Genomic DNA, 72,089 nt, shown 5'->3' with positions numbered 1-72,089 from the left:
ATTTGAGATAATGTCACCACATCAGAGAAGTCCTTTGGACATTTAATCAGTTCTCCCTTAGACAGTCCCTTCACATATTGATGCAAGTCTCATTTATCCTGAAAGGCTCATAAATCAGTGCACTCTCTGGAACTTCTAGGGAGATGTTACTGAAGAGGCAAGTCAGCAGTGTACTCTCTACTTGGTTGAAAGCAATCTTAATAGAAGTTTGAAAATGTTAAACTTGGGAAAGGTAAACAAGATAGGTGTTTTATTTACAATAACTGGAAAATCTCACTGGAGCTTTCAAGACTTAATATAGATCTTGGAGCTTTTAAGACTTGGCATCTCTTGCATTAGGCTATATATAGGCTATTGAGATTATGATAAAGAAACCAGATCCATTTTACACATTAAAAGGCTCCAAAATAAGGGCTGACTGTACAGTAGCACACGCAGGACTGAATACAATATGAGACCTCTGGCAGTTTCACCTGTTCTGTGACACATGCTTTGTGAACACAATACACTGCTTGAGTGTGGTGCTACAAACAAGCTCTTACAAGTCACGCTTACAACTCTTTCGCTCCCTTCCCAATCTGAGAAACTTCAAGGTCAATAATCGGTAATGCTGATTTCAGAATGAATTGCATAATTGAAAAGCCAAATCAACTACTCACTGCAGGGTACCACAACCTCTTCTTTTCCATCCCACAACTTAGACATCAAAGTAATACTTGTCCACCACACCCTTCTGACCATTTCCCAAGACAGGTCACTGCAGTTTTCCTGTAGACTAGCCAGGTTTTGCACCCTGAACAAGATTTGGTGCCAGTATTTCCCAAACAGCATGCAGTAGCAGCAGGTTGCCTTTTATTCTGATTACTTGCAGATCAGTCGTCTTTGGTTCGCTTTACTAGGTTCTATGCTACTTTGGCCTCCTCACCGTTTCATACACCTACTTCTTAAAGGATTGAGCTCTCCAGTGACTGGGAGCACGAGTTTAATCAAGTAAAAGCCTTATATTTTTGTCAGGTCCTACACAAATCAGTGGCAGCTCTGCTCGATACTGGAGCACCAGAAATTCTTGGAGATATGAAGGAGAAAACTGGGATTACCTCAAAGCTAGAATGACAGGCTGTGGAATCCTATTTCTTGAGCTGTAGCTTTTTCTTAAAAAGTACTTCGTATCTCGCTTAGGCTGACAGTGGGAAGGCAAAGGGCTGGCTCTGTAGTGCCTCATTTCTCCTATAGCTGGGAGGCCTCACACAAGAGTCAGATTTCTGTCACTAGCTTAGCTGTCTAGCAGCACCTGGTTGCTTTTCTTTAGCTGCAGGGCATCTTGTGAAGCCTCTAGGCTGTTCCCTCAATCCTGTTCTTGCTTCTGTTAACCAGGAAAACAAGTAGGTGGCACCAGCAGCATTTCTATTTCTCATCGAGGCATCTTTTCCCAGGGCACAGTGTTTTGAGAAGCTACACCTATCCTCTCGGTGGAAGAAAGGTTCTAATGTTTGGTTAGCTCCACAGCAGCTATCAGCAGTCAGTAATGCAGGTATGGGTGTAAACAGGGCAGGGAAGATAAGCAAGGAAGCTTGTTTACTCTGTGCCCAGTTTATCCTTTGTATGAAGGGCAAGCCTAAGCTTTTCACCATAAAGATCTGTAGGCCAGTGCAGGCAAAACAGTTAGGAAGCCAAACTACTTCTCTCATCTCTCTCAACAGGAAGAGTTTTGGATGGATCACTGTAGAAGTTCTGAGCTTTTCTTCTTTATATCTTTCCCAATTAGTTCTCTTATGAAACTGACACAGGGATCTTAGGTTTTTAAAGCAGTGCTTTACCTCACCATCCTAGAAGATACCATGTATACATCTTGCCCTTCTCTTCCCAGATGCCTGAGGACTTTCATCCTTGTTTTCAGATACCTCCACACATCTCCTCTCCTTATAGGGCTGCTCTTTTAGGAACTTGGCCATGTCTTTCAGGACCATATAATCACATTTAAAAGCAATTTGACTAAAGAGAATGGACACCAAGGAGCCCATTTCCCTATTTGCTGATAGACCAGTCAGTAGAAGAGTTGGATTTTTCCACGTGAGTTACCAGGGTTTAATGTGCTTGCCTCCTCCTCAGTTATGAGTCCATAGTAGAGATGCACATGCCTGTTAACCCACTCCAAACAGAGTCCCTAAGGTTAATCTCCTTTCTATGAGTACATGAGGTAGCACAAGCAGTGCCCACAGTGATTCTTACAGAGTTTATTCTAAAAAGGCAGAAGAAATAATAGACGTTCACAGAGACAGTATGGCTACTCCAAGGATCCAGTTGCACCTTTGACGACAGCTTCCTATTAAGCCCTCCAAAAGACCGAAGCAGTCAAGATACGCTAGGAATCAGGAACAGCTTTAGTCTTGGACACCACACCTATTACATAAAATGTTTCTCACAAACGTGTTGAGCAAGAGATGGAGTCTTGCAGAATTCTCGCAAAGATGTTTGGAGTACTGCACCATAAATGGCTTAAAATCCTTAATAACAGATACCTGCAGCAGAGCGCTAGGGCTTCTAGATATCAAAGAATAATCAAAATCCCAAATCATACTAATCATAAGCCCTCCAAGCACCAGAGAGGCTAACACAAGTGAGAAGCAGAGTTTGCTTTCTTAAGGAACAGCAAGGCAAATAGTTCTTTACAAGCTTCAGATGACAACCAGTGCTTCCAAAGAGACAAAGCAGTGAAAGACGAACAACTAACCACAGACGGACACTGCTGGCACACAGCACCATGCTGTTCCCAAGAACTTCGCTGTCAGAGAAGATGCTCTGGTGTATGCGAGACTCCACTTTAACCAAGTGAGAAGTCGCGATAGCCAGAAACTTCAAGAACACAGCCACAGCCTTGAGAAAACAGGACTCTTCCTTCCACAGGTGGTGTTAATACTCATTAGAAGCGCTGCAGACCTGAGTGGCAATCACTGCTGGCCTATAGAAACCTCAACTAGCTAACTGTCATTGCTGTTCTCTGGGCCTAGGAATTCTGCCTCACCTGTGGTCCCCCCCAGGTGCTCTCTCTGGGTATTCAGGACTCTTTTCCAGATCACTAGTAGTAACCCAGTGGTGGGTTTCATTGCTCTCATGGTCCGAAACCTCCAAAGTAGATAGGGAGCTACAGCCAAGTAGCATGTAGAGGGCAACCTGGAGGCTGGATTGTAAACCTTGGTGTGTCAGAAAGAGTGTAAACATACAATATGGAGAAGGTATTGGAGAGGAAATGCTGGAGACCCAACAAGGGAAAATGTGGAGCAGAGAAGGATCAGCCTTTCACTGAGGAAAGAGAACCCTTCTCTTATTGTTATCAAGAACAGGTGCTGGGATGGAAATGAACTCAATAATGTGATAGGCCAGACAGTGATATCCAGGCAAACAGGCCATACAGAGCGGCACCACAGGCTGTGTCTGTTCACGTTTGGTCATATTGATATGCTGAGCATCTGGCAAGTTCTGTTTAAGAAATATTTTGTTGAAATGTATCTATTCAGGGGGAAAAAACTTCTTCCTGAAAGCAGGTGTTCAAATATGAAACTTCATGGAGTTACCAGTGAACACATAAATAACACATTTTGAAATGTGGAAGAATAAACAACATTTAATTGCACAATTCCAGTTGTGAACAAGAAATTACATAAATTCCCAAGGCTCCTATTTCTACAGCATGTCCAGAGAAAGATTACATCAGAATATTGAGCACATCCTTATTTTCTTTCAGAATTCAGAAGGCTTTTAGAAGTGGATATAGAGACTGCTAGAGATATGACACACATAAAGTCACTTTCCAAGTGACATTAATGGAAGTTGTGTCCACTCTTAACGTGTTTGACATTTAGTACCCAAAAAAAAAGCAACAAATAAAAAGCATGGGGGTTTCCTTGCTCCTGAGCCTGGCTGCAGAACGGCTCCTTTACCCCATTGAGTTCATGTGCTGAGAGTGGTCACTACACCCTCTGGGTTGGAGCCAGAGCCTCTTTTTTTGCTGAGAGCAGAGAGGAGAAATCTCAACTTCTCCCTGGGGAGGCAATGATGGAGACAAGTTTTATTTCACATTCCTGGTACAGTAACAAAGAAAACATTAAACCTAGCATATTTTAACTGTCCTTTTGAAGAGAATGGTTATTTGAGCACAGGACTAGGGGACCTGCTGACTGAAATAAAAGCTGGATTTTTTTGTTGCTACTGTCTGTTTGATTTTCAACAGTAAAGCAAGCAGCATGAAGAACCGTGTATTTGTGCTAGTAAATAAGGTTTTCAAATGTGATTCTGATGAGGAGAGGAGTTTAACACAAGAAAAACTCTAGTGTTTTTCTTTGGCTTAGCAGAGGTACCTGGACCTAGTTAAGGGGGTTTTTTTTTTGTTTTATTTTTACTATGAGTAACCTGTGGAGATGCCTGCAAAATTTTCTTCCAAATTCCATTTCAATCCAGTAGCTCAGATTTACAGTATTGCATTGGAGTAATTTCTGATTTTAAACTGAACATCAGTTGTTCATTTTGAACTCCAAAATTTAACTGAAAAATTGGCCCAGAGTAGCATGATGGCAACTGAGTCTTGTTTCTTGAGGAGTTCAACAACTTCTGTGAGCTCTACTGTCTCCAAGACATTTACATATGTCACAGGGCAAGTACCCTAATGCGGCAAGTTTGGAGTCTCTTGCCATGGAGTCTTTGGAGTGTTTGCCACGGGTTTCCTTCATGATGCCAGTATGTAAAATGACTTGGACACTTGGGTTGAAGTGTGTCTAATTCATTAGTTACAAAGATGAGAACAATTTTGTGGCCAATTTTGGTATCTTAAAGCAAAAGAAATGTCAGCACCAAGAGAAGGTCAACTTTGCTAAAATATGTAGACTTTGTCCTCTAAACCTTTTATCCGTAGGACTATTGACTTCTAATTTTTTTTTCTAAGATGCCTTCTCCGCTTCAGGGAAAATTTGCCACTGTGTGCCCAATTTAAAGACATTATTGAGTTTTCCTAAAAATACTGACAGGCAAGTTGTAGTACCCAGGATTTGATTGTGGACATATGGTTAGTAATGAGATTCTAATTAGATTTTGATACTTTAAGCCTGGTGTGAGAAGGGTCAGCCTCTTAATCGTGTTAGACTTTGAAGAGATTACAGGAGTGACTTTTTCCTCCTTACAGACTCTGCACTAAGAGCTGCCTCTCTTTAACTAGATTGCGACACTAAATGTAACTTGATAAATGTAGGCACATTATGCTGTATTAGCTATAAAATCACACACCCAAATTTATTCATTTTGTAACCCCACAGCACTGACTTGCACTATGAGAAAGGGCACCCCACGCATACTCCTACTAGAACAAACTCTTGGCATAATCACAAATGTCCAATTAAACAAGCACTGTGAATTCTAACAGGATTTGTGCTCTCTGCTGGCTTCACCGACAGAGGCGAATTAACACAGAAAAAAAGACTGCCTTTAACTTCAGTCTCCCAGTAAGTTTTCTCTGACTTACTTCTTCTGTGTAGATCAGGAATAATATTAAAGAACATCTCTGTCACTTCTACTGTCGTCATTTTTGTCCTAACTTTATGCAAAATGAGGGTTTCAGGAAAATGAACAGCACTCTTGGTATTAGAGGAAAGCTAAAGCGGAGGGGGAAGCTGCAGGGCTATAAATTCATGGCCTTAGCGGGCATGTGGTCAAAAACTTATGACTTGGCATTCTCATCTCACGTCCCTGTCCTTCCTCCACCGCCTCTCCAACAAGTACTAGTCTTTGCAGCCATGAGACACGTCTTATGACCATAAGCCATAAGATCTGTCTTAGGCAGTTTTCAACAGCAATAGCGTTTATTTATGTACATTAGACATTGACACGTGCTTTAGATCAGAGGCTGTACTTTGAATTAGTCTCCCTTATTTCGCATATGTTTACATCTGGGGGGGTCAAGGAGCCTTCAGGGTGAAAGATCTCTAACTGTTGCAGAGAGAATAATCTACTTTCTCCAAAGCCACCATCCCGAGCTGCCCGTGTACCCAAGGTACAGTCTATGCAGGAAACCAGAAGGAATTCTGTGCAGGAGACAGCAGAAGATGGGATTTAGCCATGTGAGGGTGCTGCCATACTGACTTTCAATCCAATGTTATCCACACTCACTATGCAGTCTTAAGTTTTATGCCCTGACCGTACAGATGCTGAGGTAAAACATTTCTGGTTTACCCAGTTATAGGGATTTTATGCCAGTTTCCATTCATTACTGACAGCAGAAAGAAAAAAATAGGTGAAGGGAGCGTTCTGTCCCCAGTCGTTGCGGCCATGGCGGCGTCTCGGGGTTCCCTGGTCTCTCACACACCCTCGGTTGTTTCCCGCCCCCCCAACACCCTCAGGTCAAGCCGGCTCAGCCCCTCAGAGCTGGCTCCCCTCCTTCTTGCTCCTTCCCAGATGTCATGGAGCGGTTCCAGGGAGGGCGAGGGCTGCCGGAGGGAATGGTGGCCTCCCTCGTAGGCCCATCTCAAGAGGATGGCGCAGGCCTGGGGAACGACACAGAGCAGTGAGCGGGAGGCACAGCCCCACGGATCATTCTCATCGATGAGGGAATAACCCCCTTAACGCTGAGGCCGTGAAGAATAGCAGAGAACGACACTGCTTGCACCATATTATTCACTATAATTGCTACGCTTAGCCTTTTGGCCTATCCGCTGTGACATCTAGGGACATTTTATTTAGAATAATCTCTAGCAAGCTAAGTGCATTTTCCAAAAACAAGGTGTACTCTGAGGCACTTGATGCTAAACCTCCCACCCCTCGAAACAGCTGAAGGACCTAGGTGCCATTGCTGCAAGCAGCACTCCAAAACCACCCCATGCTGCCAAAACCGGGGGGCATCAAACCAATAGTGTGGGTTGATTTGGGTATTTTTTGTAGTTTGTGGTGACATTTTTCTTCAGATCTTTGAGATCTTGCCCGCCTCAAGCAGTGTAGTGACAGGACATGGGGCGGCAGTTTTAAATCAAAAGAGGGGAGATTGAGATGAGATCTGGGGAAGAAATTCTTTGCTGTGAGGGTGGTGAGGCACTGGAACAGGTTGCCCAGAGAAGCTGTGGCTGCCCCATCCCTGGAGGGGTTCAAGGCCAGGCTGGATGGGGCTTGGAGCAACCTGGTCTGGTGGGAGGTGTCCCCTGCCCATGGCAGGGGGTGGCACTGGATGATCTTTAAGGTCCCTTCCAACCCAAACCATTCATGGATTCTGTGATTCCATGAAATCATGGGGAAAAAATACAATGTAGAAACCGTGCACTGCTCTGTTAACAGTATAACTGCTGAGCTTTGCTCACGGCAGTGTCTTAGGCAGCTTTAGCTTTAGGGTGTGAAAACCAGGCCATGGGAGTTAAACTGAACCCACCTGAGAGAGGCCGGAGTAAAGCTCATCTGCTTTTTGTTTCCAGTCTCTGCATTTTAGCTGGCTGGCCTGGCTGACCGCTTCAATAAGCGCTTTTGAGGTGAAAAACCATAAGTGCAAGCAAGGTGTTGAAAATGGTAATGAATGGAGCCCAACCAAACGCACTTTTATGAAAAACAGAGCTGAAGCCACTCTGACAAGAGAAGAGTTGTGGCAGTTTATGGTCCACACACAGGACGGAGGGCGGCGCTTCACCCTGAGCGCAGCTGCCTCTGGGGAAGCTCATTGTGCTTGTCCTTGAAAGAGAAAAGAGCAGAGAAGCCACAAAGAGGTACCTTGTGGGAACAGCTTGTGTGGACCCTGCTGAAGGACATGAAAGGAGCCAACTAAAAATACATTCAGTCCTGATTGTAGCCAGATTACTTTGATGGGTACTATTTACATATTCCATTTAGATCTTTAATGCTTCTCCGGCAGATTTCTTTCTTTTTTTTTTTTTTTTAAGCCTCGGCAATTGATTCCTTATTAACTGTGGAGGTTTTTTTTTTTAATCTAATGGAAAGGGAATAAAGATATTTAATCACAGCTGTAAATTTAAAGGCAGAAGGAATTTAATTGCTACACTTCGGAAATTGTTTCAGATGTGTAACAAGAAAATCCTATGTATTTGGCTACATAAAGCAGGCAGCTTTGGCAAAAGTACTGCATTCACATGACTTGCTACCTTGTCACCCTTGTTACCTATATCAAGTATCGAATTTGGAATTTGTATTTTAAACTGTAATTCCGAAAATCCTTACGGTTGCTTGCAGACTGAGAGTGCGTATCCTCTAGAAGTAGGAACTTCCTGACATTTGAAAGACCCAACCAAAAATGAACAATAATCCAGATCAGTTCATAAGCTTCTTGACTTTGGTTCTTTATTTCTTTTTCTATTTCTGTGAGCTATTTTTTCATTCACACGCTCTGCTGGCTACTGGTTTTGCCTCTTGTTGATACACAATGCGAAGGACTAAGTTGTCACATACCACACATGTCACATACCACATACATGTCACTACCACACATCTTTAGTATTGACAACATCGTACGCAACACCATACACAACTGCGCAGCGCAAGTCACACTCCATACAATACGGACAGATACTCCGGTATTAAATCGCATGGGAGACAGCATTTGTTGAGAGCCGCTCACCTCAGCTCTTACGTTCCAGTTCGCTGATGAGAAGGGCTTTTCAAAGGTATTGGTTTTTGAAATTTGAATGCCTGGGTCGGGTTGGAAAGAAGAACTTACCTTCGCTCAGATTCACTGCCCTGACCTGCAGAAGTGCCAAGGCCAGGCCAACCCCATCGTACAAAAACACAAAGCTGATGTTCATCTTAAACCCTCCAACTAAGGGTGTATGTATGTGGTGCATTGTCTACACTGTGACAGCTACGGTTCAAATCCCTCCAATATTTTATTGTATTTGAATCTTGGAGATTGCCATATGTCTGGAGCTATACGGACAATATTGTGTCCTCCTGGCAGTGGTATTTTATTGGAAAGAGAAGAAGCTACATCGAGAGGACATCTCCCATCTTGGAGCTGGCAGGCAAAATATGTGGTGAATTGCCTACTTTGGTTCTTCCTAAAAAGCATCATTTTGTGAGGACTGACTTTGCCAGCCATTTAACTTTTATCTCACACCCAATGCTGCAGTTTAAAGAGGAGTTTAAATGGACATAATTTGTCACTGCTGCTAAAAGGCATGGCCCCATCCCATCGCTACAGGGCTGTGTGACTGCTTGTGCCGGCACAGAATGGGCAGAGGGAGAAGACACGAGAAGAAGCGGGAGAGGGCAGGCAGTATGGCCTCCAGAAGCAGTAGCAAGCTATGGCAACCCAAAACCTGTCATGAAATTCCCTAGATTTGAGCTGAGAGGGATGTTGAGCAAGAATTCAACGGCTGTATGCATATCTGACAGCAGAAACATCAGCACCGTAGGGTTGGGTGAGAGGAAACAGATGATTAGTGTCCAAGCACTGAGTATTTCTGCACCACAAGGGCAGCTGGCTGCTTTCATCTCCCTGTGGAAGCCAACCCAGAATAAGGCAGCCATAGATCCTGCCTGCCATCCCAGAGAAGATTAGTGACCCAGCTGGTATTTAGCTCTTATAGCAACTCTGTAAAAACACTTTCTTTGGTGAGATAGATCAATTTTTGTTTTACTTATTTAACGATGGATGAGATTTATGCAGCATACGGTCCCATCCTCTTCCATTGCTTTTAACGTCACAGGATCGTGACCTACCTACAGAATCGTCACCTACCGGCAGGCACAGACCTCTAAAAGGTTGGGACCTCTGCCTGAGGTCTCTGACTTTGTTACTAACCCCTTCGCACTGCCACCTTGGTGGGCCACGGACACATCCTGCCACATCTCCATTGCAGTGGTGACATCGGCATTGCTGACATTGCCAGGGAACAGGAGCACTCATTGCAAGCTGGAGAGCCCGAGACCCCACGGTGCCAGGTGCTGACAGCCGACCTGGGAGTCCCACCAGGTGGTGCAGAGAAGTGAAAGAGAACCCCAGCCAAAGCCCTGTGCAGAGACGAGTCAGGGACCCCCCGGCTTTGCCCCTCAGCGCTAGCCAGGTGCTCCTTTCCTCTGGAACTTGGCCTGTTTGGGCGTTTGGGTTGGTGTTGGTGTTCTGGGATTTGGGGTGTGGTTTTTTTGTTTGGTTTTTTTTTTGTTGGTTGGACTCAACGATCTCAAAGGTCCCGTCCAACCAAAAATATTCTGTGATTCTGCGTTTCCTCAGCCTGCCACCCATTTCTCCGCTCAGGTTTACCCCACCACACACAGCAAGTGCACTGGCTGTCGGGCACTTCTTGAAGCACCAGGAGTGGCTTCCTGCAGGAGATGACCGAAGACACGAGCGTCGGGCCAGCCAGGAGCAAGCAGTACCTGCCCGGCCGGCAGGCACCTTCCCCAGCCGGAGGAGCAGCCGTGCCCTTGCAACGCCTCTCCCAGCAGCCAGAGGCCCACCTGCATCACTTTAAGGGTTGAGAGAGAATTTGGGACAGAAGCTGCCAACCACAGGCTCCCTTTCAGTCGATTGTCCACTGGCAGGGCACACAGGAATAGCGTGACTGTGATGGGAAATTTTCTTCCGAAACCCATCGCCTGCTGGACCACCCCACCATCCCGCGCCCCGGGTACCTCTCCCCAGGGGGAAGCGGCACTTTGCCTCGGCAGCATCTGCCGCAGACCTGGGCCAGTGACTGTGGGGGGGGGACAATCACTCCAGCACGGAACAAGAGCTTCTGACCTCCAGAGCACAGCACCAGGCAGTTTTTCCCTTCCCGAGGGACCCGCTGAAGAAGCAAACATTATTATGGATGACGCAGATGAGAAACTGAGAAATGGGGACAGGGGAGGAGGATGTATTGTTTAAATGGAAATTTTTTTAATTTATCATGTTTCGTTTCCTGCCAGTGCATCTAGAATTCAAAGAAGTACTGTTTAGATGAATAGCATGAAAAATTACCACTCGACGTTAATTTCCAAATAATGCCGTGGCATTTCCAGGGCCTGGGGACCCACGGCAGGAGGCGGCCGGTGCCCTCTGCCGGGTGGCCGCGGCCAAGGCAAAACCCGGTGGGTGACGGCGTCAGCGCTACGAAAATGAGGGGAAAAACACACTGCTCCTCACGGAAAATAAACCTGCCTTTTGATTGCAGGGTTCTCTGGAGGCAAAAGCTAAAGCAAACTGACATCTTTGTGCTACAGTAGGATTTTTTTAAATAACCCATTAATTATTAGAATGAAACCATCCGGGTTTTAAGTGTAATGCAAAGAGCTTGAATGAACTTTGTCATTTTGTATTCTAATTGTAATGTTCTCATCTCCTCACCAAAAAAAGGTTTCCGGGTAGGGACAGGAATGGCAGCTGATCGTTCGGTTACCCTGGCCCAAGCTGACTGAACTAGAAATTACCTTTTTCACTGATGCTTTTCTCACACAACCTTTTCTATGCTACTTCCAGGTTTCACTGCACCCTCAGACTCTGCACTTTAGCGTAAGCCAAGTCTCAGAGGAACTTGTTTGGAACCTTCTATATATAGAGATGTCTTACATAGTTGGAGCCTATTAAATCCTCAGGGACCACACAATGCTGAATTAGGGCTTTTTCTTTAATCCACATTGCACAGAATCACCTCTGAAAACCTCTTGTAATATATCTGTAAGGATATTCGTAATAAACATAACGAAGCCACAAACAGGTTACCTGGGTCAGGTAAGAAATGGCGCTGAAGTCCCTTTGTGAGGTGGAGTCACGTCATCCAAATGCATAAAATTTCATAAAGAATAAATCACAGAATCACAGAATCTTAGTGGTTGGAAGGGACCTTTGAGATCATCGAGTCCAACCACATTAAAAAAACAAACAAACAAACAAACAAAACCATGCAAAAAAATGCATATATATTTCTCAGCATCTTTATATTAGAAGTTTACATTCGGTAAAAGATAGTTAATATCTCATAGTTAAGCCTACAAAAGTCTGAGGAATGAGAAAATTTTCATAAACTTTTTTTATTGCACCTAAGGAATGGGTGCAAACAGGCGTTAACCACTGCGATTGCTGGACGCTTGCCCACTTAGTCCTCTGGAGCCGTAAAAATGACCTCTCTACAAATAGCACACTATTTACAAATTTACAAATAAATGAGCTTTATTCTTTCCATTAAAGTGTGAGCGAAATTAATTTTGGTTTTCAAAACCTAAAAAGCAAAGGCTGTTGTTAAAAAAATAAAATAAAAAATACCCGGTAGAGAGCGCACCCTGGAGTTGTTTCCCGGCTTGCAGGGATCTGGCAGGCACTAACACCATCCCGCTCCCATCAGGTATGTACTATTTCAGAGAGAGAACAAACTTAAACTATAAAACTCATACAACAATTATTATTATTATTATGTTATTCCAGATAAAAGCCTGGATAGTTTCTCAGATTTCTGTCTCACAGACAAATTTGTCATGCTGTTATCAGCGAAACAACCAGGAGAACTATCCCAGGAGGATTGACAGAACTATACACCAACGAGCAGAAAGCACATGGGCCAGAGATGTGTTGATGGATCACAGAATCACATGGGGTTGGAAGGGACCTCTGGAGATCATCTAGTCCAACCCAGAGCAGGTCGCACAGGAACGTGTCCAGGCAGACATATTTTTTGCCCACTTTTCTTCCCACCCTAGGAATGCATCCCACAGAGGTAGAATCATAGAATAGAATCATAGAATCATCCAGGTTGGAAGAGACCCTTGGGATCATCGAGTCCAACCATCTACCCTACACTACAAAGTTCTCCCCTATATCATATCCCCCAACACCACATCTAAACAGCTCTTAAACACATCCAGGGATGGTGACTCAACCCCCTCCCTGGGCAGCCTGTTCCAATGCCCGACCACTCTTTCTGTGAGAAATTCTTTCCTAATGTTCAGTCTAAACCTACCCTGTTGGAGCTTGAAGCCATTCCCTCTCGTTCTGTCATTAATTACCTGTGAGAAGAGACCAGCACCAACATCTCTACAGTGTCCTTTCAAGTAGTTGTAGAGAGTGATGAGGTCTCCCCTCAGCCTCCTCCTCCTCAGACTAAACAGTCCCAGCTCCTTCAACCGCTCTTCATAGGATTTGTTTTCCAGGCCCTTCACCAGCTTCGTTGCCCTCCTCTGCACCCGCTCCAGCACCTCGATATCTCTCTTGGATTGAGATGCCCAAAACTGGACACAATACTCCAGGTGTGGCCTCACCAGTGCTGAGTACAGGGGCACAATCACCTCCCTACTTCTGCTGGTCACACTATTTCTAATACAAGCCAGGATGCCGTTGGCTTTCTTGGCCACCTGGGCACACTGCCGGCTCATATTCAGCCGCTCACAGGTCAGCTCACAGGTGTCCCTTCTATGGGATTACAGCTTCCCAGAGGGCCAGAAATCTTGAGGAGCAGCAGCTTGTGTTTGGTTCGTACTGTACAGGTATGGAGTTCTACCTGGCTATTGCATACAGTGGTGACTCCAGACATGACAGCCTTTACTCACTCCTGCACACCCCACCAGGCTGCTTAAAAACTAAGGTGGCACCTCCACAGTGCAGTCCATGGGCCGTTTCAGGGAGGACCAACACCTCCACCACCTTCCCCTCACACATCGGCTCCACGGGTGCTGCTGCGCTGGTCAGGTCACAGCAGCCCTGCACGGGAAGGACAGACAGGGTTTTCCTGGGTAATTCATAGAATCATAGAATTGTCTAGGTTGGAAGGGACCCTTCAGATCATCTAGTCCAACCATCAACCTAACTCTGATAAAAACCATCACCAAACCATGTCTCTAAGCGCTATGTCAATCCGTCTTTTAAATCCCTCCAGGGATGGTGCCTCAACCCCTTCCCTGGGCAGCCCATTCCAAGGCTTAATAACCCTTTCCGTGTCAAAATTGTTCCTAATATCCAATCTGAACCTCCTCTGGTGCAACTTGAGGCCATTTCCTCTTGTCCCATCGCCTGTTCCTTGGGAGAAGAGACCGACCTCCCCCGGCTACACCCTCCTTTCAGGGAGTTGTGGACAGCGAGAAGGTCTCCCCTCAGCCTCCTTTTCTCCAGGCTGAACACCCCCAGCTCTTCACCGTAGCGCACAGAACAGAGAATAGGTTGAAAGTGTATGCAACATTTTATTGAAAAAATACGAATGTTCTGTACATAAAGTACAACTCAATGGGCTTGATAAAATCTCCAGAGACTTATTGGTTAATATAGGTCTTCTTTTCTTCTTTTTCCTCTAAGGGCATAAAGCATACAATGAAGCAGCAGGTCCCCTGTACTTGTGCAAGTGCAATCCCATGGCTGTGCGTGCAGCATAGCACCTGGCTCTACAGACGGGACTCCAACATGCTCAATGTACTTTGATGGATGGTCTGCAAGAAATTTAAAGCATGGAAACACTGCACAGGACTGGTCCTTCAATCCGCTGATGATTCAAAATTTATTGTGAGATCTCTGTTACCCTAAACAGTCTGCACCTGCGTATCCAATATTTCTGACAAATAAATACAAAAATAAATAGGGATCTGGCCTCACAGAACCTCAAGTCTCAGAAGCAACACAATTTGTAGCAAGCTACATACATAATTTTAACTATATCAACATAATTTATTTAAATCTCTATCAATAAATGTATTAAAAGTATAAATTCTTATCCAATACTGAAAGTTTAGTTCTGGAAATAAACCCAGAAAAACAAAGCTTTTCCAGTCCTCTCTTACAATTTAGTGTGCTCTTAGAAAATGCTTTATAGCTGAACTTCAGCAGAAACTAGCTGCTATATAATGTAATTCTATTCCCCAAACCTAATATAAAAAGCTTTTAAAATCTTTTTACAGTAACTGGCTTTCATGTCCTAACTTTACATACAGTTACTAAAAATACTGCACAGAGCAGTGCTGACTAAAAATAGGTTTAGTGTTAAACTACATGCACAAATGCTGGAGTACCAAAGCAGAAACTGAATAATGTGGCAGCTTCACAATTAACTTATGTTGCTAATTGGATGGTGTAACAGTACTGCAATCCCAAAAGATATGTATGTTGCAAATGGAAAGACAATGAATAGGACTGGATGAGGAGAAAGTTAGGCAAAAAAACCTTTTCTTTTTTCTTCTCCGTTTAGAACTGGAATGTCCGTTATCGCCATGAAGGTAAATGCAGAGCAGCGTTAGAAGCTTGTACTAAGTCAGGAGTAAATCGTGATGACTTCTCGGCCGCCTCCTCTAACAAGTAATACTCTCTCCAGACCCTCCGTCAAGACTTCAAGAAACTCCATATCTGTTTCAGCAAAGTCAAGGACAAAAGAAGTTATCGAACCCAAAATACATGGCGATTATTAGGTTTACGTGGCGAGGTTTTGGTAGCGGGGAGGCTGCAGGGGCATCCTCTGCGAGACGAGGCCAGCGGCTGCCCCCATGTTTGACAGAGCCAGTTTCAGATGGCTCCAAAAATGAACGTGCCCATCCTCACCCATAACCTCAAGTTTAAAATCTCTCCTGGGCTGTAGTAGCTGTGGTTGAAACCCCCTTATGCCAAAAGGAATGTTTTTATCCTTTCTTTGGCCAGCACACTGTTATGAAACAGCCGTTACAAGTACTACTGCCTAGATTTAGAAGAAAACAATCGCTTGGTCTGTGATTTCTGACATACATTTTTTGGCACAGGCCAGTGAAAGGCTGGCTAATTTAATGGTGCAAACCAAGGCTGAAGAGAAGCTGTGGACAGAGAACTGCGGTGCCAGCCGGCTCACCCGATCGCAGCCCTCAGCTCTGGCCTTGCTTAGAGGCATGGTGCAGGTGTCCCTCCAAGTGCCTAAATACTGGGGGGTTTGAATTTTAATTGCGCTTAGAGCTAAGTTCCCATGCTCTGATGTGTGAGCTACGCCCGAAATACAGCCTCTCCTTCAGGACCTCCTGCTCCCTCGAGTTCAGCCACAGGCCTGGCTGCTGTGAATGCTTTCTTAAACATCTGCTACATCCACTATTGAGAATTAAATTAAATAAATTTAATTACATTTAACAAATAAATAAATTAAATCAAGTAAGAATTTAGACAAGACTGATTTCAAACCTACAAGGCTTCCAGAGCAACCAGTGGCAACTTAAAGTAAAAGCAATTACTACATACGTGCCACCAGCCCGTGCCTTCCACTCAGTGGACCCTTTGTCACATATTACAGCTTGACAGCGTTTGTGACAAAATGAATTCAGAAGCACAGATTAAAGGAAGATCTTCAACGTGGACCAGGCCTTGCCTGGAAGGATACAGTTTTCATCACCATCAGTATTCTTTGGAGGACCAGGCATGTTGAGAAGAACAAGTCTGGCATCATGGGATCTATTTACAATAACTTCATTTAGCTTCACTGCTGTGTGCATTCTTCGGACATTAGACTGGTTCCTGTAAAAGAAGCACATTCAGACTCACTGTTAGAAACGCGCCTCTGAAAACTGAATGATTAAAAAGGCCCTTAAATCGTATCTTAAATCTCCTAAATGCCCTGTTTAAATGTCAACTCGAACACGCAGTAAAACTTTCCAAACTTAATGATGAAGATACAAAAGAGATTTCACAGAGCTCTTCAGGTACTGCTAGTCCATCAGTTTTAAGAACCCTGGAGTCAAGTCTCCAGTTTATGAAGTTACATTGCTCTTCAAGAAGCGTATTTTATAAAGATGATTTACAGTCTTGCATAACAAGTTAAAACACATTTGCAGAAAGGGAACACACTCTTCAACCGTGGGCACTTGTGACTGCAGAGCCTTCCCTCCTGGCAGCCCTCTCCAGATGCCCTCACTGGGTGGCAGCACACACCACGCACCTCCCCGCACTCAGTACTGGAAAACTCTTTCTCAGAGACCCGCTGGAACCCAGGAGGAGCCTGGCACCATCGCGCTCAGTCCATACTTCTGTGAGTGCACTTGTCTTTCTGCGCTGAACAGCAGTTGACATCTCCAGAGAGCCTGGTTTCCTACAGGTTCGTAGGCTGGAACACACCCTACAGATGGCTGGATGTGTGTCTGCTTATGGGGCTTTCTGGTGTATAATAAGGATTTTAGCCTTTCCTTCAGTCGGACACTAATCGTTCTCTCTGCCTGGCTATTTACAAGAAACAATTATGACCCAAGTATCTTTAAAAATCTCAATCATGCTTTCAAATTTGAGTAGCCCCTTAGTTTCAAAGTTGTGACAGAGAAGGGAGCAGATGCAGCATGATCTCATAAGCCTCTGCTCCTTAAGAATCCAGGCTAAAAGAGGTAGCAGGATTAATTATTCAGAATATATCATCACAAAATAACACCAATTCATGCAGGAACAGAACTGAAGAGTATTCTTTGGGGATTTTGAGCCAGGGAATTTTTCGTTATTTTGGTAACGTAAAAGGAAAAACAATACAGAAACAGATTTATCAAAGGGAGAACACATTTGTGGCTGAGGATTTCCACTTGTGTTTTTTTCCATTTTAATATATTTTTTAAAAAAGTTTTGGTAGAAACAAATCAAATATGAATCCATACTTTTTTTAATTCTGCTTTACATATTATGAGTGAAAGTCTTTAGTAACCTTGCTGCTCTTCTGAATATTTATGTTTGCAAAGAAATCTTTTAGATAGACAGCAAATAGAAGATGCAATGGTAAGAATAATGTTTATTACACTGACAGCACAATTTACGCACTTTGGATTACCTCTCTGTTATTTCATGTTATTATTTAACTTGGAGCAAGGACATCCTCTGTCTTCACCACCTCAGCTTCCGAAAGCTCAGGGACAACAGAGAGGCCAGATTATGTTTACAGGAAGCGAGGAAGAAACCAGCACCAGAAACAATATACTGTTATTAACGACGTATAGTTTTGGAAAAGGAATTGAAAACTAAAGGTTTGGTATTCTCTAAAGTGACATTTAAAATTGGCATCTCCCCAGTGATTTGAAGGTGTAGGCTATAAGAAAAGGTTTGTTCAGTGTCCAGAAACTGCCAGAAATAACATCACAGCAGTGTTGTGGAACGAGAGCTTCCCTAAATGAGTAATGTTTCCCACTTCTTGCATCATACTCTTCTTAAGAAAATAGGTTCAGACCTGTAATTGTTTTCTATCCTGACTTAGTTCTTGTCAGGATGACTCTCATAGTTTGTTACGTGCTATTTATAATGCTATTTGGCTTAAGTGGTTAATCCTGGTCCCTTTAAAACATTGCTAAGACTCCTCAACTCTTAACTCCTTTTCTTTTCTTCCATAATTACATGTAGTTTTCCTGCTTTTAGTTGAGAAAATGATGCCTTCCCTCTCAATCATCTTAATGTACTTCTAAGTTAAACATCAAACTTACAAGTTTTCCCACTCTCTGAAAGCATGGAAGAGGAAAAAGTACAGGTAGTTAACACCAAATTCATCAGTTTCTACAGTATACCAATTATGTATGATTCATCCTAAACTAGATTGGAATTCTCACTGATTTATTAGAAAGAAAAACCTGGACCTTTGCTATGTATGCAAAGCTGTCTGAGTGAACACTTTGGGTACGATGTCGTACATCAGAGAGGTCACAGGAGATTCACACATAAAACGTGTGAATCAAAGCCACAAATTTGAGCTTTACTTCCAGCTATTCAAGGGGCACACACGTGGTCAGACTAACGCTGCTGTTACATGTCTGTGCTCCTTCAACAGCAAGTCTGTCTTGGAGGGGTTTATCACACACGTACTCTATTCACAGTCATTCAAAACCATCTCCACAGCTTCTTCCTTGCTGTGTTAAACATCTGCACTACACACTAGATAGTGAAATTATCAGCCTTTTTTTAAAATTCTGATTAGATCAGTGAAATTATCAGTCTGGTTTTTAATTGTGTGTTTTGTTGGGGTATTTGGGAGACAGGAGGAAAGTTATAATAGGATTTAACAGCTCCAATTTAGAATTTGACTATCCTGGGTAAAATATTGAGGGACATGTGCCACATTTAATTCATTAGAGATTTCTCAGGAGGCTCACTGCTGTCTTTTCAGTAGTTGGGTCTCAATGTTTATTGTGCAAGCCTAAACCAAGGATTAGGAGACAAAAGATAATAAAATCACAGCACATTTAGAGTTTCAGAAGGTTCAAGCTGTTGACTCTGACAAGACTCACGGCTTAATGCTGATGAGATCTCTAAAGCTTCCCACAGCACTGCCTCGGTTTCGCTTCTCAGCATCACATTTCTCTTTTGTCCAGGTCATCTGGATGTTCTCAGGAACTGGATCCCCCTCATCTTCTTCATCTGAATAGAGGCTCTCCAGACGTGCTACTGAATGTCTGTCCTTTACCAGCTGAGCCTAGAGGGCACATGAATGACTAGGTGAGCTCAGAGACTTTATTTTACATTCTTTGGTTCTGTTTAAGCAACAGAAGATTTTTTGTTCCATTGTATCCTTTATTTTGTATGGTCAATTTAGCATTTGGGAAAATTCTGATACCAGGCATCTGCCCTAGCTAATAATCTTACACACCAAACTGACTTCAAACAGTTTTGATGGGTGTAAGCTGTGCAGAATTTGGACTAACAGAGGCTTGTATCTACACAAGAAAAAAAAAAAAAAAAAAGACAGTCTAGCTCACATCGTGACACGGCCTGAAACAATGGACAGGTCTGACTCAAGATTGACAAAAAAAACATTGGACAAACACATGCAGAAAAATTAGATCATCTGCACCATTCATAGCTACATGACCTAACAGTCCAAACTGGAATGAAATCTTCAGTAGGAAAACAGGATATACTATAAATTGAGACAAACTCCGGATGTTCCATATAAAGCAAAACCAAGGTCAAGAAAGGGTTGAGACTTAGATCCTCAAGTCATCCAGTATCATTTACATCACAAAGGGGAACACATAAATCATTTCTACAGCGTATATACTGCCATCGTTTTCTCCCAAAACAATTTCTAGCATTCGATGACTACACAGAGTTTTGCAAAACAAAAAAGCTACACTGAAGTATTTCCTTAAATCTTTAGAACATAGGAGTTAAATTTAAGCAGCAGCTATATAAAACACTACACTTGTGTCATCCACCTCAGGAGCCCACAGCAAATCAACCACAAATGACATACCTCCCTTTCCCTCTCTGTTTTTGTCAGCCTCATTTGCCTCAGCATCTGAGACCTCTGCTCCATCATAAGAGTTCTCTCATAAGTATATGCTGAGATATCACTGTTGTGCTAGAGAAATAAGAAAAAAATATTGTGCTTGTAATCAAGTCATAACCAAATCCCACCATTTGCATCATAAAGTGAAAAACGGGCTCAAATCCCTTACCATTTCTACCACTTCTACCTCTGCCTCTATTCGGAGTTGATAGAGGAAAGTAGCCAAGTCCTTCTTCATCTGGATGCTGTTATCATCCATCTGAGCTACAGTAAAAATTCTCATTTTGCATTTTCTCCAAACCTGGTGAGGGAACACAAACTCTTAGTATTTGAGTGAGTAATACTTTGTTGTATAAAACAGAGACTTATCAATATATCCATTCTCATTTACCAATACAGGCTCTGCTACCAGACCTTGTGTCTTTAAACTAACACACACCAAAGTAGTTGGGTGACAAACAATCTTTGGCTAGCTCCTTACTTTGTGCTGTTTGAGAAGAAACGGAAGCAACATCAACATGCCTCCATCATGCACAATCCACCACACATCAATGTTGCCTTCATTGTAACGCTCATGGTTGCTGGGGTAGAAAGACACATTTTTGGGAACCAGCAGAGCCAGGTGGGCTGCCGTTGTGCAGCGAACAGTACCTGCCCAAAAGGGGAAGAACAGACGGTTACTTCCAATTCTGCAAGAGTGATCTATGGGTTTAAAAAAATAAAAAAAGATAATAAAAAAAAGTTACTCACTAAGCAAGTGTCAGCAAACCATAAAAGTCATTGCTTACAGAAAGCATGTAGAGCAAAGCTTGCATAGACAGGTCAGACCAGATGACAAAGCTAGGGTAAAGCAGACTTATAGGAACACAAGCCCTATTTCATGTTTGAAATAAAGCAGCCATCTTCAGAGGTAAGCATGAGGAGAAAGCATCTGCTCTGTTCTAATTTGACTGTGTTAAGTGTCTGGATCATAGGAGAAGGAGAGGGATGAAGGCAAGGAGAGCTCCAGTAGTGAAGGGAGATGGGTAGGTTAGGACCAGTGAAGAGACAGAGATTATCTTGGAAACAAATTACAGTTTGCCATAAAAACAGTATCTCTCAAGTCCGTATTTTTTTAACCATTCATTAGACAGATTAATTTTAGTTGCTAGATTAATCTTTGAATGTCTTTCATAGGTCTTTTGCCTGCAAGAAGTGGTATTCAAACATAGAGCAGTTTTATGGAAACTATCTACCTCACAATTAATACTAGAAAAAAAAGACTAAAAATCAAAACCAATCACACAAGGATTCTGTTAAAATCCCCTGTGTGTACCATATGTGTAATAAACATCTGGTCACAGTGTTTGATCCCACAGGACCTTTAAAGCTCACCTATAAATGTCTTCCATGACCTTGGATCTTCACTTTGTCTCCAGCCATATGGCCATCCCAAAACCACAGTGTTATGTTTCATGCCACCGAGTCCACAGGACTGGATCAAGTGGGCGATTCCTTCTCGAACTTTATTGGCTACAACTACTTGACAAAATCCTTTCACTTTCTCAATGTCCATCATATTCTTAATAGTCTGCAAGACAGACAAGGAAAAACCTCACAACCAAAAGGAATTCTCTATCATGTTATTACAGCATAAATTCCTGGTTTGCACATCCACAGGTAAAACACATCTTAAAGCAAAGTTCTGTTCTCATGCATTCTTTAACAAAATAGAGAGAAAACACCCACTAACTGCATGTAATACTTGGAAGGAAACGCACATAGTTCCCTTCCAAACATAATTATTTCTAACAGATTAAGACAAAGGTTATTTGGTTTGTGCTTAATCTCTTATTCATAGTAGTAGTTAGTGATTATCTGTGTTACTATCTCGCTTTCCATTTTCTAATCCTAAAACACTCACCTTTTTAAACCTGAGGTTAATTAACTTCATTCAGATTTCCAGTTTGAGATTTCTATGTAATATGCTTTGTCATTATATTCAGTTTACAAATATAAGCAGCAAACCCTCACACTCCTATCAGGAATACCACACTCTTATTTGTTTAAAAACTAAACAAACTTGGTCAACATATAAGCCTACAAATTCATTTTCCCTTTATAACAGTTTTCCTGTTTATAAGCGTCCAGGGAAGAAAAGCACTGATGTGCTGGTACCATACAGATGTAAACGATGGGCTAGGATGTCATGTTTACACAGTGAGGAAGATGAAATGATTTATTAACAAGTTTTCAGGACCACCCTTCAACGCTTTTTGTAATAAATTTATCACCACACTGAAAGAGACACCGCACGTTTGCCACGTTTGTAACAATTGACAGTTATTGAAATGTTTCTTGGTATGTTCAGAAAACGGAATAGTCCTCTTCCCTCCATTACTCAGCACACATGAACTTCCACAGCAACCACTGCGTATCAATGAAGACAGTGTTACGCAGTAAGGCTGTTTACACAAGTTGCAAGCATTTGTCACCTTATATTCCCAAAGCCACAACTGGCAGCTGAAACACGTTTGCAAGCCCTTTACTGGAGAGCTGTAGCCCTGTATTTCCCAGAAGCTTTATGGATATGCTTTTTTTCCCCATGTACGATTATGAAACTTCTAAGTTACCTGCCCACTCAGCCCTTTGTACTTTAGGCATTTGTTTAAGACACTGACCTGTTCAGCAGCCTGGGCTTCTCCGTAAGTTTCTAAGAAATTCCCTTGGATCACTGATCCTATGATAGTCAAACCTTTGCCAGCTTTTAGCTGGGAGGCAAACGTTAACAATCTAGGGTATTTTACATGCAGATCTTCATCAAGTTTCAGAAGCACCAGCAACTGAGGTCTGGAGAAAATAAAAAAGGGAATGTATTTTTTATTAACAAAAACACTTATAAAAACTGCCTCTCTCATCATTTTAATTGTGCTTGAATATTATCTCTTTTTGTATCTCACACATTAGAAGGGTTTTAATGAATACCTTATTTCCCTTGCATCAAAGCAGATTTGAAGCATTGAGGGAATTCTGCTACTGCATTCTTTTGTTCATGTACTTACCTGAAGAGGCCTGAGTAACTGTTTTATTTACATAGTTGATTTTCAAGGCTCTTTTAAGTACTATTAGAGCACACACTGTGTTTATACTGTAAGGCTGGCCTTCCAGATCTATCTGGATACTTGTGCCAAACAGTTGGCAAACACGAATATTTTCATCTAAACACAGATTCCACCTGCTTTCTGCCCCTTAAGAAATTGCTACACATCAATTAAGTTATTTTCTCTCTTGCACTATGGTTGAGCAAGTATAAAAAGATTTATAAAAGTCTCCTCTTTGGTATATTCCTAGTCTTCTTGTTCAGAGCCTAGGAGTTGTGCAATGCATAACCGAGAGGAGGGTTCTTTCTCACTTAATCTGTCTTCAACACACAAAGCCAGAGGGAGATATGTTGGCCGCTATTCCGTTTTTTTAATCCTAGAATGATAGCAGCGACTTCTTCGTGCCACCAGTGGAAATTAGCATGGGCCTAGGGACCTCTCTACTCAGAGATCTCCAAGGTCCCCCACGTTCCACTTCTGAATTCACCGATTCAGAGGTCAATTAAAGATCCAAAGGACACAAAAGGTCTGTGCGTACAAGGTCCACACAGTAGTGCTCGGGCAGCGACAGAGCACCTTACTGCAGACTCAACACTTCCTTTCTTTTTTTAATATTCTAGGCATTTAAATTAATTCATAGACCAAGAGCATCTTGTTTGGAGTCCAGTTTCATTCCTTAAGTGCAAGTAGAAAATCATGACAGTGCATTTCATTAGCCAAAAGGGAGTACCTCCAGTTCTTTGTGTGTGGAGGGCCCTCCTCCAGTCTGAGTAAGGCATATCGTGCTGCGCTGAGTGAAAGACCTCGGATACCATCACCCCATTCCTTCTCTGCACTGTGAAGAACACACAATTTACCCAACATATGGTTTAATGAGCATTTAATTGCACACTTACAGTCATGCTATAGAGAAATCATTACCCTACAACAAACTTAATAATGTGATAGATAGGAGGCATCACACGCATATTTATCATTTGTCAATGTATGTATGTGACACTTACCATGTATCACGTGAGAGAAATGCAAATGTCTCAGTCACATGTACACCACACCACCACCATTCTGCTTTTAATTTGTAATCAACACTCCACTACAGGGAATGCTTCCCAAGCATAAACAAATATCAAGTATTTCAATACCTGATTTGTTAAAATTAAGTTACACAGCCCGACTCCATCAGATATTAACAGTCCCAGGCCCTGACCTGCAGATTCAGCTTTTCCAGGCCTGTCTTAGACAGCCTTTTGCACCAGATCAACTGCAATGAGGTGGCTGCCTTCACCTATTCTGGCCTGAAGCAATGATGTGACAGACAGGACAGATCCCAACCAGGGTTTCTGCTCCCTGTGACTCTCAACTTTCACCAAACACCTTTAGAGGCCTAACAACAAAACTCTTCATGGGCTTTTTAGCGCTGACTCAGTAATACAATGAAAAGAACATTAACTAGTAACGGAAGCCCTTAATCCCAACTCTGAACAGGTCCTTCTAGAGATAATTCAAACACTAGACCCAATCTCCTTCCTACTCTTGTCTATCCAGTTAATACTTACCCTTGGTATTCAATATACTTGTAAATCATGCCGGCAATAAGCATAGCTACCAAAGCGTAATACCAAGATGAAATGAACATCAGCGCAAGGCAAATGCTCATGCCTAAAAACGAGAGGGCCCTGCAACAAAAAGCAAAGATATCAGTGAGTAGTGGGGTAGAAAAAGCTTAAAAACAAGTCAATTATTCTCTTGTTCTTTTTTCTTTAGATTGTCTACTCTGAAAGGGCAGTGAAAGTAAAGCTGAAACCCTTGTGCCATTAAATACCTGGGTCTGGTTCTGAGCACTACATCGATGTGCTCTTGTCTAGAGCTGACATCCAGAGAAATAAAAGATGCCCACCTAAAACCCACGCTGTACATGACAGACGAGGTGCTGAGCATGATGGCTTTTGCTTACCAGTGATAGTATTTAAATCGGGGCCGCCAGTTTGGAGTTCTAAGAAGTGTTTGTACTGCACATGCCAGATTAACAAAGAGGTAACACATCAGGAAAAACCTGCAGAAAAAAAGAGCAAAACCTTTTAGCACACACCTTTTTCAATTCTGACACATATTATAATCATACTAATAATTTACAGTCACGTCCTGGTTTGAGATGGAACAGAACAGTAAAATTACTGAAAAGAAAATTGGTTCTGTTCCACCTCAAACCAGGACAAGTCAAATACAGCTGCCCTGTCACATGCGCCCATCCCTCTGATTTTCATTAGCCTGAACTATCAATATAAAGTAGATCGAACACTTTTTTTTTAATTGGCTCAAGTTAGATCTATCCACAACATCATCTTTGTTCTGAGATTAAAATAACATTTTCCCAAACAAAACAATATACTAAAAACATGTTTATTCATGGAATACTCCAGAGCAGAAACAAAAAGATTTATATGCAGAGCCCAAAGTCAGAGAATTCATAGGAATAATAAAAGGGGAACTCAGGCTCCAGTAATTTTCTTTTGCTGATTTAAGATACGGTTCCGAAAGACAATCAAATTAGCAAAACTCAAAAGAATATTGCCACTTTCTCTGCCACCCCCCCTCCCCAAATAGCAACAACCCTGGTTCTTACATTGACAGAATTGGAGCCACCATGTCAAGGGAAGCAATAAGGATCCCCAGCTCAGCAATTAATGCTGTTAACAGAAGAGCCCATGTTGGTTCACCATTCGCTTTTCCATGACCAAAAATCTGAAGAAATAGAAATATTAAGCATACTTTCCAAGGATTTAATAAAGTTATAATGAAAAAAAAAAAAACCACCCCCAAAACAACTTTTTAAAAAACAATAGTGATTTTCCACTGAATTAGATGTTAGACTTCATAAAATTACCACACAGGTGTATTCAAACCCCTTTAAAAATATTCCTGGATTTTAACAGAAGAAAACAGCATTAAAATCAAAAATATTTACCTTCACTTCAGTGCTGGGCAAACTAGAGAAAATAAATCTGATTTCCAAGAGCATGAAGTCAAATACCTGGTTAGTTACTATGTAGAGAAAGCCTTTTTTTTTTTTTTTTTTTTTTAAACATCTCCTTACCCAGAGGAAGGGAATGATGTTGTCCTTGGCTATGGCCTGCAGCAGCCGGGGGGCTCCGGTCAGGCTCTGTAGACCTGCCCCACAGGTAGAGAAGAAGGACCCTATCACGATGACCCAGGGCGAGGGCCATGACAGGGTGCCCACCACAAGGTTCTTGTTCACTGCATCACCGAACCTGCAGAGAGGAACAGTCATATGGACAGGAGTGTTTTGATGCTCACATTTACTTTTCTCGATTTGTTTTAAGATGTCATTGAAATATTAAATATTATATATTTTCTTGATTAGGAAATACTGGAAGTAACGAACAATCTGAATTACTTTTAATACACAGATAAGAAGTGTCTGCAGCCTGATTTCTACAATTTGAAAACTTGCTTTCGATTATATATTATAAAACTCTTATGTTATTAGCACAACATTATTTTCTACTTTCACCTGGAAAGATGTAGTTCTTAACACAAAAAAAGTTTAATGTTTAAAACACCCATCAGAATCCACATCAGACATCCCTACAGAAGACTTTGGAGTTTTTTTTGTTTGTTGGCTGGTTTAGTTTGTTGGGTTGGGGTCTTTTTTCCAGACAATAATATTCACTTCATTGCTTTTCCACTGGAAAACATGAGGGAATTTTTCAGAAAAAGCACTTGTAGACTCTAGTAATGGGAATGCTGTTATTTAGTTTACAGACAGAAATGTCTGATAACTAATAATCTGAGGGCAGAGATAACCACACACCAAACTTAGTGTAATTTTGCCAACCTCAGTAATTAACAAAAAGAGGATAACAAACAAGGAAAGAAAGTGAGGAACAGAAAAAAAACCAAAAAAAACCACCCATGAATTTTTGTTGGTTTGCATCTTGCTTCTCTAGGGAAGAGAAAGAAAAAGGAAAAATCTAGTTTACTGTTAGGGATCTGATCTTTGAACGAGTACCCCTGGAAACTGAAAAAGGTACGTCAACACAAGACAAAATAGGTCTGGGGCAGGGCAGGGGGGAATTAAGACATAGGATGAAAAATCTGAGGAGTGATGCAAGAAAATATCAAATCAAATACAAGATTCCCAAAACGTGGTTTACAGGTTTACAATTTACATTCAAATACGGTTTAAAAGGCACCCAGGAAAGAACACACCTTCCCTGCAAAAAAGAAAAAGAAAGGAGAGCATTAAAGCAATAAAACTTACTTATCTCTCAGGACTACACCTTCTATGCAGGCTCCAAATAATAAGACACAACTGAAGTCTGAGTACAGAGCATGCTAAGGAAAAAGGATTTACTTAGACATAGCAGATAAAAACAACCATAGAAAGTATTGAGGAAAGTTCAGTATGTGCCTCCGTCCTATGGCGTTTGCACTGCAGCATCTCTACCTGGGTAAAGCCAGTGAGTAAATTAACGTCTCACTGCTCATAATATACTTTCTAATATTAGAGACAGTTATTATTCTAAGTTTCAATTTTTAAAAAAAAGTTTTAAGTGTTATGATAAAGGAGATTACATATAAAATTCTTTTGAAGTTAACATCAATTTAATCTATTAGAGTAGACAGAAAAGGATATTAAAATATCTTCCTTTACTCTCTCCTCTTGTGTTTGAAGACATTTTGAATGTATAGCAAACCATTACCTTGAATTTTCTCATTTTGTGAATGGCATTCACATCACAGTCTTTGAATATTGGGTTTGTTATTAAACTGTCCTACTTCTGCATTGGGGAGTACAAAACACTTCAGGTTTTTTGGATCTGGCATTCCAGTAAAGTATGTGATCTCGAGATTTAAGTTTTCACAACTGGTTAAATCCTACACTCTACCCTTTATCCCCAAAACGCAACCGTAAAATACAAACAGTAATAAAAGGGGAAACATTGATCACTCCTAAAAATTATGGTGTGAGCCTTCCACTGGGTGGCGTATTAACCTCTACGGTTAAAGTTACCCACCAGGAAATCAGCTTTCAACTGCGAGTACTTTAACACTAGAGCTGGGGGTTACGGCTGTTACCTGTTTTAATGTTAATGTGTTCATAGGAAATGCAGACTTGTGGATACAGGGTCACTTCCTAAAGTAATATCTGGGAAAGGCTTTGGGACAAGCGAGCTGGGATCCTGATTTCCACCTTGGCAAGTTTTGGCAAAAACCAGGTTCAAAACAGCAGAACTTCCAGGAGAGTCACCGTCTCGGCCAACTGCCCCTTGGGTGGGATTTATTCAGAAAATGCTTACAAGGAAGTTTTGAAGTCCTTGCTCATATTAATTGACTTTTGCCTTTTTTTTTTTTTAATCTCCTGTATTGATAAATTGTAGTTTGGGGACGCCAACAGCTAGATGAAGCTGAAAGACCTTGGCTTTGTCTCTGCTCTAGCGAAAGAGAAGAGACTAACACAGCCATTCCTAAGCAAAGCTCCAGTGGGTTCTAAGCCCTGAAGACTTTAACCACATACAAAACCCGGCAACTTCAGCTGGGACAAACGCTGTTCCTCTGAAGGCACTCAGCACCTAGAAATCTGGTAAGAGGAACAGCCTCATCTTCTGCAAATGAAGTGCTCCACCCTCAGTGGAGACAGGTGGGGAACAAGGAGTCATTGAAAGCAATATGGAGCTCACTCCTCAGCGTGGTGTGGGAAACACTGCCACGTGCCCCACCTCGGGATGTGTCTGACAACCATGGAACAGCATTACATCAGATCAGTGTGTTAAAAATCAAGGGGGAGGAAAAAGAAAAAAGTACAGTCCTGTAAGGTGATGTGCCATGATCTTGTTTCACTGACTTCAAAATAAATGCACAAATTCCTTGGTACCAGTGAGAAGCTGACTCTACACGTGAACCTTCTCCCTTTACCCTCCTAAAAAAACCACCTGGGTGGAAGTCCCAAGTGTCCCCATCTTCTTCTTCCCCACTAGATGGGAAATCCCCATCTAGTCCCACCAGATGGGGAACATCTAGTTTAGTTTCTAACTCCAGCTTATCTTGCCCTAAAATGTTCAAGGAAGCATATAATCCTTAATGTCACTCAAATGAAAAGGATTTGGGGGTTTTTTGTTTGTTTTTTGTTAAGGAACTGAAATTTATGATCTCTCCCATTTAAAGCCTTCCCTCATCTTAATGGTCCACTGCATCCTAAAAAAATTTATTTCTGTATTCCACCAGCCTGCAAAGCTACAGACCACTGCACAGCAAAGAAAAGCAACGGAAACGCGAAAGAACAAAACAAAAACCCAACACAAAAAGGGAGATGGAAAACAACAGGATAATAATTCTGATGCTTTCAGCTCAAGGACTGCTTTTTTCCTTCCACTGACCAATCATACCCACACTGATAATTTAGTCACCTGAAAGCAGCTCCACAAATTAGGTAACAGTCATTCATCTGTGCCACTTACGAGGTGCTAGGACTCTACTGATTTTAAAAGGATACAGACTAGTGATGTGGTGACAATAGCAAGAATTGTTCCGATGGGAATGGATTTCTGGGCATCTTTGAGGTCCCCTGATCTGTTGGAACCAGCCATGATACCTGAAAATACATTTTGGACGTAAGATCAGGGAGAGAAGGCTGCTCAGAGACCCAAGGTGCCCTCTGGTCCCAGGAATCTCACCGGTTACTGAAGGGAAGAAGATGCCAACCAGCACCATGAATGAAGTGGCTATGTCTGAAAGCACATACAGATGAAGGTTGTTCTTCTGGCCTGCTACATCCACAGACGGGTGATGCGCTTTCTCCAGTATCTCTCCTTTCTCCAAGTAATTGCTCCATAAATTGTCTTCAGTGTTATTATCGGATGACGGAAAAGAAAAGCATATTTCAGTTCAAATCTGTTCTCAGTTATATTTGGTTTACTACTGAAGATTACAAATGCAATTCATGCAATTCAGTGGTCAACACAAATTAAGATATGTACAAGTTACATGAAAGAAAATTTATATTGCATGCTTTCAAGAAAATCTGTAACAAAACCAATAAATATCTATGAACAGCCTACAGAAGCCTAAGCACTTTTTACCCTTGAGTATTACTAAATGTAACTTTTTTTTTCACCTATTTTAACCCCAAGAAACACATTGAATATTCTTAATGAACCACCACACCCACACATAATAGCTCAGAGAACAAGCAGCAGGAATACTGACCAGCTTTCTAGATATAATCTGATTTGTTCTTTAGACAGTGGAAGAATTACAGAATTACATGGTTGGCATTTGAAATTTCACTGATAAATGCCGAGTCCGTTTCTGAAACCGGACTACCGGTTTCTGTGAAAATGGGAACCCGAGACACTCGGCATCTGCACAGAACAACTCTTCTCTGGAGTTCAGTTCAATAATGAACACCTCTCAATGATATTACATTCAGGAGTGGGCAAAGACAGAGGTACACTATTTTTATATAACTGCTCTTATCTTTCAGAACATAATCTTAACCCGTCTAAAATGGAGAGTTATGGCTACAGAGATCTGAAAAAAAAATTAAGTTGTTACTTACTCACGTTAGTATAGCTCTTAATTAGAGCTGACTTTCTGCTGAAATTAAGAGACACACAAGGCTAATTTAATCAATTTTACAGCAGACAAGTACTGTATCAGGAGAAAAGTGCCATCTACTCTTTTTAAAGATTCTAAGACTTGGTCTTCTTTATTGAAGATAATTTTCTTCACAGTAATTACATTTTTTCAGTTGCTCTTTCTTAGCCAGCAGGGAACAGTTCAACCCATTTCAACTGCTCAGCGTGCCTCCTCTTTAGGGCAAAATAAAATATTCTATTATACCTTTTAAAATGCCACTGGCAGCTCCTGGAATTCCTGCTATCTCCGAGACATTGTTCATTAGGAAATATTCATCACAGTTCTCGGTGGTTAAGTTTGTAGTGTGGCAGAAAAGCTCCCAAAGCTTAGAGGCCACAGTAATGTTATCCTTAACTACAGTTTTGGCACAAACATCAAAATATTCTCTTGACAAAGTCCTGTTGCCCAACATGCAAATCCTGGAAGGGAAACATGGAAACCAGTGTCGTTATATGGTACCAGGACAATGAAATCCTCCCTTCCCCATAATTCTTCTTCCGTATCATGGAAACTTCAAGTGGCTCCAGTCTGCTACATCATTTCTCTGCTTCAGAAAGATGGTGGGAGCAGGACAAAGGCTGTGTACCTGTTTCCTTTAAGAGTCAGAAGTATAAGGCTACTTTTCCAACAATTTTGAGAGGGATATAAAAAGCTACATCAGTGAGATTTACTGGATTTGGTAAATTTACCTTAAACAATGAAAAGGGTATATTAGGCAATATTTTTGTTTTCAGTTAAACAGAATTACTGGAGTGGAAGAGATCTGAAGAACACTAGCATTCAAATTACTAGGTATTTAGAATATCTAAAGATATTTGGAATTGCATTATCCTAGTTTCTGCCCTGTAGTACTCAAATGGCCCCGGACATTTTAGCTTAGAATCAGGAACATACATTTCAATCACAATAAGCAAAAATTCTTCTTGTCAGAAGGTACTATGCATAATGGCTAAAATCCTCCTGTACCTATATTCTTTCTTTCTTTCTTTCTTCCATTTTAATAAGTTTAATTGTTTCACAGGTCTCATCAAGCACTAAAGCCATGAAAATGGAAGAGACAGGGCTATTTTTGTAGGGTTTGTTTGTAACTGTAACTTCAGAGATGCCTTCCACTCCAGAATTAAAAATGAATACAATATCTGGTTACTTCAGCAAAAGAAAAATGAATACAGCCCAAGGAAGGAAGATAGGGAGAACATTCGGGAACAATTCAAGAGATAATAAGGGGGAGGTAGAGACATTGTTTTATTTTTACTGCTGTAAACCTGCCACCGTTGTAAAACCTTATAATCATTCAGCCCTAAATATCTAAAGGCAGCACTTGAGGGTTGCAAGTACTTAGTTATGGTCACAACATTTTAAGATGTGAATTATGCAGACTCAACTCCTCTATTTCCATTCCATTCATCCCTTGTCAGCGGCATCAGGAAATACCGTTTGCATTCCTCGTAAAACACATGCATCCACAGCACTGCTGCTCCAGCTCTGAGTTTAAGACACCGTATTACATGTTGAACTGCCAACACGCCAAGGAACGTGTGTTGTGTTGAGAGCAGAGCTGCTTGTTACTGCAGATTCATCTGCTTTCAGACCAAGGGGGCCCACCATCCCACCTCCCATGTTCCTCGGAGAAGCCCTATTTCTCAGCAGCTGCATCACACCACCACATTTTCCAACCACGGAAGCAGCACATCGTGTCTGACTGGCCTGGGGAAAATGGACCTGCCAAACTGCTTCCTACCGAGACAGACTGCCATAAATAACCCAGCAAAATTCTCGCTAAAAAATTTAAGTCAACAGCCGTAGGCGAAGGTACTGGATTGTCTTTGCAGGAAGCAGAGGAATGTCAGCCTCCATCAATCTGTGTGCTCACCACGTGACTTCATTCTACCCAAACAGTTAAAAGAATGTAATAATGCATTCATTTTAGCCTAAGGAACTTCTATTCCATGAGCTCTGCGTGCAGAAGACTATCACTATATACAGCCAAATAAATCTGAAGTAATTCACAAAAAAGGCAGCTTTGACAAAGTATTAGGCACAAGTGTTAAATAACTTCCATTGAAGCCCACCTTCCAGACCTGTAGGCAAGCTGTACCCCCATCCAGAAACAGTACTCACGGAAATTCAGGTGGATCAAAGATGGACTTGATAGCTCCAGCATAAATGGACAGTATGGATATTACTACGCAGGCCAAGAAGAGGGAAGCGAATTTGTTAACATATTTCACGCCTACAAAGACCACCACTGCCATCAGGATGAGGAATAGAGTTCCATACACCCTCATGTTGTTTAGCATAGCACTGGATGCATCATGGGCACCGGATGGATGAAAAATCGCTGCTTGTGGCACAATGTATGTCTGAAACAAGAAGAAAGCGAGCTGAAGGTACACAGGAACAGAACTCTGCCTATATTACTGTAGTGATCTTGCACCTATACTAGAAATGTAAATCAATTTCCAATTTGCAACATGTTCTTCACCAGGAAAATTCAGTTTATAGGAAAAGTCAAGGGATGACGGCCCATCCTATTTCAGTAGTGCAACTGAGCCACCTGTATCAATAATAAGCATACGTCTTTGAGCATAAGTCATATTTTCATCTATGTTTTCAGAAGAGCTTCCATTCTGGATACCCACAGAGCGTGCAACTTCCAAAGGGAAGCACTAGCAGTACAGAATTGGACACCGAGAAACCGAAGACCTTCTGGTCTCTACCTATAAATGTGTATATGAATACAGGACAAGAATACTGCAGGACTTTCTATATGCCATTTGTCTTAAAAGCAGAACTACTCCAGTGCTACTCACCAATAAAATCTCAATGGCACCAAGGATATACATTGCTCCTGCAAATGTTGTTCCCAAATAAAAGCACAGCCCTACAGCTCCACCAAACTCTGGGCCTAATGACCTGGATATCATGAAATAGGAGCCACCAGCTATAAAACAAGAAAATGAGAGTAAAATTATCATTTATTTATTGTTACAAATTGTAAAATATTCACAACAAGATTACAACAAAATTATACACTATGTATCTGCTTTTTTGGGTGTTCAATTAAAGAATCCTTTTGTTAGCATAGGGGTAACTAAAAACCAAATAAATTCATCTCTAGCCTAATCGATACTAAGCAGAAAGACTAGATATGAATTCAGGCTTTATATCCTGGCTTAAGCTTAAGCAAATTTCTCTAGAATAAAACCCCATTAACAGCTCGTAGCAACTTCTTTAAAAAAAAGAAAAAAAAAAAAACCACAAATGAGAAGTTTGGTAACTACACTTACCTGGAACAACACCATTTGTGGCAATAGCACTCATTGATATGGTTGTCAGCATAGTCTGGGGAAAACAAGGAAAGGAAGCTATTGTGTCAACAACATTTTTCAAAACATAACTTATTTCTTGATAGAGCAAAGCTGCCACTGCATACAGGATACAATATTTCTATTTATTCTGCCTTGACTTGTCATTATCTGAAAGAAAACAAGGGTACCAGGAACTTAATCATCAAGCTGTTGAGACTTCTGCTTGAGAGATGACCACTGCTTTATCAGGTGAAATAATGGGTGTTTGCAGACAAAGCAGACAAAAGATAAAAGAAGGCAGGTGTCCCTCTGTCTGCAGAGCTGAAATTCCAACAAAGGAAAAGCAGGCACCCATGACCTGGGACAGGCAGAGAAAACAGCTCTTTGCTGAACAAACCCCATTCATTTTTAAGACTACACTAGATACATTTGCCAGCTTAGAAATACTAGCAAAAAAAAAAAAAAGGAAAAAAAAAGAAATCAGATGGCTACAAAGGTAGCAGTGTCTAGCATAAATCTGGCTTTTCTTTACACGTGCATCTACAACACAGCCTCTCCAAGTTTCTCAATAGTTTCACAGAGGTTATGTCACATGCATTATTTTACCTATATAGAATTGTCTCGATTGAAAGGAACCTTTAAGATCACCAAGTCCAACCATTAAGCTAACAATAAAAACATAAATAACCATTTAAATAATAACCTAACAATATACTTACACAACAGCAGCAAAGTAACACAATCAGGAAGGACTGAAGAACTCCAGCCATTCCTACCATCCAAGTCAGCCGAAGGAAGAGAATAACCCCAAAGATATTCTGCATGCAGGGTAAATACACCCCCATCAGGGTGCCCATGCTGGGTGACTGAAAAAAAAAAAAATTCATTGACATTCATTAACTGGAATTATCCAAAGCATAGATAACCAAAAAACTCTACAACTTCATTTTTTCAAATGGTAGAAACCTGGGAAATATAAGGTAGACACACGCAAATACTATTGTGCTGGACCTTCCACAAAACAGGAAGCAAACTCCTAACACCAAAACGACAAATGTCTGAACAAAGTGCTGACCTCATCACATCTTCACATTTGAAGCAATTATACTCAGCATTTAACACCAATTGCTAACAACACAACATACATCTATTTGTTTTATTGTAGAACGACAGAGTTCCTAGTATGAAACCTGTTGAGTGCTGCAGACCCCGAGAAAGATCAAGCATACAGAATTTACAAATTAGTTTCATGCAAAACATACTTTTGTGACGTTACAACTAGAAAGGATTTGAAAGAAATCTGAAGACATGCATAATGTATTTTCTCCCATTTTCTAAATTCCATGCAAAACTAGTGATTCTTTCTTGTGTTTCACGTTAGCATCAGACTCTGAATTACTTTGGACAGTGACTGAGAAACCACAAGTTAGTTATGGGAATTCACAGGAACTGCACATGATTGATATTCAACATAGTATCTTGTAGAATTTGCCCAAACAGTTATTGTCAGAGGACAGTCAGATCCAGAACAGTATCAAAAGGCCACTGATAAGGGTTTTATTTCAAGGAATACAAGTGTGTGCCCCTGGCACACCAGGTACCAGCAGCAATTCAGAGCCCCAAATCTCTGTGGTTTCCTGCCAAGACATTCCATTGCTTCTGCTTCCTGAAGATTTCTTTTGCATTTAAAATTATACAGAACAGGGGAATAAACAGTGGAACTCAAAGGGTCATCCCTTCTCATACCTCTTTCTATAAATAAACCTGAATTCCAAAACATATTACAGACAGACAGCGTTTGAAGAAACGCATGAACAACCATCTAAATGAGAAGGATATTAAAGGGAGTTGACAACACTTGTTCAAATTTGACTCCACACAGTATTAACTAAATGCAGAAATAAATAGGTAACAAGTACCCTTACAGACTAATTAGTCATGAATCAAAAGTAACTGTACTTAAGACAAGCATATTACCCTTAAAGCAATGAAATTGCTGTAAAAAGCTTCGTTCTTGCATTATCTTCACTATGGAAAAATATAGTTACCTAAGGTGAGTCAAGAGTAATATTTTGTTACACAAAGCAAAACCCTAGAAAAATCAAATGGTTATAATATCACCAGGCCAAAATAAGCAGCCTCAGAATTTAGTGCTTCAACTTGCAATTACACGTTACAATTCAAAATGTCCTCATCTGCATTAAGAGTCTGCCCTGCCACAGATGAAAGAAAACCCTGCCCGAGAACGTGACCTGAACAGTTCTTTGTTAGAAATGCCAGGAATTGCTGACTGAATTTTTTGAGGTCAGCTTTGAATTCCTTGTGTGACTAAAGCTAAATCAGATCTACCAGACTTTCCCCATACACACTTGAACCTGGGTGAACCTCCTGAAGTAAACTGGGCAACAGAACCACATGCTGAAGGTTTGCAATGGACTTGCCCTACAAGACCTACCAGCACGGGGCCAGAGAGCTGTTACTTGGCTGCTCCAATGCCACAGGACAAAAAAACCCAAATCCCTAAAACATCACCTGACATTTGTACAAAAATTACCACCCTACAGAACTAACCTGTCAAGATTACGTACAAGGACAAAAGAAATCGTTGTCTTCTGATACTAATAGAAATAACACTTGTACAGAAGTACCCTGACCAGGGTAAGGTAAGGGTTTTTAAACGAGTTGTCCCAATGCTATAGCGGAAGAGGATCTTCTTAGGGTATTCTTCAGAGTGTACCCATTTCCTCAAGAAGGGGAGGTTTAGATAGTTTTGTTTCAAATACCTTCATCTGATTCACATTGTGTCTTCAACTGCAGAAGCATTAACTGAGAAAGGACTAAATAACGTTGCCAGGCTCTGGGCAGATTTTGCCCTGCATAAAGGCTTGCTATTGTCACAATAATGCATTCTTTGTCTCTCTTAAAGACACATTCCACATAATTTTATCATCTGTCTGACCGTTCATCCATCAGTCACCCCCCTCACAACATCACTGAACCCAGCAGCCAGCGTCAAGTGAATTTATCAGATAGGGAGGTATCTCAGAGGTAAAGGAGTTTCTAAGAGTTTGTCAAATCTGGTATCTGGGCAAAGGACAGAATCCCAACCTACTGCTCCTACACAGGAGAAGCAGGTGGAGCACAGTTCTTACATACTCTATATGCCAGTTTTCTGAGCCCTATCAAAGCAGGTGAGTTTTCAGCCTGCCCTTTACACATCCGCCAACACCTGCTTCCTTCGCATAAGAACTCACTTCAGCTCAGCTCCTTCCTACCTTCTGCCCTCAGTGGCCCCAGCAGCATTTACTGCTCATCGTCTTCTCCCCGTCCCTCTTCAGCGGCCACTTACGCAGCTCCAGGTACAAGCTGACTTCAGCCACAGAAGAGAAATTGCCCGTTAATTGTATGGTTGTGAGATTACCGCAGAGCAGAGCAGCCCAGGAAACGCATAAGCGCCTGCCTGCAGACAAAACCCAACCACACTATTACTAAGTGTACCTTGGGCATAAGGGTTTGTTCTGGATTTTCTTACCCTGTGGAATAAAAAAAAATACTGCTATGAAAGAAGGATCCACAAATGCTACTTGAACCAGCTTCTTCACAGCAATGTTTAACACCAGTCATCTGCAGTGACTTGACCCTTTTTTATAGCACCTTATAATCATCAAGTGAGACTAAACCAGTGCTGAAGTCTAAACTTAAAGCAGTCTGAAATAAAAAGGGGATTATGTTCAGTCTCAACAGCTACCAAGTGAAAAAAAAATTGAACTCCCTGTGCCGCATAAAGGAAATAAAACACAAAGACATTTTGAAGAATGCTGTTTTGGATCAACCAAGAACAGCCAGAAAAATCTCGAAAACAGTCTCAATTTCAGTGATGCAGATCATGTTTCGGTTCACTCTAATCAGCTGCAGACACATAATTGATACAAATATTGATCCGAGTCTGAAGGACGCTATTTCCATTGTGCCAGTGTGATGGGTTATCAAAGCCCTTGGCCGCAGGGCTCAGGGACATTGATCAGCAATGACAGCTCTTATGGTTGCTCTGTAGAATGAGGACAGAGAGCAGCACAGAAATGAACTGCCTTATTAAAGATACATAAGCCAGTTAATTTTTTTCCATCGTGAGAAGGGGATATTCTTATAGCACTGTGTCTATTAAGAGCTTTAATACAAGACTGTATTTAGAAAAGATAAAAAGCAACCCCATTTCTACCCCATTACACAGAGTAACATCAGTTTTATCTGATGTGTATCTAACACAGAATCTACTACCGAAAATATTCAGTGGGAACGCTGAAACAGGGTAGTATCTTTATATTTAACTGTTTTGCACTGAAATTGTCCTGATCTTTGTTTGCATCTTCCACAAACTCTGCAGCAATCATTCCAAGAGATTAGAAGGGGGGTAGTCATGTAATGTATTTTCCAGAGCTTGTGGAAACGTTCAGGTCCCTTCTGGTCTTGTCACCGTAGAAAGCAGGTGCTGACAACAATGATCTCCACAAGCTCAAGCCCAGCATTCTCTAGTCCTTTAAGCTTCAGCTTTGGAAGACAGATAACTTTTTTTTTTATACCACCCCTCAAAGATGTGGCCCCTCCACATGCACACAATTGATTTGTCTCTTTTTTTATGTCTGTGTTTTGTTGTTATTTTATTTTATTTCGTTTTATTTGAGTGGATCTGATTTGGCAGGCAGGGGTGTGCTAGGTCACAACAAGGTATTCACTGAGACCTGTCTTACCTGCTCAGATAGAGAATTCTACATTCACTTACTGAAAGGACTGCCTTCTTCATTGAGTTTTTGGATACCGTATCCAATGTCTGCTCACTCTCCCTGCTCCAATTCTTGTCTGTAACTTGTCAATTCCAGTAAGTGGCACATCAGGACAGGCAGCTCACCTTTTGCCATGCTGGCTGGGGACTGAGCATACCCACTAGGAACATCCAGCAACCAGTCAGTTAATGCTGGTGCTTCAAACCAGACCCTGCCGTCATGCTGGGGTGGAGGGTCCTGCTTCTGTACTAATGCTCCACTGGGAAGGATGAGGTAACAGCAGTCCACTGATTTATACTTCAAAAAATGATTAAAAACAAATGTGTAGAAGAATCCCATTTGCACAATTTCTGGATACCTTCAATCCATAGCATTGTACAGTTACAGCTTTTGAATTTCCTCTTTTTAATGGTTATAATTATTGGCCAAGTTACTATTCAACATTCTACAAGACGTTTAAAATTTCCTATTTCTTATGGCAAGAGAGGGAGAAGAAATTCAAACTACAGTTATGATATTACAGCTGATGTAATTTATCCCAGAGACAGACATACTAGGCAAAGATTCACTTAAGAAAACTGAAGTGTTTACACAAAAAATATTAAGATATTAACACAGGATGATATTGTCACTTTTGGAATGGTTACCCAACCCACTCTGCAAAAGACTTTTGAGAAGTCTGCAAACACACATTTTTGGGACACAGGAAAGCAGAATTCAGGACAACCCAGGTATTAAGCCCAAACTCTATTTTACCATTAGGATTGTGGAAAGGAAAACAGTCCTTTTTTTTATAGCAATAAAAAGTTTGAAAATGCACAAGTGTTTACATAAATCGTACCTAGATGTAGAAATATTAACACCAAACCTTACATGTTAGTCTACCAGGGATTTAAAAAAACAACTCGGTTTCCTGTTATTTGTCCTTTTTTTACCTTTTGAAGCTATGCTGCGTTAGCTTTAACCAACTTCACCCTACAGGCCCTTCACCAAATTCTTTTTCCAACAGGGAAGTAAGTGACCGGCCTTCAGATGAGACTGCACCTTACCCTGGCATTCTGGTCAGGCAATTAATAACGAAATAAACAGCAGAAGAGATCAGAACTTTCTCAAAATAGTAAGGACTGTACCTCTTGTATCCCCCTCCATTCTCTCTTTGTTAGGGTAACAATCAATCTGCTTTTGATAGGAAGAGGCTGAAAATTATTTTAGCTTATGCCATAACACCATATTAACAGCTCACGCCTGACATTCCCACCAAAAGCACGCTCAAACAGATGCAGCTGACGTTTCCTATTAGTAACACACAGGTAAAATCTTTGGACAGACTCAGTAATCAGTGTAACACCAAGTACCACACAAAAGAAATTCACAGTTAAAAATTACTTATGTTAAAATTAAAAATGTTTAAATTACTTTTTCAATGTAAGCTTACAGTACCAGAACTCAGTTACTGCACCCAGACAACCTCCAGTCAGTCTTGTCACGTCATATTAACCACAAAATTACAGCACTTCAGTGCACGTGGTGTCAGATAAAATTGAATTTTAAGCTTCATGTTGACTGAACAACTTTGTTACCCCCGCTGTAAAACCGTGCAGAGTAAGGAACTGGAGCGTACGGCAGCTGGAATCCGGCTTTCAGCATGGGGTAACATGCATTCTCTTGGAGAACAATGTGCTGTTTTTCAACATTATCAACTGCCATCTCGCTCTGGAATGGCTCAGTCTTTGGCAGAGTTGTACTATAAAATCTGTACAACTCAAGTGCTATCTTGGTTTTTTGGAAAACTTTCTTTTGACAAAATTTGCAAGTGAACCGACAGGCCTGCAAGTGCCATAAAATGCAACCCTATCACCTGAGGGTTCAGCACAAACTGAAACACTCCCCTGACTGCCAGAGCACTAACAGCAGCGAGAACACAGCCCTCCTGATAGAAATCTAACTACCAACAATAAAACCCCACCTTCCGCCTTATTACAAAGCCAGCCCAAATGGGCTAACCATCTCAACGCAGATGCTTTGGGGCAGAATTCAGTTGCCTAAGTGCCTAACACCAGAAGGACACTTGAGCTGCCCCAGGGTGTCCGATCTGACCTCTGCTCACCACTCTAGAAGGGTGTTGCCTCTTTGTGTCATACCTACCAGGCTTGCAGAGATGTGTCAGATACTGCCGGGCAGCTAAAACAGCACTAGCAAAAAGCTGGGGTTTTTCTTTTGTTTTTTATTCGATCCACCACTAATATCCAATCTTCCCTATCTAAATCCATAGCAAGTGTATGTAACCGCACTGCAGTGCATGCTGCTCAACCACTCCATCTGCCCCAGTTCTTCAGTAACATCTGGTTATCTCCAGAGTTCCATGTTACTTCTTTGCAGTACCATCATGGCTCCTGAGAGGTTAAGATAAAGCAGAAACGGGTCCAGCTGCCCAAAAATCACAGAGGGAATCACCCCGTCCATGGAGAGAATCCTTACTTACTTTTGATACTTTCTTCTTCGAGCCATCAGTGCTTTCTGCTTCTTCATGTTCCTTAACACCTTGTGTAAGATTTGTGTAGTTGACCAACTTGCCAAGCAGAGATGACACTTTTGGTCGTATATCAAGCTCCTCCTGTGGAAGAAGAAAACTAGTCAACTTCTGCAATTCACAGCATTTATGAAGAGCAGCTGTGGTCATGCCTTCCTCAGCACCCCTGAGCCTGCCAGGGAACACACCAGGATCATCCAGGGCATGACAGAATATTTAATTGTGCCTGAACCACTGATGAGAGGATTTAATTTTCTGAAAGAAAGGCAAATCTGACAGGAAAAGGCTATGCCAACACGTCTGCACCCTCCTCCATAGGTGCTAAAAAGCATGAATTACAGCAATAAAGAAGTCGTCTGAGCCTTGGGACTGTAAGAAAATGGATGTGTACACCTTTCATCTATCTCTAACGTCAGCTTACAGCAACAGATATAATTTTAAAAAGGCCAAGTTGCCAAATAATTCAGAGGTCTAGTGATTAAACTCTGGTCATTGTGGGCATACATGCACTCTGATAGTTTTATGACATTTTACAAACTATGTGATGTAATTTATGTGGATCTAGATAAAAATCCCAAAAGCCACGTGCACAGAGGCCTCACACCTTTCCATTCATCCCATCCAACTTCTGCTTCTGAAAGTAAGTTCAAGGTGAAAAAAGAAAAAAAAAAAAAAGAAAAAAAAATTATTCACTTCCCCTTCCTCTCTGAAATCAAAATTTCGTACAAGTCTAATTGCACACTAAGGAATGTATGGTAAAGAGAAAAAACCTTCCACACAGGAAGTAAAAAAGTTTAGAAAAATTTCACTGTCTGGAGGTCTATCGTATATCCATGTATCATCACAAACGGTTTCTGGGAGGATTCGCAGCATTATGTGCTTTGTACCTGATGGCAGAAACTGACCCCAAACGTCCCTTTTCTTATTCCTTCCTCTGATCTCATCTGCAGTTCATATCTTTCAAAACCTGATTACGATTCATCACATTACGTTCATGGCCTTAAGGGTGCTATCTGCTCCTCCTCAGTACAGAAGGAGCCTGCAGCCCCGGTGTGCTGCTGTGTTACTGCTTATGGAAAAGGCAGGCGTATGACTAGCAGCAGCCATGCCACAGGTGGCCAGCTCTTCATGGTCTGCGAATTGATGCTGATCACAGATCTACCATGACTTGGAGGGAGGAGACACCACAGCTAGGAGCGTGCTTCAAAGCCTTAGCTCAAGCACAGTGCCTGCACACATGGCTGCAGCATTTCCACAGTGGGTTCCTTTCTAGCAGCAGGTTAGTTGTACTTGCCCAGGCTCTGTGCCACGCAGCTGAACTCTGCAGGCGCCAACCTGGCGGGGTGTAGAGCCAGCTCAAGCTGCCCCACACCGAGTTCCCAGACTGGGAAATACTGGGTACAGGTTGCCAGTACTGCTGTGAAGCTGGAACTCAGAAGCCCAGCTGGAAGGCAGCTGCAGAGCCATACAAAGACTCCCCGCACCACTCCCCAGCACCTGAGCTTCTGAAAACATTTTTTAGAAACTTGGTCTTAGCACAGTGTGTTGCAGTTAACGGAGTGCCAGTGAGGTTGAGGAAATGGAGGAAGATTCTGCTGGACTTGGTGTGGCTCCAACTGCCCTCCCGCATGAGAGTCTGGTCCTTCTTACTTCCACATGGAAACAGTCATACTGCCTCCCAGTCCCAAGTGGTCGTAATATCTGAGATTTTTCACCACACAGGGTATCTCCACCTACTGGTACCTCAGACAACAGACTTACACCCCAAAAAAAAAAAAAGGACGTGGGGGAGAAATCGGAATTATTGATATGGGGCAGTTGTAATACAGGATACTCAGGCTAATCTGAGTGCCTGAATTTAGGCACTCTTCTACAGAATCATAGAAAGTTAGAATTGGGAGGGACCTTAAAGACCATCCAGTCCCACCCCCTGCCCTGGGCAGGGACACCTCCCACCAGACCAGGTTGCTCCAAGCCCCATCCAGCCTGGCCTTGAACCCCTCCAGGGATGGGGCAGCCACAGCTTCTCTGGGCAACCTGGGCCAGGCTCTCACCACCCTCACAGTAAAGAATTTCTTCCTGAGATCTAATCTAAATCTTCCCTCTTTCAGTTTAAAACTGTTACCCCTCGTCCTATGGCTCCACTCCCTGATAGAGTCCCTCCCCATCTCTCCTGAAGCCCCTTCAGGTACTGGAAGTAGCTATAAGGTCTCCCTGGAGCCTTCTCTTCTCCAGGCTGAACAACCCCAGGTCTCTCAGCCTGTCCTCACAGGAGAGGTGCTCCAGCCCTCTGATCATTTTTGTGGCCGTTAAGAGAAGGGCCTTAAGGGAATAACATTGTCCTTCTTAGCACAGTAAACAGCCCATGCTCATTTTCCACACTGATTAGCTCACAGTGCACCAGCTTCACAACTTAAATTATTCAGGTCACCTCTAGTACCATGATATTTTGCTGCTCTGTAGACACACTCCTAAACAAAGCAATGGCTCTTAGATTTGCCATGCGGTGAGAGGTGAGTACCGACCCATTGCCTGGGCCTTTGCAAGGCTTGTCTTCCACTTAATACCACGCGCTCAATCCCTCCCATCTTGGAAGATGCCAAATCACATTAGAATTATGAAAAATAGCTAGAAATTACCTCAAACAAGGCCAGATTTCTGTCATAGTAATCACCTCCCTTGACAGCTTCTGCAGCATTCAGGAAAGGACTGTTTTCTTTATGGTTGCCATGACCTGCAGAGGGTAAAAAAAGCAGGAGGTTTTGGTAAGAGGAGAAAGACAGAATTTATAACCTTGATGAAAACCATAGGGAATAAACTTGGTCAACTGAATCTGTTTGTTTTTAGTATTTGAAGTTATGCAACGTTATCAATATCAAGAGGTGTTACTCTCAAGGTAAGAGTTACTTCTATTTCTACTCCATTTTCATGAAAATAGAATAAAAAGTCACATCAAAGTAAAATTTACAAGTAAGGTCACAGCTATCGCACTATCGGTGCCTAATTTCCCTTTCATAACTATTCCTTATGTAGAACAGTGACAGGTGAAAAGACAGTTCTCGTGCATTTAGAAATCATTACTAATGCTAAGAGCAGCTTCTAAGCAGTATATGTCTAAACAGGTTATGTAGAGTTAGTGAGACTGACCAATTCAAAGACCGGGTTCTGTTATCACAATACAGGTAAATAGCAACCAAAGCCCCCCCCTTTTTTTTTTGTTGTCAGTGTTTTGTGGTGGTTGTTTGGTTTTTCACTATGCCCACTAATCCCAGGCATCAAAACGTGCTCACTTTGTGATGCCTTCACCCTTACTGTATTTTGAACATTTAGAATGTGCACTCTTCAGACTCCTCTTTTAAGTTAAAATCTAGTACCAGGTACAGTAAAAGCAAAGCGCTCATATCTGCAACTACAATGTTAAAAAAAAAATAACATGGGCAATCAGTAGAGCTTTTTGTAACGAGTAGTAACTTAAAAAAAAAAAAGGGCACTATAGTATAAAATGAGCTCTGGAGGAAAAATAAAAAAAGATGAAATTGATTCCAGTATTCAAAAGTTCTTGGACCCGTGGCTCCCATTGCACTCTGCTTGACAAACTAAAACTCCTTTCTTTTCCCCTGTAACTCTTCACTCCCTGCTCTTCCAGCCAATACAAACTAAAGAGATTTCCAAGAGTATCTCCTTAAGAACGGATCAATCCAAGGAATTTTATTTTTTTTAATTTACAAAAAAAAGTAACCACTAAAAAATTGAAAATGAAAGAAAAAACTTACTATCTCAAATGAAAACACAGCAAGTATTGTACACCGAATACATTAAAAGCAAGAGATTAAACAGCTGGATTTTGGGTGCATATTTTTGATAATTAAGGTAATCAATTCAACAAGGCTACACTAAATTATTTTAATACAATTGAAGTGAAAGTATCTCTGCATTTTGAAATCTGAATCAACAATTACAAAACTAACCTAACAGGCAACCAGCAGACTCCTCCCCTGCACACAGGGATAGCAGATACCACACACAGTTACAAAAGTAATTGCTACGAGCGAAAAAAATCTGAGAAAGTTCAGTATTATTCTCACTGAGGGGAAGAGATGCACAGAAAGAGGCATAATTTGCTGGAAATTGCTGACTGGTGCTTTGAACAAAACTGCTGGAAAAACAGTAATTCACATCCAACACAGGTCTTGTTAAGCTTCTGGAAGTAAACATTTAGCTGACCAAAAATATTTGTAGATAGCAGCCTGCTGCGTGTGTGTGCCTATTGCTTTTCCCACAGCTCTGACAGCTCACACCAAGATGTTAATTAGCAGCTGCCTCGCACAAGCGGGCTCAGCTTAATTGCTGACCCTGCCTACACCTAAGATACGTTCACACTGCTCTCCACTGTAGATATTTTTGCACAACCAGAGAAATATCAGTAAGCTTAACAACTGTCGTGGTTGCTTCAAACCGGGACAGCAACACAGCATCAAAATAAAATGTTAATCAACTTCAGCAAAGGTTACTAAAAAATCTGCAAAACCTACTTGCTTACTGTATCTGTTATGTCTATTGTCAGGAGGAGTACACAAGATGAATTTTGTTGCGGTACATATTGTAAGTTGTGCTGCAGTCCGTTCTGTCCTGCGGGGGCTGAAGTACATCTGGGATTTTTGCGGAGGAAATTGAGTTATCTGCCATACTGGTTTTACTCAGTGAACTGGACACAGGTGCAAATGATAATGACAACATCAAAAGAAATCCTGTCAACTTGATTTTTCAAGACTTTGGTCTGTGCAGTATCTTCTCATTATTATGCTTATCAAACACAACAAGGTCATTAGTAACTTGGTTTTGTTTTCTCATTTCCTATACACTAGCTCTGGTAACTGAATGTTTGGAAAAAAATCAAATTTTTTTTTTTTTTTAAATCACTCGGTGATTTTTAAATCAATTCTTTGCTGTCTTAGTTTTCCTTGTTCTTCCATCAGGAACCTTACTGTACAGACACAGCTTACCACTGTCTCAAAAAAGCATAATGGGTGTTCCTTTACCTGCAATGCCTACAGAAACTCGCACACTTTTTATGTATAAAATCACACTTGTCAAGGCAACTCATCCATTCAATCACAGATTTTACATAAGATGACAAGTATTTTGCTCTTTCAAAATGCTAAGCCTCTCATTACTGTCACTGGTATAACCCACCCTTAGTTAAGAAAGATTACTTCATATCACCTTTAAGACGAATCTTGAAATTAACTGGCATTATTCTTTAGATGCATCTTCATTCTACCTCCAAGTAAATTTTTCTCTATTGGTCTTTTCAGAAGCTCTCAAAAAGAGCTTCCAGCTCCTCTCTCATTCCCCGTTTGCATTTTCAAGCATCACCCAATTCCTTCCCGTTAGACTTCCCTTCTGGATTTGACTCCTCAGTGTGCTTCCTTTAGACATCTTCCTGCACACAGGAAGCCCAAACAAAATGAACTGCAATAGAAAAAAAATCAGTAGAACTAGTGACTGGAAATAGAGTATTGTTTCTGAAATTGCTAGGGCACATTTTTTTCTCTATGGAAAAGTTCAGATGCTAGAGAAATAGAGCTGGATTTTTACCACATTCACAGCACTAGCTCCACTATCCTGAAAATTCATTTAGACTATGAATTACTGAGGAAAATGCAAAAAGAAAAGTGAACTTTCAAACTACATGATTCTACTGTTCCAGTGAAGTGCCACATTAAACTCCCTCTCAAACACTGTGCACTTTCAACAGGAAGCAAAGGAGTCTAAGTTTATATTCAAGTTCTTCACAATGACATCCTATTCTAACTTCACCAACATGCAGAACTGGGCGCTGCAGAGATGTGCGCCAATTCAAAAGGAGTACTCTATTGCTAAGTGAAACACAGCTAATTAAGGGATAGCCAAAAATCAGCCTCACCAGTTACACGTTTGGTGCAATCTCTGCTTTTCACACGTCCTAAATCACAACATCAGCGTTCACCACTTTGTCTCTCTTTCCATATTCTATTTCCAATTTCATATAAGTAAAACCTATGGCAGATGACCATTTCCTCAATAAGAATCACAAAACAGCACAGAATGGACTGCAGCACAGTGTACAATGTGTCCTGCAATAAATAAAATTGTCTAATATATTCCATCCGCCAATGAGCAATACCAGCAGCTTCAAAGAGACTTACTTGCATGGGAAGAGCTTGTTATCTCCATCAGTTTTGGAAGAGAGCGGAGGTGACCTCGGAAAGCTACTCCGGGGAGTTCTTGCCCCAGCTTCACCCGAGGACAGTTTACACTCTGAGGCATGAAGTCTCCTGGGTAAGCACCATCTCGTGACATGCGTACAGTTTTCCACATTCTTAGTTACCAAGTCTTTGGTCTCGGACAGTAGCTATGTGGTGTTAGTTTTCCTCATGCAAGATTGCTTTGCAAGGAACATTTCTTAAAGAGGGAGCTAAATACTCTGCAACAGAGAATAATTTATTTACCTTAGTCCCTAATTAATCTCAATTTCTGAGGCAGGCAAGCTATATTCCAAGCAGGTTATTGTTTCCTCTTCACTTGTCTCATTGCTTCTCAGTCTTTGCTATCTTTTGATAATTAAGGCATTTTAATTCTCAATGCTACCAATCCTCTTCCAAAACAAATAATTCTATTTGCAGCCACCACTACAACTGCACAGTTTATCTAAACATCTCCACCATAGTTCCCTGAGCTTTTAGAGCTCCCCTACTTAGGTACGGGCACAGGTCTGTAGAACAAGGTTCATCATTGCACAGATCACCCGAGTTTCATAAAACATCAAAGATGGTCCATGGAACAAAACCCAAGACTCCTAAGTATGCACGCTCCCGTACACACAAACACACAACCCCAAGAGACAGAATAAAAGCAACAAATGGCTGTCCAAACTTTTCCCTAACTTTTATCTCATTGCCAAGAAAAAACATTATGGCAAAACCATATTGGATAGTCTACTGACTGGTTTTATTTTGTTGTTCTCCAAAAGGTTTATGTTGTCTTTATCTAAAAAAAAAAAAAAAAGATTAAGAGCACAGATGACTGTGTTCCTATTACTGCTTTCCCTCTGGAAGGGGATTAGGCCAGAGAGAGACAGTTTGGCTGCTCAAGCATGCGAGTGCAAGACTTCTCTGCAAGCTAACGTGTTCTCTTTATTAATCCAGGGATGAAAACCAGAATTTAAGAGAGAACTACAGACAAAACACATATATGAAAGTAACTGTAAAAAAAACAGATTAGTGAGGATAAATGAAACCTGAACAATTAGGCACAGTGAGACCATTGTAAAGAAAGACCAGGAAGCTTCACAGAGATAAAGTCTGCTCTGCCAGACTACTAAAGGAGCAGTCATCCCTGTGCAAAGGTGGCAGAAGCAGCTTCGTGACTCGACCTGTCGATGCTTTATGCTCTACTGCCAGTTTCTGAACTCCTGCAAAGAAAACTACCACTCCCCTCCTTCATCGTGTTCAGTTAACTAAATGGAAATTAGTACATCTTAAAACCACTTCAGCTCCTTCCACTCGGACATGACTAATTCAGGGAGACGCTGGGCTGGTTCTCAGGGAGGCTCTCCCCAGCCGACAGGCCCAGGCCTGCTGGGGGCACAGGGGGACACAGCCTGACTAGTTCCCGCCCAGCCAGCACAGACAGCAGCAGCGATGGAAATACAGTAGTGCTAATTAAGCTGCAGTAAGGCTTAAAACATTCAAAACAAACAAACAAACAAAAAAAGATTCCACATGGGCCTGTATATTGATTACAAACTTATGCCAGTTTGCTTTCACAGCTACATATCTGAGCAAATTAAATGCAAGCCGGCAGAGGCACACAGACTGCGTTCCCATCACACCTCCACTCAGAATCAGGGAATCTTCATGGTTGGAAGGGACCTTTGAGATCAAGTCCAACCACACACACAAAAAAAAGCCAAACCCAACACTCTCAGGCACTAGAGCATGCCCTGAAGTGCCACGTCTACACGTTCCTTAAATACCTCCAGGGATGGCAACTCCACCACCTCCCTGGGCAGGCTGTTCCAGTGCCTGACCACCCTCTCAGTAAAGTCATTCTTCCTAATATCTAATCTAAACCTCCCCTGCCCCAACTTCAGACCATTTCCTCTGCTCCTGTCATTATTCCCTTGGGAGAAGAGGCCAACACCCACCTCTCTACACCCTCCTTTCAGGGAGTTGTAGAGGGCAATGAGGTCTCCCCTCAGCCTCCTCTTCTCCAAACTAAACATGCCCAGTTCCCTCAGCCTCTCCTCCTATGACTTGTTCTCCAGACCCCTCACCAGCTTGGTGGCTCTCCTCTGGACACGCTCCAGCAGCTCCATGTCCTTCCTGTAGTGAGGGGCCCAGAACTGAACACAGCCCTCGAGGTGAGGCCTCACCAGGGCCCAGTACAGAGGCACCATCACTTCCCTGCTCCTGCTGGCCATGCTGTTCCTGACACAGGCCAGGATGCCGTTGGCCTTCTTGGCCACCTGGGCACACTGCTGGCTCATGTTCAGCCGGCTGTCCACCAACACCCCCAGGTCCTTTTCTGCTGGGCAGCTTTCCAGCCACTCTTCCCCCAGCCCGTAGCGTTGCCTGGGGTTGTTGTGACTGTAAACTCCCTGAGGAAGGCCCAGGCTCTCAGCCAGGGATGCTGGGCAGAGCTCCCGCGAGGGCTCCCACCCGTGCCCACGGCATCCCGAGGTGCCATAATCCTCCCTGCCCGAAATATCAAGAGATAAATCTTAACTGAGGGGCTAAGTTTCTTCACAGAATTTTTGCGTGAATCAGAGTTACAAATCAGAGTTAGCAAATGAATACACCCAAGATAGGTATTCCACAGGGAAAAAAGATACAGTGGGATTACAGCAGACAAATTATTTTCAGGTAGAATATTTCTTCCTTGCATAATCAGGTGATTTTATTAGTCACAACATTACTTTTGAAGACATTAGTTCGCAGCCTTAAGGATAAAGTTTTAATATAAAAAGCTGTCCATGTCCATTTTTATTACACTTTGGGTTTTAGTTTGTTTATTTCTACAAAAGAAACTGTTTTAACACCGTTCTGGAGAAAGCACTTTCCAGATGTTAACAATGATACTACTTTCCCAAACATCTGTATTGTGAGATAAAACTTGGTTCCCTGCAAAAGACTGTGCTCTGTTCAGATAGCACAGCTCTTCTCATCGACCACCAGAGGTAAAATTTTGCAGAACTCTATTCCCAAAGAACAGGAAACCCTCAACAAGTTTCTTGACCTTAGCTAGTAGTTCAAGAACACCAGTATCTTCCCATTTCAGCAGCAAAGCATTCAAGAGTACTGTTGAAGTGTATCAAGAGATTGTCATGTTAATAAGACAACCTAAGAAACATGTAGATGACAATCTGATTTCAAATACATTCTAAAGCTGCTTACATACTTTATTTATGTGGTTCCTCACATGTGGCTAGGCTAAACAAAACTCTCATTCACTCTCAGAAATGTTATGAAATCTTTTTCTTGGTTTATTCAGGAGACTATAACAAATTATTCCAAAATGGATGTCTCCATTTGCAGACATCATTATCTATAAATTTCCTAAACAGAAATCAGATATTGTTTCTTTTCTTAAATTATTCACTTTCAACTGCTTACCAAAAATCCTAAATCAATGTCAGTAACAGACCAAAGCAGAGCTCTTATTTAAAAAGAATAATAATTAGAAAAAAGACAGCCTATTAGAAGCGTTTGTTTCTCCATGGACAACACACAGTTAGCAAGAAACACGATGCATTTCTAAAATGAAAATTCTGATTACAAACTCATTTGTGGTAGCAGACCAGGCAGCTGACACCACAAATCTGATAAGGAACACTTGTTTTCACTTTAGCTACGAAGCAGTCAGTGTTAGCCAAAGCACTTTTTTCATGCAAAACAGAAAGTCATGATTTAAGATGTAACTTTCAGGTTTTTCAATACTGAGAACAAGAGTTTTGTTAGTTTACAGTAACAAAAGACTGATAGCGACATTCCAAGCTCAGAAAAAACACTTCTCAAAATATTTTGAAACTTTACTAAGTTCTAGGGGTTGGGGAGGGCGGGGTTTCAGGTGTTGGGGTTTTATAAGGAGTATTATATTTATATCAGAAATAGTAGAAACAGGAAATAAATAGCATTGCATCTGGTCGGATAAAACTCAGTCACACTACAAACTAAGCACTGGTAATGAAATAAACAACTGGAATCTGTTAATGCCAGTTCACTTGAGAGCTTGGGTCTTTTTCACTGAAGGTGGCAGAACATGCGAGGTGTAAATTTGAGGCTGACCCGGTATTTTATGAAAATAAAGGCCAAAGTTGCACTAGAAAACAACCCATACAACAATACGGCTGTATGAGAGGAACGAATAGCAGAATGAAAGGATGGATCTTTACCTGGGCAGCTTTTAGGCAGCAAAGAGACCCTCTGTCCTTAAAACACAGGCTCCAACTATCAGTTACACCGAGGACACTGAACTCACACATGCCAGACCCAGACACACGCTTCCACCAGAAACTGCAGCTTAGGGCCAAACTACTGACACCCAGGGGTATTTTAAGAATATAACATATCCATGCACCATTTTCAGACACACACATTATTTACTTCACTGTTAAATTGACATTGTTGTTAAAGTTTTGAGTTTACTGAATTCTACCCAACAAGTAAAGGCGTGCTTCTTACAATTCATCACACACTACTCTGCAGATACCGTGTACATATTCATCAGCAGCAACAGCTTTGGTCTCTGCAACAGTGACACAAACAAAGCACAGTTTTACCAAAAAGTGAATTAGAAAGCTGTGTTGTTGGTAATATATTAGTTCCTCTGAAACAGTTCTAAAGACTGCCTTTGTTTGTGTTCTGCATGAAAGAAACAGCCAAAGCTTTCCCAGCCAACAACCTATGCAACTGTGAGGCTGCACTGGAGTACCGAATTAAGTGTACAATTAAGCCCAGATCTTTGATTTATCCCTGGATAAACGTGTGATGTTACTATCAGACTTTTACTGTATTTTGCAAAACTAGAGAACAGCTTTACCAATCCAGTCAGCTGATACTACACAACTCAAAGTATTTAGCAACTTAATAATCCTGTATTTCAGAAAGCGCAATGATTTTATTCTTCGGTTAAGATGCACTGATAGTTTCAGAACACTATAATCCTTTGTAGGTATTAATATCAACATGAAGTACTTACCCTTTAGCAACAGCTCTTTGCCATTTTCAGTAATTTGGTTTACCATTATTCTTCTTTCTGCTCTTAGTACATGCTTTAGTAAATGTCTTCTCAGTGACGTCCTGAGGATTGGACAAGTTTAATAATGTCGTATTCCCAAAAGAACTTTTTTCCACCTCCTCCGACAAACTGACTGCTGGCTGCAATGCTGAATGGGACCAATCTCTTGCAGGAAGCAAAAGGGTTTCTTACAGAAAGCTAAGCTGACACTGATATAATCCTGGCATTATAATCCTTTCAACACTGAGAAAGTATACAAGTGTCAGGATCTTACTGAAAATGCTATTTATTAAATCCAAACGCAGCCACATTTAAGAGGCACGTTGCCAGCTGTTTGCACACTCAGAAAAGTGTGTGCCACAAATCTGCCGCTTGCTGGGGGTGTAATCAGACAGCGTTTTAGAGCTGCTAATGGCATGAAAGTATAGCTCTGTGACGTTAGCCCTCCAGGCATTTCAGCTTTCAAGTGAAAACAGTGATGTATTTCTTTCCATCTTCAATACTTTTTAATATGATTACCCATTAATGGATGAATCATATACAATATCACAAAAAAGAAAGCATCAGCATGATGAAATGGAGGTTTATATACGATATATAAGTAAATACTAATTTAATGATTCTAAGCAATTCATAATTACCAGAACTCACTCCATCCTGCTCATTCATAAAGAGGTCCTCTGGATACCAGCACACACCACACTGAGGCTTATCTTCGTTATACAGTAGGTGCAATCACCAAGAATGCCCATGTAATTAAAGATGCCAAGTCACTTTTGAGAAATCGGATTTAGGAAATCACATCATTTAGGAGCTTTCATAATATAATTTGTCATTGCCAGCTGAAAAAAACACTATAAAAACAACCTTTGTACTTCACTGTAATCCACTTCAGAGGTTCTTTCATGTGGAACGACTCCAAATAATTTCTCACGACTATCCTCCCTGAAGCTGTCCCTTCACATGCACGAAGGCACCTCAGATACAGCACACCCTGTACCAAAGTATAGGGAGAAGCATTCTAGCATTTGCCCTGCCCCAGGAAAAGCCTTTAACCTTGCTGTAAAATGTTCTCACTTTCCCTGAGAGACAGCAACATACATCTACCAGACCCGCGTGGAGATTCCATGCAATACTCAATTTACCTTTCTCTCTGACACCAACTACAGGAAACTGTTTTCAGCTCTGTGCAGCTGACCATGGCTGCGCAATAAGAAAGAGAACAGATCAACAGCACAAAATCCAGACTCCAAAAAAAAAAAAAACCCCAACCCACACCACAATTTCAGATGTACCTGCTCCCTGCTCCAGCTCAACGTGTGCCAACTAAACAATTATACAGGCCCAAACCATGGAGTGAGAACAAGCAGGTGGGAACGGTGACCATTCAGTCAACACTACTAGCAGCTCAAAAAACTTCCTGCAGGAAACAAAGTGGAAATAGAGGAGGAATGAGCCAGGGTGCTAAGTATCTCCAGACATACAGAAAATAATACAAAAAAGAGGTTTAATGACTTTGCAAAGGTCAATGTATGTACATTCTATGCATTACATACAATGTACATTAACAGACATAGAATCATAGAATGGTTGGAGTTGGAAGGCACCTTAAAGATCATCGAGTTCCAACCCCCCTGCCCTGGGCAGGGACACCTCCCACCAGACCAGGTTGCTCCAAGCCCCATCCAGCCTGGCCTTGAACCCCTCCAGGGATGGGGCAGCCACAGCTTCTCTGGGCAACCCGGGCCAGGGTCTCACCACCCTCACAGCAAAGAATTTCTTCCTGACATCTAATCTAAATCTCCCCTCTTTCAGTGTAAAACCATTCCCCCTCGTCCTATGGCTACATTCCCTGATCAAGAGTCCCTCCCCATCTCTCCTGTAGCCCCCTTCAAGTACTGGAACGTCACTATAAGGTCTCCCCGGAGCCTTCTCTTCTCCAGGCTGAACAACCCCAACTCTCTCAGCCCATCAACTATCCATTCCTGGAAGACAGTAGAAAGATATCTCTAATCAGCTACAGTTTCCTGTGAAGCCCTGAATGTTTTATTAAGAATTATTAAGTTTTCAGTTAACTCATACAGAAAGTGCTGAACATCAGATTTTTCTTACATTTGAGAAGTACCTTGTTCCATGTGAAAACAAAGCGCGTGAGAGATTTGTTTTAACTAAGGAAAAAAGAAAACAAACAAAAAAAAAAAACCAAACAGAGAAAGATAAGAAAGAGCTAAGTTGTATACGCTCCAAGGATGAAGGGCTGACCTTTCAGTGCGAAGTGCTACAAACAGCCAAAACTCACTGTAACTCTGGTCATGATACTCAAAGAAAGTACAAGTCAGCGTGAGACTCCTCCAAGCAAAGGAAGTCACTCCATCCCATGGAGTACTTTAGAGGGTGGAGAGCGCTCTGATATTGCACATTATAAGCAATAATCCACAGTACTTGCAAAATAAATATACGTTCAAACACACGTTTATAAAGCTTTAAAGCTCCCTGCACGTACACTAAAAGACATCTAAACACAAGGCAGATAATCATCCCACCATCTGATTACATAGCATTGGGATTCACCAAACATAGCTAAACTGTACCTCCTTCTTGTTTCGCTGCAACCTCCCTGAAATTAATCCCTGACATTGCCACTCTGGAACATACAGCCACATCAAAAGCAAATAGTTTGTGTCTGCTTAGGCAAAGTAGCCAAGATATATGTTATATCCATGTGGGAATTGAATTTGGATATGGTTGGCAAGGTGATGCTCCACAAACAGCTGTGCCCTGGAGATCAAGTCCCAGTGCAGGGTGCAGAACACAGATTTGAATCAAGGGAAAGGAAGGGATCCTGTCAGGGGGAGACAGACAAGTGGTATTGCTGCTGAACACTTCATGGTGTAAAATCACAGACTGGAGAGTGAAAACCTTAGCGGAAGCAAGCTGAAAATACTGGGGAGCAGTAGGTTTTTAAATCCGACCCACAAGACTATTAAAGAACCTCTACCTTTGTCCTTTACATCAACTCTGGATACAAACATATACGATAGCAAGTAGTGATAAAAGTGATGTCAGTTATATTATTTAGACATGGATGAGGAAGGCAAAGCTCCTGAATGCAAAGGCAGAAGGCAGAGGAGAAACAGCGATGTGCTGTCCTCCATCAGGGACAGCAGCAGCTCCGCCGTCTCCTTGAATTGCTCCAAGTCCTGACTCAGACCTGACTCCTACATGGAAATCCAGAGGTGGACTTTGCACATAATAGCTAAGCTCGAGGCTGCTCAGCTTGCAAGCACAGACAAGGTCATAACACAACGTAGCACTGCCGCAGATAATTTTATGAAAAACAATTACACTCCAAGGCATAAAAACTGTGTTTTACTGCCACAATCAGCAATTTAAAGTATGCAAGAGCAAGCCTCAGCAAGTTGGCTCTGCTTAGGAGTTACCCTAACTCAGCAAATGGGGAGTTTCTAATGGCACACCATAAAAACCTTTTTTTCCCTTTGACATGGAAGTGAAAGGCAAAAGTTTGGATGGTGTAACCTGCTTCACAATAAGAAGCTATCTGTAACGATCGAATGACGTTCTAAATCCTTCAGATAGACACAAGAAATTTCTGGCTACTGGTAGGAGATGAAAATGAAGGTTAGCAATTAGACTGTAGGGAAAAAAAAAAAAAAGCACATACAGTTTTGTTCTGGCATAATTAGTTTGAACCTATACATAGTACAGGCTGCCTCTGCCCCAAACACAGAACTCTGCGTCATCTTTCCTCTCCCAGGATCTTGTTATACAACCTCTGCTACGGTCCCCTGCGAGCCAGCTTCCAACACCAGCTCACAGCTTTGATTCTCATTTTCAAAGTGATCAATGAATTGCATCCTAATTATATTACAGACCACGTGTCAATAAATGAAAGAGCTGGGCTTCTAGGACAATGCTGGTCACTCGGGTGGAGCAGGGAGAAGGGGGCAATTTAAGCATCGTGGATTCAAGGGGATGGACCTGTGGGACAAACTTCCAGAGAACATTAGGCAAACCCAGAATCTGGGTGCCTTTGGAAATGCTGCTAAGCCATGTCCTGTGCAAACAAGCTTCACGGTTTCCTGTCAGAGCACTGTGGCCACCAATACAAAGGTGAGGTAATGACCGTCCCCCCACCGGTACCAGCAACCTCCTCCCTCAGCCCTTGCCCAGCCCAGCCTGGCACTGGCCTCTTATCTTCTGCTCAGCAAAATGCCATTCCATTTACACTTCCAGCAAGTCTCAGGCTACCTCAGGTCAGCAAAGCAGAGCTAACTTGGCACAACTGCCAAGTTATCAATCTTCCCCATTCATCCATAAGCTAATTGAGTCAAAACTCTTTTTGGGCAATTAGCTATTTATTCTGCACGTCAAACTCTGCCTCTCTGTCCTACAGAGCAGAACGAAGATCAAAAGATGATTAAGAAAAAATTCCACCAAGCCCCTGCAGCAGCAACAAAAATTTTGAAAAATACATATGGCCAGAACTGTTCTAACTTATATCTCTGCTGCTCAGACATGAATTAAGACTGCCGGAAAGTAAACAGTCATCTTTTCCAGGCCAAGCCTAATACCTACCACAAAATCTAAAGCCCTATTACATGACCTATTAGGAAAAAATGCTACTCCTCTAGCTCCAGTAAATTCTTTTTATGGTTCAGAAGTGACAGGTTGAGATTTAAGAAACAATGCCTGAAGTAAGAGTCCCTCAGGACAAATAGGCAGTAGACAGCCTACTGAATAACCGGGTACCGGGTGGGTATGCAGAGGACAGCAGAAGAAAGGCGGCCTGTACCACGTACCAGTATACAAAATGCTATCCTATCCAAAATCCAGAGAAGTTTACCCTACATGCATTATAAGAGCTGTATTTTTCCTGGTCATTTAGACTTCTTACATTTAAAGACAGAACATATTAAATGTATACCAAGTATTTGATTTTGCTAAAAGACTAATATTTTTTTGTGTATGGTATTCGATTATTTTGCTTGCTTAAAAAGAAGACATTGTTTGCCTAGCATTCACTACAGCAACCACTGTGAACGATGCACAGTTCTCCATGCGTGAAAAAATCCAAGTATACTGAAATAAATCATCCGAAGCAGCTCAACTGAAAGAACAAGAACAGTACTACTCATTGCTAAGGGATCACTTGGCATCATTTAAACAGATGCCCATTGAAAACTAATAATTAAGAAAGAGATTTTACTAAATCAAGCAGCAAAAAATACTGAAACTTTCTTATCTGTGAGAACAAAGCTTAGTACGATTAAAAGATTCAAAATTTCCGATTCAAAGGTTCCGGTTCAATGGAAACGTTCCTAAAATATAACTCCAATAGGCTTTAGACCATGTCTTAAAGTGGTGCAATTTTTCTCCATGGTTCAGGTCACAGCTCAAAGTATTTAACAAAAAAACCTTGAACCAACAGGTTGAAGACACGAACACTTTGATCAAATAAATCTTACTCCCACATATTGGTGGTAACAGCAATTTTTCTGTAATATAAATCAGTCTGCACACTAAATTATTTGTTACATCATCGTCAAGAAGAGGCGTAAATCTTCAATTTGGTCTTGGAAAAGGAAATACAGCTTTTCTCTCCTGGTGGCACTGGGTATCCCCCATGCTGCTATGTGCACTTAAAAAGAAAGCGGTGATCACCAAGTTTGATCTTCCCCAAGGTTGTTGCTGTTCTTTAACTTCAGCCAACTGCATTTATTTTGTTTGGCTACACTTCCTAGTCAATGAGGCTGCAAAGTACCTTAATCTCCATTCCACACAGAGCTTCAGAGCAAAAGCCAAACTTAAACTTTACACTGAAGAGCACGCAAAAATGCATTCCTTAATTTTGCTGCAGTGGGGTAAAGAAAGGAAATGTCAGTATTTTTTTTATGGAAGTGAAACACTGAAGAAATTTTTAATGGGGAATTGAATAAAACACACACAGATCAATTTTATACGAGAGAGAGATGTACTACGAACACAATATAAGAAACCCAAAAATTCATTTGAATTTTTTTTTAAAAGTGCAGAAATTGAATGAAATGACATAGCTTCAGTATGTAAAAAATGCCCAAACTTAGTCTCAACTCAAGTTTGAAATGGGCACTTAAAAAGTCAGAAGGAACAAGCAGTTGCAGGTAAAATTAAATGGAAAACCCATGTCTTTTTGTGTGCAATTGCTTAGCCTTCTAATACACAAATCACAAAATCACAAAAAATCCAAATCACAAAAAAAGAGCAGCTACAAAGGGGGTTTTTGGGTTTTTTTTTTTTTATCTTCTCTTTGGTTTTGCAACATACAGAATCACAAATACACAGTTACGGGAGTTGCTTTCAAATCACTTAGACGTATCACAAAGATACTTCCCAGAGCTTTTCCAAATAACTGAAATACCAGAGAACCCACAAAAAGGCCCCTGGTTTTCTATATTTAGCTAAGTCTCCTGGGCGCCAGCAGTTGGCACCAAGATCCCCTTGGTACTGGACAGCTGCAGCCTCTCCAGCTCCGTCCTAACCACCCAGGAGGTACACGCTTAGCAAAACTGACAGTTTATGCAGTAGCATGAACTTCTTTCTTTTCTTAGACAAGCATTTATATAGATGAATTAAACCTTAAAAAACTGTATGCTGCTAAAAGAAACTTGAGGTATCCACCATGGACTCCCACCAAAATGAGCTGCTTGGAGAAATTCCTTTGCTTACAGGCTGCAAAGGAAGGATATACCATCTCCCTCACCCACCCCAGCGGTACGATCGTGTCCCAAAGCACTTCTCCACTCTCATTTTTCACATACCGCGCTCTTATCTTTCTTTATCTGGAGCAAGACTCTACTTATCTATGCACCTGTATTGTTGAAAAAAAGTATTCTGGAGTTTGGCACTGCTAGCAGTGCTGTGCTAATTGCTCATTACACAGACAAAAAAAATCCAGGGCTTCAGGAGGATGACCCTGCTGCTAAGACCCCTTTCAGGATCCGCGTTTCAAGTTATAACTATTGCTGTGTATCCTACAAGTATCCTTTATGGAACAGGAACAAATATTGACGTATTTAGTGCTGACAGGACATCTTTAACATCTCCAAATTCACACATTAAACTTTCCAGTGAGGGAAAGCAGTTACCAAGCTTACTTAGCAGAACAGAAAAAAACCCTCTCTCATCAAAACGCAACTAAATTGAAGAAGATGCAGCCTCTGCACTGTTTACAAACCACCAGAAGAGACAGTTCACTGACATCAGGGTGTTCCCCTCCTCAGGTCACTTTCTTTCCTCAGGTCCTTTTCTTTCCTCAGGTCCTTTTCTTTCCTCCGCCAAACAATCCAGCGCCACTGCCTCAGCTCCTCCCCAGGCTTCTCACTGCAGATCTGAGGCAACATGAAAGACGCTGAAGGTGCACGTGCTACAGAGGTTATGCAAAAATATCCTGCTACGACTACTGTAACAGCACCACTTACCCACACTGCTGCTAGCAGAAGTTCTGGAGTTCAAGATAACCTAAAATATATTTGGACACATGTTTCTGTCGCTCCTATTTAGCTGTAGTAGCTAATTCATTATACGACTAATTTTATCTTATCTCTGGACTTCGCCAAAACACCTACATATAAGAATTAAGCGCTTTGAAAAGGAATTTTTGAATGATTTATGTATCCCCATTGAGAGTATCTTCAGACATATTTTATGTGAGCTTTATTTCAAGTCTCGTAAAGGACTTAAAACCTTTACTAGTAAGTTATCACATATTAAAAAGCAGTGAACCAAGAGGAAGCCTGAAGTAAAAGTGCACTGCTGTCACACCAGGACTTTCTTTATCCATCTTCTCAAAGATAGCTTTTTGCAAACAAGCAGCATAATCTGTCGGTGCACAAGGGCACTGCACATACTGATGCAGACTGTAAGCATGAGGAAAAGGTCTCAAGTCTAGTTCGGAAACTCTGGGCTGAAAGCAAGACATGTGATAACTGGAACATAAGCAGAGCAATTCATTGGCAAAAACTAAGGGTGGCAGCTGACCAAAGCTGGTTAGTGACACCAAGCTGATTAGCGTCTCATTTCCACAAACAAAAGTCATGGTAAGATAAATAACTTCCCACAGGACACAGGCCAGTGCCGCACTTTGGTTAACAGGGTGCACAATCACTGTGGAGCTGAGATTCCTGCTAAAGCAAAGCTTACTTGGCTTTTCTAAATGCTATTCAGACCCCACTCTCCCTCTTCTTACCCTGTGTACCCAACCTAACATGCTGGCATCATTTCAAAGACTGAAGAGATGCCAAATTCACATTTCTCATCCCTGCCGATCCATAAAGCAAGGCTCACATGTTTATCATAGGATCACAGGAAAATTCTTTGTACTTCTTTTTCTAAATGGAAGATGTCAAAATCTATTACAAGTAGTGGCAGTCGATGGAATCTGCTTAGAAAAAAAAGGGCTAGTTTTATTCACAAGCAAACACGGGAGCTATCTAGTAAGGCTAAATTATTGCACACTAATTTAGTCATCTTATGGAAATGGTTGACAAATTCTTTTGCAGAATGGCTCCACATCTGTACTATGTAGATGACACCGTATCACTTGATGTCCCAAATAAGGCAAAATTCAGAAAAAAGATTCAAAAACAAGGGTATGACAAACAAAGGTTGGAGTGAAAAGGTCAGAGTGAAACAAGAATCTGTCAGAATCATAAGCAACAGGGTAAGAGATTGTGCAACTGCCCACTGCTCCAGACCAGCTAGACACAGTTACGTTACCATGACAGACCACAGGCTTGAAGGGACGTATCGTTACTGAGTCACTTTAACTCATCTCCTGTCAAACTCAGCAACCCAAAGAAGGCTTTAAATAAGGTCCTGAATAGCAAGTTGATAAAATAAAATCTTCCCTGGAGATTTGGCAGAGCAACTGTAACCAACTCCTCACACTGACTATGGTGGAGCTACTGGATGGCATGGAAAGACTGGACAACGGGCAGTGCTCAGGCAGCGCTGTGCACGTTCACGCAGTGCCAACACGAATCGTGGGCACTTTGCTAGGGCCTGAAACTCTGCACTCAAGTCAAACAGAGCTTACCTCGTCTGGAATCAGGGGCATCACCAAAACCAACAAACACCTCCACGAGCCACAGAAGGCTCTGGAGGGTCACTCTCTTCCCTTTGCTCTGCAGCTCCAGCCAGCGCTAAACAGCTCTGAGATGCTCTGTCTTCAACAGGAGTTTCCCGTCTCCACGTGTCATATTATCAATGCTCCCCCAGCATGAGAGGCTATGCTAACACTGCACAGGGTGTAGAAAGAAGCACCAAGAACCAAAGCAACAACACAAGGGAGTTCAGATTCCCCTCTACAGAGCCAGAAACCCAAGAAACCTAGGAAGAGACAGAAGAGGCCAGTGGGGACGAGCATGCTTGTCAGTACAGGTAGGCAAGACAGCATATCTTTATAGATACACCCTGAGGACATGAAACAACACTTAATTACTGTGAAAGTAAATTAAAAAATAGGAGGCAGTTATAGTTCAAACAGAAACAGAACTAACTACCATATGTTATTAGAGATGTTACTAGATATTTATCAGTTTTAAAATAAAGAGACTCAGCTAACTTCCAGCAGCATGGCTCCGTGCTGCAGTCGGAACAGCAGTACCTAAGAGATCACGGCTTGCCAGCTACTGACAGACTGTGGCAGGGAGCTGAGTATCTGGAGGTGTGTTGTTTGCGCACATCCAAATGACAGGCAGTTTGAGCTGACCTTCCTTTGTCCACCACAGCAGTAGCTTCCACAAATCACACTTACCAACTCCTGGCCAAAGCTACCTAGTGGAAAAGAACCCCACGAGGTCTCAACCTGCTGAGATGGGTGAAAAACACCTGTTACTATCATACATGTGAACTATACATTAGGCAAGCCGAGAGTAAAACAGACCTTTTTTACAAAGTGAAGTCAAGGCCCTGCACAGCCTTTGGGAGCCTCAGACTGTCTGTGATAGCAGACGAGTTGGAGAAAGCACCTACTTTTTATCATTCCAAAATGCCCACACTAGAACCGGAAAGAAGTGACATAATGGACATTAGGTCTATGTAAGCTACTTGGTATATGAAAGCTAGAATTCCTTTAAAAACTACACAAAGAAAAAGAATGGTATGTATTGGAGACTGAAGCACAGATTCAGGGAGAGCTGAACACGGTGACAAGGCAGAAACTGGACCTTGATCTCACGACAGTTGAGCACCACTCAGCAAAATAACCCTTTTCTCTTCCTGGAGCACAGGCCTGAGCAGTGCAGGCTCCTTTCAGGGATTATTATGCATCCAGTAACATTTGCCTTCTGAAAAGTCTGACTGCACAGGCGAGGAAGAACAGGTCAGGTGTTTACTGATTTTTCTTTTGTTGCCTAAAGTCATGGATGATTCAAAGAGGGCAAGTCAGATTCACCAGCTAAGCCCACGGGAAGATCCTCTTCTTAAAGGTTACAGAACCAAACATAACCAAGGCAGAAAAAAGAAAGAGATCCCACAGAGAGCTAAATCAACTTTTTACCAGTACCACTCTACCCTCCAAATCTAAATATCCTTCATTTTCTCACTAGAAGCACTCACCGTATTTAAATGGATATATACCTCAAAGTCACAGCAAAACACCACGAGAGGCTGAGCACCAATATTAGCTGCCTAATTAAAGAATGTACTCCTCACCACCCAAAATCCCCTCCTACTTACCTGATCCTCTTCTGCAATTGGAATAAATTAACCACTAGCACAGAGCAGCTCTGCCTACCAGGAGCAGTTGTAAAAGCCACACAGGCAGGATACACAGGCTGTAGCATTCAGAGGCCTGGTTTGAGGAAGAAGGTCCGAGACGATTTTTCAAGATGCCACAAACAAGAAGAGCAGTCACCTGAAATTCGGCTACTTTAACTGAATTTTTCACCACCCGTTTATTTGAGTAGCGGAGCGCTGAAAATATCTGAGCTATCTCTGCGTGCTCTTATCACCTCTGGAGGCTGCAGCTTGTGGGAGCAACGATAAGGCCCGTCCCCGCTCCCCGCTGCTCCCCGGGCTATCAACAAGCGCCGGAGGGAACCCCCGGGGCGGGTGGTGCCGGGCCCGGCTCCTCCGCGCAGCCGAGGGGCTCCCCGGCCACCCGCATCCCCGGAGCACCCGCCGGCTGCGCTGCCGCCGCTCGGCCCGGGCCGCCCGGGCTGACACTTGGCCGCAACGCTCGCCCACCGGGCCGGGCTCCCCGCGGGCCTCGCCACGGCGGCACGGCCCGGGCACCGACCCCGCGGGGGCTCCTCCTCCCCTCGCCGCCCCCGAGAGCCGCTGCCGCCGCCCCCTCCTTTGTCTGCCGCGGCCGGCGGGAGCGGAGCGGAGCGGCGGGGGGAAGCCGGGCTCGCCCCGGCTCTCTCCCGCTCTCCTCCGCCGGGAGCGGCCGGCACCGGCGCCCCCCCGCCCCGGCCGTGCACCGCTCACCGTCGGAGCTGACGGTGTCGTAGGAGTCACTGGCGGCGGGCGGCGCGGCCGGCTCCCGGTAGTCCACCCAGCTGAGCCCTTCTACGCTGTCGTACTCGGCGCGGTGCTTGTCCTCCACCGGCACCACGGTGAAGTGCGGCATGGCTGGCGGGGCGGCGAGGGCTCCCCGCGGCACCGCAGCCAGGCAGGCGGGACGCGGCGCGGAGCCGGCGGCGCATTCCTGCCCCGTGCGGTCACTTCCTCTCAGGAAACCGCGCTCCTCAACTCCACCCATTCCCCTCCGAGCGCCGGGGCGGCGAGGCGGCGCGGCGGCCGCCGCCCCCGGGGCCGGCAGGCGGGCAGGCCGGGGCCGCCCCGCAGCGAGGAGCGGTGGCGGGGGAGGGGGTCGCTCCGCCGGGCGGGCGCGTTCAGCAGCGGGGGCGCGGAGGAGGGGCCGGAGGCGGCGAGGCGGCGCGGGGAAGGGGGAGCCTTCCTCCCGCAGTCATCGTGACGGGAGCCGGGCCCGGGGGCGGCGGGAGCCGCGGGGCGGGGAGGGGCGGGCCCCCTACGCGCCCTCCGCCCGCGGCCCTCCCTTGCCGGGCCGCCTCGGGGAGGAAATTTCCCTCCGCCGTGCCCCGGGCCGCCTCCGACCCCCCCCCCCCCCCCCCCTCCTCCTCCTCCTCCTCCTCCCCTTCCTCCCCGCCGCCATTTGCTGGGCAGGATCCTGCGATGCAGGGAGGGCGTTGGCGCACCGCGCCCAGGCTCCAGGGGGGCCGATCCCCGGGGCTGGGGCCGATCCCCGGGGCTGGGGCCGATCCCCGGGGCTGGGGCCGGGCGGCGCGGCCCTCCCGTGGCTTGGAGCGGGGGGCCGGGCCGGGTGGTGGCGGGATGGCGGGCGGCGCGGCGGGGGATGAAGCATCCTCAAGGGAGAGGCTGGCGGGTACAGCCGGAGCCCTGGGGGGCTTTAGAGGGGCAGAGCGCGGCGACTGAGCAGCGTCCCGGCTCCCAGCAGGGTGTTAGACCCCGGCCTTGGGCTGGCGAACAGCAGATGAGAGGCGTGCTGTCACCCCCAGAGGGAGGGGGTTTGTTTTTATGCGAGTTACGGTTAAGTTCAGTTAGGCGGCAGCTGTCCCCGCTTCCTGCGCCTGCGGTGGCGGCCGGGCGGTTTCCCTTGTGTTTGCTCTGCTCTCTGGCTGCGTGAAACCCTCTGAAAATAAGCCCAAGGGAACGGTGGCCACACAAAAGGCGTGGGGTGAGATGGTGCGCTGGGGAAATTTAAATGCCGGCCGGAGCCGAGGGTATTTCTAGCCACACGCAAAGCAGACAGTTGCTAAGGCAGCAGACGGCCGGGGCAGATGAACTGTGGCCCCGCTGCTCAGGCAAGGGCCTGGGAGCCGGGGCTGCCCCATTGTTAGGTGCCGCTGATGGAGGCGGTGGGGTGTGCCACCCCCTCCGGCAGCCCCACGGACGCCTGGGTGGCGGCAGGGCCCGTAAAGGCCGGGGCAGGCCTGCCTCTCAACCTCCCCTCCCCGAGGGAGCAAAATTCAATTTTTGCCTTTGCGTTCGAAAAAGCTGGCGCCGGCGACGGGTATCTTGGCCTTCGTTTAGCGTACGGTAGCCTTCCCGTGGAGTTTAAACATGAATTAATAGTTGATAATGCTATTCATTGTCTGTGTTTGAAAGCTAGCCCTGAAAGTAAAAAGATCCTTTTTAAATGCTTTATGTAATCGTCAGGAAAAGAGCTCTAGAGAGCAGTCTGTGCGTTTTACTGTGCAGTATCACCTCCAGCTAGTTCTGGAGATTTTTGACTAAAATACTCCTCAATCAAGGAATCTGTGTACAGTGACAAGCCAATCCAGTGGTGATGTAAGTTTTGTCCTCAGATTGCATAGGAGTCTATGGAAGGATATAAATCTTAGAGCAGGGGAAGAAGATAAGGCTATTTCGACATGTCCTGTGTCGAAAGAAGGACCTAATCCCCACCTTTCTGAATCTGTCCTGCCTTTTTGACAAAGCAACCCCCAGGTCACTGGGAGAAAGAAAAATGTGTAATGAGCAGAAGGGAGACAAAGGAGGGGGAATGCTTTGTTCGTAAGAACTGAGTAAGAAGTCTACTTTTAATTAGTTAGGTTTTCAAATAAACCAGAAGGATCCATGCTGTGGAGTGGCTGCTGCCAAGGGGGTACAGGTCTCTCAGTTCACTTCACACAAACTTGCTGGTAGACCACCTCGGGGGAAAGCCAGAGCAATTACACCTTCTCATACTGATCAGACAGGTGGAAGGACTTCTAAGGCTCCTGTGCTTTCATGTAACCTACATTTTATTTTTGTTTCTTTGCTCTGTTGAGGAAAACAACAATGATCTTTATGTGGTCCTGTGTACCTCAGCAACAGCCTCATCAGTTTTAGAGGAAATAAAACCCCAGGTTTTCCCCTGTTCAAAACCCATGGTATCTTGAAGACCTAGGGGAAGATATTTTTTCCCCAGTAACCCTAAAATGAGCACATTTGTAGACACGATCCCACTGAGGTCTGTAAAGTTTTACCAGCAATTTCTGTGGGCAAGCTAGGCCAATTTTGATAATTTAAGAAGCATTTCTGTTGATTTTAAATGCATTAGTTCAGTCAGACTGGAAACATCATGGTGCACCTCTTAGGCCACTCTTTTATCTCCAGCAGTATTTTTTTGCCCCAGAGAAAAGTGGAACAATTGGCCAAAAACCAGAATTTTCTGTTTAACCTTCTTTGGTTGAATTATGCTTCATTAGCGTTCATAGTAAGTATCACCTAATAAACTAGAGTCCACCAAAAAAAAAGGGAAATTAAGTATTAATTGTTAGGGGCAAAGAATTTTATATAGAAAAAGGGCAAGATGATAACTCACCATTAAACAAGTGAGTTCATGCTTGGTCTTCTGTCGTCTTCTTTCCCGTTTTCCACTTTATAAAGCTTTGGAGTCAGTGTCTGGTTGAAGTAAGTTGTCCTAGAAAAAGGAGACAGGGATTATAAGAAAGAACTCTCAAGAGTTAATGTTTTTGGAGTCATGCTTATTCAGGAAGAAGAAATAAACTGGGCACTTCCCTCTCATCTTGCTTTTGAAAGCAGGTCTGGCAAGGAGCTGTCTTTCTTTAGGCATCAAAAAGTGCATCAAGGCCACCACAAAACGTTTTAGCATCATGAAATCAATGGCACTGAAATTGTACCCCATGGGGGGAAAAAATAAATAAAATCAAGCTCATGCACATATACCAGTAACTCCCCTCTGTGGGATGGAAACTATAGCCAAATGTCTTGGGAGAGAATTTAGCCCTAGGAAACTATTCAAGTTTATTGAAGCAAAAATACTTCTTTTGTCTAAAGACAATGGTTCTTTACTGACTTGTAGACAGCCCATATTTAAAGATTAGAAGTTATCTACCCATACCAACTTTGTTGTTCAGCAGCTAGTTTGTAAGAGAACTGAAATTTCAACCTGGGTGATTAACTTTTTTTTTTTTTTTTCTGAGTATGGATGCTGATTGTGACTTCTGAGTGGTTCCAGTGGCCATCCCAAGCTTGAAAGCTGTCTGATAGGAATATGAGGCTGGAATGAAACTAGGTCATCTAGAATACTACAGCACTCACCCGAGACAACATTGCTACCTCTCATTAAATAACGGGGGTGAAAAATTACCTGCTTCCTACAAAGCAAAATGGAATTTGGGATTATGGTTTCTTATGGGTACAGGCTGGTGAGTGAAGACAAAAGAAAGAGCAGAGGGAATAAAACTAATCTATTTTTTTTTCCCCCTCTCGAAACAGCACACACTCCACCCCCAACAGATAAAAACTGCAATTCTAAGAAAAGGTCTGGTGGTTTCACTGTGAAAAGCACTGAGACCAGCTTAGCAGAATCAAGACTTACTGGGTAAGGCCTGAGTTTCAGTACTGTAGTGTAACTTAACATTGGTGAAATCAGCAGCCTAAAGATCAGCAAATCCACAATCTGCTCTGTGATACACCATCAGGAGCTGCTTTTTAAATTGCTTATTACCTACAAATCATGTAAGTAAAGACATGGTTCAGGTCTTATTTAGTAAGCCACTGGGTATTTGTGAGCTACCTTAAGTAGGTATAAGCTTCCAGCTGAAAGGTCAGTCCGCTTCCACAGGAAACCATGCCATTCGGCCCAAAGAAAAAGCTTGTATGAGAAGCTCTGAGTCTTCTCTAAGGGTAGTTTGGTGAACTGCTGAAGAGCCTGATATAAATCCTCCGGGCAGGCAGGCAAGGTCAAGTTTGCCTCGAACGCTTCTTCTTACAGTTGACACCGCTCAAGCATTAAAAAAAGCAGCTTGGCTTTTCCAGCCCCGCACGAGATGGTGACTGCATCAGCTCTTCCAGACACAGGGTGTTCCAGCCCGCCCCTGGCAGACAGCAATTCACGGGTTCTCATGCGGTGCCTCATCCTAGGGGAAAGCGAACGAAGAATTAAAACCAGCATTACTGATCGCTTCCAAGGATACAGCAGAGGGAACTGCCTGCCTCAGCCCTCCCAAAGGGATGCAGAACACGCATTGGAAGGCCCTTGCGAATGAGCTCTGGAGTACTGTCAGCTTATGGACGTGCAATATGCGATGGTAATGGCAATCAAACAGTATAACATCATTTCAAGTCCCTTCTCAATGAAAGGGATTTGCCATTTGTTTAAGGGTAGGAAGAGCCAGCATCTGAAACTGCATTTGAGGGCAGCTTTTCTTATCTTCCCTTCTTCCTCAATTTCATGGGGAGATGCCTAATTTTAAAATAAACTAGTTTATTTTTTCTAACTGGCAAAATCAAGGCCAAGCAAAAAGTATCATCCTTAGAAATAAATGTCATAAAATTACAATTCAGATGATGATTTTTTTTTTTTTAATTCATCCGTAAAATTGTGCTGCCCCTAACATTGTTTTCAGGGCTGTATAATAACATGATATCTCAAAAAGCTGTGTAGGAAGTTTAGATTAACTTCCTGTAAATGAAGCTTTGGAATGCCTCGTTGCTGCCGAGGAACCTGCCAGTTACGGCTGTTGTCGCTGACGTTTATGTCCCCGATGCACTGGCCTGGAAGCCTGAGGGTTAACACCTGTAACTGTGTTTGTCCAAAACACATGAACACTTCTTGAATGGAATACCTGCATTCTGGTGGTTTAGATAATAATTGATCTGTAATTGATAGTAATTGATAACGTTGTTAATACAGAGCAGTATGATGCTTCTTTCTCTGTCAATGGGACCATCTATGAACTGTGCTTTGAAACCATGGGAAATTTCTAAACCATATGACTTGAAGAGTATTTCTGAGCTATCCTGGATCATCGAGTTAGTAGCAGGGTAGTGGCCCAGAAAAAAATATAGTCCAATTAAAACAGGAATAGGCTTGTTGGTTATAGGAAAGGTTTGCAGATTTATAGACAGCATACGTGTAACAGTAAAAAACCTCTGGGAAACTGGAACTGTGCTCAGTTATATCCTACACAGGCACAAAGCCCTGATACCTGGAAGAATTAAATACTTGCAATTTTTAAAGCCAACATGTTTTTAAAAAGCAAAAATACGGATATTTAAAACCGTATAAAGAGGCTGAGCTATGCACAGCAGTGGATCCATAACTATTATTTATTGTTTTGAAAGATTTTTTTCCCACTAAAGTGAACCCGAGTGACCAATGGCCCAGAGCTGGCCATCAGAAAAAAATAACCCAACAAAAATTGCCACGGCGAAGGTACAGCTTTTCCCTGGACGTGAGGCTTGGCAGAAATTCTGCAAGTTCGTGGCAGCATTTCACCATAGGGAACTTCATTTTCAGCACATTCTTGCTTCTTCACACCAGCCTTGTGGACAAAGCAGGCCAGAAATTGGCAATCTGGCTGCAAAGGTTTCTCGCTAACACAGGATCTATTTAATCCATGACAAAGATAAGCAGTTGCTGAAAGAGGTCCTCTGGAGAGGACCACAGTACATACATCCACACGTAAAGAGCTGGGGATGGAGTGCTTACGGGAGACGCAATGTGCAGTTCTCCGCATGCCATTTCCAGGAGAAAAGAAAGGCAAGGAAAGGTCACGTTATAGAGGAGCTCATACACAAACAGCAGCTGAAAATTTTGCTGCTGTTCTAGAAAACCTGTCACAGCTCAGACAATAAAAGACCACAAGAGGACACTATGGTGCCACTTATCATCAAAATTTATCTACTTCAAGGAACTTCTGCCTCACTTGTAAAATTACTCGTGTAATTCCACTCTATTTGATACGCAGAATAGCCATTTCTACAAAGATACCTTAATCTCATTTTTAGAGACTGAAAAGTTACTAAGTCCTTTAGATTTTTTTTCCTCCCCCTTAATCAGATGCCGTAAATTCAAATAAGAACTGGATCGAAGTTTTTGCCACTGAACTTAAACATTGCAGTAATTTTCAGGGTAGGATTAAGATGCTGGAAATATACTACTCAGTGGTTTGTTATGGTTTTCCCTCTTTTTTAAGGGATCAATTTTCAGTTCAGTTACATTTTAGCATGGATAGATTTGTCATGGTCTATTTAATTTTTAATAAAGGGCTCAGAGAAAAAAATGAGCACAGGCCTAGATGAGATTCTTTAGATGTTTAACTATAGGATGATACTCAGGAAAATTAATCCAAATGGACTTTTCAAAGCTGTATTGAACTTTTTCTTCAAATGTTTGTATTCCAGATGAAAGGGACCTTCCTTCTTCTGATTTGTCTGACAAAACCTGTATTAGCTTCAGTTTTAATCTTAGGTATTTTAATCTTTATTTCGTTTCTCAGCAACAACCCGTAGGGGGACTCGGATTCTTCCTTCTTGGGCTCTGTGCTTTTCTTTCATTGCGGAACTGGTGAAAGAAATGCTTTATGAAAACAGTGAGACCAGATGCTGCAAAAGAGCTTTGGAGTAAAAATACTTACCCATTATATAGGGGAATCATCCCAGTGAAGTTTACAAAATAATCTGGGGACAAGCTACAGAAACGGGGCAAAATTAAGTGCCCTGTCATTTGAGTTCTGATCATTAAGGCTAGAGCCTTGATTCCAAGCAGCAGCATTTCTGTCTTGTCTTTTTTTGGTTTTTTTTTTCAATTTGTTGACTCATGACAGAAGCAGCTGAACGCAGCCTGATATCTCTCTGAGGTCACAGCTTTAGGGAAGAGGGGTGGTTGCTTTTGCTTTGCAAGAAAAAACAAAAAAAAAAGCTTCATGGGTTGTAGTAATTTCTCAAACAGTACAGACATTGGGGAAAGAATTGCCACCTTTGCAATTTGAGTGCCAGGAAGTGAAACAGGCTGTGAACAACTTGTCTGGTAATACTGGACCCGGTGGCTGAGAGGTTCTAGCTCAGTCACTGAAGATCCTGGACATCTGTGAAATACAGAAATGGGACAAAAATACTTCCCGTTTCCACAGATTTTGTATTTCCTCTGACAGAAATTTCATAATTAACTTACAAAGAAATATGAAGATTAGTAAAAGCTTTTCCGTTTCTCTGGTTTCAAAAGATTTAAAAAAAAAAAAAGAAAATTATAGGAGCACCAAACACCCACCACCATATCAAGTTGATCTATGTAGGTATAAGGTTTGTAGGTAAGATATCAAGACAAAAATCAAGACCAGATTAAAAAAAAAAAAAAAGTTCTTGAAACACTGACTCGAGCCTTCCAAAACACTCCAAGAAGGGTTATCCAGCATCGCAGCCTGTCCTTAAAACAGTTCAGCAGATGCACTAACATAGGCATCTCTGGGTCTGCGAGTTAAATGCAACAAATCTTAAGAGCATATGAAAGCCACTGTTGGTGGGAAGAATCTTCTTGTTACTTAATTTTT

The 72,089-nt window shown here is 42.5% G+C and overlaps 1 protein-coding gene across 4 annotated transcripts; it reads right to left on the bottom strand.

The window, feature by feature from the left end:
- Positions 1-14,099: 14,099 nt before the first annotated feature.
- On the bottom strand, positions 14,100-64,525 carry SLC12A4 (solute carrier family 12 member 4). 4 transcript variants are annotated; one of them, XM_074158071.1, is made up of 25 exons: positions 64,252-64,525; positions 44,121-44,215; positions 41,434-41,565; positions 34,890-35,036; positions 34,150-34,204; positions 33,673-33,803; positions 32,981-33,222; positions 31,064-31,278; positions 29,896-30,060; positions 29,715-29,813; positions 27,483-27,540; positions 26,295-26,469; positions 25,824-25,942; positions 25,155-25,253; positions 24,757-24,876; positions 23,931-24,035; positions 22,781-22,949; positions 21,495-21,690; positions 20,602-20,771; positions 20,290-20,421; positions 20,085-20,192; positions 19,120-19,304; positions 18,322-18,336; positions 16,257-16,390; positions 14,101-15,268 (listed from the first exon to the last, which is right to left on the bottom strand). In XM_074158071.1, exons 1-25 carry the CDS (start codon positions 64,523-64,525, stop codon positions 15,177-15,179), a joined length of 3,432 nt encoding a protein of 1,143 aa, XP_074014172.1. In that variant the 3' UTR covers positions 14,101-15,176. The 4 variants fall into 4 exon arrangements, with proteins under 4 accessions (XP_074014173.1, XP_074014172.1, XP_074014174.1 ...); XM_074158073.1 differs by lacking the exon at positions 64,252-64,525 and adding an exon at positions 47,670-47,841; XM_074158072.1 differs by lacking the exon at positions 18,322-18,336 and having other exon boundaries at positions 14,100-15,268.
- Positions 64,526-72,089: the final 7,564 nt, after the last annotated feature.

Source organism: Numenius arquata, chromosome 13, assembly GCF_964106895.1.
Source record: "Numenius arquata chromosome 13, bNumArq3.hap1.1, whole genome shotgun sequence".
Lineage (NCBI taxonomy): Eukaryota > Metazoa > Chordata > Aves > Charadriiformes > Scolopacidae > Numenius > Numenius arquata.
The sequence above is the reverse complement of the archived record's forward strand: the minus strand, read 5'-3'. Positions and strand labels throughout refer to the sequence as shown.

Excerpts from the sequence above, each read along its gene's own strand:
- SLC12A4 (XM_074158071.1), bottom strand. The coding sequence starts at position 64,525 with ATGGGTGGAGTTGAGGAGCGCGGTTTCCTGAGAGGAAGTGACCGCACG. Across the intron at positions 25,254-25,823 it reads GTGGCTCCAATTCTGTCAAT|GTTTTTCCTGATGTGTTACC; the intron begins GTAAGAACCAGG and ends TTTTTTCTGCAG. Across the intron at positions 19,305-20,084 it reads AAACAGAGAGGGAAAGGGAG|GCTCAGCTGGTAAAGGACAG; the intron begins GTATGTCATTTG and ends TGTGCCCTCTAG.